The sequence below is a fragment of the Amblyraja radiata genome, unplaced genomic scaffold (genome assembly GCF_010909765.2).
Source record: "Amblyraja radiata isolate CabotCenter1 unplaced genomic scaffold, sAmbRad1.1.pri S96, whole genome shotgun sequence".
Lineage (NCBI taxonomy): Eukaryota > Metazoa > Chordata > Chondrichthyes > Rajiformes > Rajidae > Amblyraja > Amblyraja radiata.
This window is the reverse complement of record NW_022630178.1, coordinates 116,343-184,081: the sequence shown is the minus strand read 5'-3', so window position 1 is coordinate 184,081 and position 67,739 is coordinate 116,343. Positions and strand designations below refer to the sequence as shown.

General features: G+C 51.0%; 1 protein-coding gene and 1 long non-coding RNA gene across 2 annotated transcripts; both read left to right on the top strand.

The window, feature by feature from the left end:
* Positions 1-11,340: 11,340 nt before the first annotated feature.
* On the top strand, positions 11,341-14,424 carry LOC116969659. Its single transcript, XR_004410884.1, has 3 exons — positions 11,341-11,508; positions 11,937-12,148; positions 14,288-14,424. It is a non-coding gene; the product is annotated as an uncharacterized LOC116969659 (long non-coding RNA).
* A 140-nt stretch (positions 14,425-14,564) lies between these two features.
* LOC116969662 (alpha-2-macroglobulin-like) lies at positions 14,565-22,556 on the top strand. Its single transcript, XM_033016463.1, has 5 exons — positions 14,565-14,659; positions 14,722-14,781; positions 15,376-15,531; positions 16,120-16,212; positions 22,491-22,556. Exons 1-5 carry the CDS (start codon positions 14,582-14,584, stop codon positions 22,554-22,556), a joined length of 453 nt encoding a protein of 150 aa, XP_032872354.1. The 5' UTR covers positions 14,565-14,581.
* The last annotated feature ends 45,183 nt before the right edge of the window (positions 22,557-67,739 follow it).

Below are 67,739 nucleotides of genomic sequence, written 5' to 3'. Positions count from 1 at the left end.
CTCTCCCCCACCCTTCCACACCCTCCCCCCTCTGTCTCTGAATAGAGAAGTTGTGAGGTCACGTTGGCCGGTGTGGGCAAGTTGGGCTGAAGGAAGGGCCTGTTTCCGTGAATCTGGGTCTAGTGTAGATGGGGCATGTTGGTCGGGGTGGTACTAGTGTAGATGGGGCATGTTGGTCGGGTGAGACTGGTGTAGATGGGGCATGTTGGTCGGGGTGAGACTACTGTAGATGGGGCACTTGGTCGTGGTGGGACTAGTGTAGTTGGGGCATGTTGGTCGGAGTGGGACTAGTGTAGATGGGGCATGTTGGTCGGGGTGAGACTAGTGTAGATGGGGCATGTTGGTCGGGGTGAGACTGGTGTAGATGGGGCACTTGGTCGTGGTGGGACTAGTGTAGATGGGGCATGTTGGTCGGGGTGGGACTAGTGTAGATGGGGCATGTTGGTCGGGGTGGGACTAGTGTAGATGGGGCATGTTGGTCGGGGTGGGACTAGTGTAGATGGGGCACGTTGGTCGGGGTGGGACTAGTGTAGATGGGGAATGTTGGTCGGGGTGGGACTAGTGTAGATGGGGCATGTTGGTCGGGGCGGGACTAGTGTAGTTTGGGCACGTTGGTAGGGGTTGGGACTAGTGTAGCTGGGGCATGTTGGTCGGGGTGGGACTAGTGTAGATGGGGCACTTGGTCGTGGTGGGACTAGTGTAGATGGGGCATGTTGGTCGGGATGGGACTAGTGTAGATGGGGCATGTTGGTCGGGGTGGGACTAGTGTAGTTGGGGCACGTTGGCCGGTTTCAGTAGGTTGGGCTGAAGGAAGGGCCTGTTTCCGCATTGTGTGATTATCTAATTGCCTTTCGTCTGTTCCCAGTAAAATTCCGGTTCCTGACCCTGGATTCATTCTTTCATCCAGTGAAAAAGACGGTAGGAATATCTTAAAGATTGGAGCGGCTGTGCTTGTACACTCTGGAGTTTAGAAGGATGAGAGGGTTTCTCATTGAAACATATAAGATTATTAAGGATTTGGACACACTAGAGGCAAGAAACATGTTCCCGATCTTGGGGGAGTCCAAAACCAGGAGCCACACACACAGTTTAAGAATAGGGGGTCGGCCAGTTAGGATTGAGATGAGGAGAAACTTTTCCCCCCAGAGAGTTGTGAATCTGTGGAATTATCTGCCACAGAAGGCTTTGGAGGCCGGTTCACTAGATGTTTTCAAGAGAGGGTTAGATTTAGCTCTTAGGGGCTAACGGAGTCAGAGGATATGGGGATAAGGCAGGAACGGGGTACTGATTGGGGATGATCAGCCGTGATCATATTGAATGGCGGTGCTGGCTCAAAGGGCCGAATGGCCTACTACTGCACCTATTTTTTCTATGTTTCTATGAGTTGTCCGTCTGTGGCAACGAATCCCACAGATTCACCACCCTCTGGCTAAAGAAAATCCTCCTCATCTCTTTCCTAAAAGAACGTCCTTTAAATCTGAGGCTGTGCCTTCTGGTCCTAGACTCTCCCACTAGTGGAAACATCCTTTACACATGCTCTCTATCCGGGCCGGCCCACTATTCGGTGACGTTTCAATGAGGTACCCTCTTCCCTCGTTCTTCTAAACTCCAGCGAGTACAGGCCCAGCGCCGACAAACGCTCATCGTGCGTTAGTTAACCCACTCGTTCCTGGGATGTGTTCTTGTAAACAAACCTCCTCTGGACCCTCTCCAGAGCCGGCACATCCTTCCTCAGATAGATTGAGGGGGGATCTTATAGAAACTTACAAAATTCTTAAGGGGTTGGACAGGCTAGATGCAGGAAGCTTATTCCCGATGTTGGGGAGGTCCAGAACAAGGGGCCACACACAGTTTAAGGATAAGAGGGAAGTCTTTTTGGACCGAGATGAGAAAAACATTTTTTTTCACACACAGAGAGTGGTGAATCTGTGGAATTCTCTGCCACAGAAGGTAGTTGAAGCCACAGTTCATTGACTATATTTAAGAGGGCGTTTGATGTGGCCCTTGTGGCTAAAGGGATCAGGGGGTATGGAGAGAAGGCAGGTACAGGATACTGAGTTGGATGATCAACCATGATCATATTGAATGGCGGTGCAGGCTCGAAGGGCCGAATGGCCTCTCCTCCTGCACCTATTTTCTATGTTTCTATACGGGGCCCAAAAATTGCTTCCATTGGCGTTTCCTATGTAAACAGTCACGGCCTAGATACGTTACACTTGCCCCTTTACCTCTCCCCCTCGACTCCATCCAAGGACCCAAGCAGTCGTTCCAGGTGCGACAGAGGTTCACCTGCATCTCCTCTAACCTCATCTATTGCATCCGCTGCTCTAGGTGTCAGCTGATCTACATCGGTGAGACCAAGTGTAGGCTTGGCGTTCGTTTCGGCCAACACCTCCGCTCGGTTCGTATCACCCGACCTGATCTCGCGGTGGCTCAGCACTTCAACTCCCCCTCCCATTCACAACCCCAATTCCAAACCGACCTTTCTGTCCTGGGCCTCCTCCATGGCCGGAGTGAGTCTCACCGTAAATTGGAGGAACAGCACCTCATATTTCGCGTGGGTAGTTAACACCCCAGCGGGATGAACCAAATATCTTATAGCGGAGCAAGATGGGTTACTCTCACGCAAACGTGTAGTTCGGTCATGGGCGGATTCATGGGTGATTATAGCGGCCATTTTAGCAACCTGCCCCCGCCATCTTGTTCCGGCCAAAGATCGGATCCGCAGCGGGAGAGGGAGTGTGGGGTCCGGGGCAGCGGGGAGAGGGGCGTAGGAGGGGGGGAGACATTGTAGAGTGGGGGCAGGCGAGGGAGTGCCGGGGGGGGGGGGGGGGATAAGGCCTAGTGTGTGTGAAGTTGCGGGGAGGTTTACAATGTTTCTTATTTAATGTCCCTTGTCTAGTCTGAAATAAAGTTCATTATTGGATCAGAAGAAATATAATTGTGTGTGTTATATGATTATATACATTTATATAATTTTCATGTATGTGTGTTTATAAACATTTTATTCTTTAACAAGAATTAACAGAATTATGAACTAACAGAATTATGAATCTAACCCTATATCACACACAAAAACTTCCCCCGCAATGTCAATCACCCTGCGGGTCGGGTCGGTTCCGGTTACTACAAAATCAACTCAAACACTGCTTGTGAGCCATTTAAAAAGAAATGATTTAAAAAACATTAAAAAAGACAATTACCAGAGTCAAATTTGATTCTTGACAAGAAGTATGAACTGACAGATTTATGAATCTAACCCACACAAACTGTTGCCCCGCAACATTGATTACACTGCGAGTCGGGTCAGGTAGGCTCAGGTTACTAAAATGGGCGGGCGGGAATGCCCAGGATCCCCCCCATAGCGTACTACACGTCAGCGCATTGCATTTCGCAGGAGTAGCCTATCTTGCTCCGCTATAAGATCTTTGGTATGAACATTGACTTCTCAAATTTTAGGTAGTCCCTGCTTTCACCTCCCCTTCCCAGCTCTCCCTCACCCCCCTGGCTCCTCCTCTTCCTTTCTTCTTCCCCCACCACCCCCTCACATCAGTCTGACGAAGGGTTTCGGCCCGAAACGTCGCCTATTTCCTTCGCTCCATAGATGCTGCCTCACCCGCTGAGTTTCTCAAGCACTTTTGTCTACCTTCGATTTTTCAGTATCTGCAGTTCCTTCTTAAACGGTGCAGCGGCCAGCTCCCTCCAATGTCAATTTCCGATATAAACTGTCACGGTGCAGTGTTGACCTTCCACCAGCAGGAGGAGCAGCGGCCACCTCCCTCCAATGTTAATTTTGTATGTAAACTGTCACGGTGCAGTACTGGCTTCCCACCAGCAGTGGGAGCAGCGGCCAGCTCCCTCTAATGTTAATGTCCTATGTAAACTGTCACGGTGCAGTATTGGCCTCCCACCAGCAGGGGGACCAGCTGCCACCTCCCTCAAATGTTAATCAAAGATCCTATAGCAGAGCAAGATAGACCACTCCTAAATGCAATGGGCTGACGTGTAGTTCGCAACGGAGCGGAACGTGGGCCTTTTTTTCATCCATTTCAATTACCCGACCAGACCCGATTCACAGTGTAATCAACGTTGCGGGGGAACAGTTTGTGTTAATCTATCTATATAATATTAAAACTGTGTGTGTGTGTGTTTCTGCCTGACTTGTGGATGCCAGCCTTTGATGCTACGCCAACACCAGACCCACAAACGCCCATTTTTCCCCCCATTTCGGTAGAGATTTCACTTTTCATTACAAGTATCCACTCCTCATTAAATGTCGTCGTGTTTATGTACACATTTTAAATAAAATCCTTCACCCCCCCCCCCCCCCCCCCCCCCCACCACTCACCGATTTTCTCGCCTGCTGCTGTCCAGCGACCATAACGGCTGCTGGCGCCCGCCTCTCGCCTCAAAGACGCCATTAAAAAACTGCTGAGTGCTGGAATCTTCAGTTGGAGGACCACGTCTCCCGTGGGGGCTACGGGTAGGGAATGGCTGCGTTGGGGCAGCAGACCCAATGGATCTGCACTTGGTCTAGTAAATTATAATTCTGAAAATGGGGAGAAGATTTTTCCCAAATAACTATTTTTACGAGAATGTTTCCCTAACCGGCTTCCGTCTCCGCACTAGTATCTTTGCTCCGCTACTCGGGGATCTTTGGTGCGGAGACGGAAGCCGGTTACGGAAATGGGGTCGAAAATTACCCATGAATCTGCCCATGACCGTAATACGTCTTTTCCGTCGAGTGACTATCTTGCTCGCTATAGGATCTTTGATGTTAATTTCCTATGTAAACTGTCACGGTGCTGTGTTGGCCTCCCACCAGCAGGGGGAGCAGCGGCCAGCTCCCTCCAATGTTAATTTCCTATGTAAACCGGCACGGTGTAGTTCTGGCCTCCAGCCAGCAGGGGCCATGCAAGGGGGTGGGGGATGGGGGTGTTAATGGGATTGCACTGTGCCCTACCAATCACCCTTCCTTTTATTTCCCTACTCAGTATTCACTCATCGAGCTGAAGGTAAGACATCCCTCTCTCTCTCTCCCCTCTCCCTCCCCCTCGCTCTCCCCCCATTCTCTCCCTCCCTCTCTCTCTCCATCCCTCTCCCCTCCCTCCCTCTCCCCAGGGTAAAGAGTGTAACTGATTTTGCAATTGTACTGATCTCTCGCCCCCCTCTCCCCCCCTCTCTCCCCATCTCTCTAATAATAATAATATTACATTTTATTTATGGGCGCCTTTCAAGAGTCTCACGGACACCTTACAAAAATTGAGTATGTAGAGGAAAAACATGTAAGGGGAATGAAATAAATAGTAGAGACATGACTAGTACACAAAGTAAAGACAGAATTCAATACAAAACACAGTATGAGGCAATTAATGCACAGATGAAAAGGGACGGGGACGTGGGGCTAAGGATAGGCAGAGGTGAAGAGATGGGTCTTGAGGCGGGACTGGAAGATGGTGAGGGACACGGAATTGCGGATCAGTTGGGGGAGGGAGTTCCAGAGCCTGGGAGCTGCCCTGGAGAAGGCTCTGTCCCCAAAACTGCGGAGGTTGGACTTGTGGATGGAGAGGAGACCGGCTGATGTGGATCTGAGGGACCGTGAGGGTTGGTGGGAGGAGAGGAGGTCAGTGAGATATGGGGGGGGGGGGCAGATGGTGGAGGGCTTTGTACGTGAGGACCAGGATTTTGTAGGTGATCCGATGGGAGATGGGAAGCCAGTGAAGTTTTTTGAGGACTGGAGTGATGCCAGGATTTGGTGTGGGTGATGAGTCGGGCGGCTGCGTTCTGGACCAGTTGGAGTCGGTTGATGTAGGTGGATCTGATGCCAAGGAGAAGTGAGTTGCAATAGTCCAGTCGGGAGGAGATGAAGGCATGGATGAGTCTTTCAGCAGCGGGCGGTGTGAGAGAGGGTCTGAGTTTGGCGATGTTGCGGAGATGAAAGAAGGAGGTTTTAATGACATGGCGGATGTGAGGCTCAAGGGAGAGGGTGGAATCAAAGATCACGCCAAGGTTGCGGGCCTGGGGAGATGGGGAGACAGTGGTGCCGTCGATGGTGAGAGTGGGGTTATTGATTTTGCTGAGTGTGGCTTTGGAGCCTATGAGGAGGAATTCTGTCTTATCGCTGTTGAATTTGAGGACATTTTGTTGCATCCAGGTTTTTATAGCTGACAAACAGGAGTTGATATGGGAGAGGGGGGGGGGGTTGTTGGGGGATTTGGTGCCAAGGTAAATCTAGGTGTCATCAGCGTAACAGTGGAAGTCCAGATTGAAGTGGCGGAGTATCTGACCAAGGGGGAGGATGTAGATGATGAAGAGGAGGGGGCCGAGTACGGAGCCTTGGGGAACGCCTTGAGTGACTGCGGCTGTAGCAGAGGTGTGGTTGTGGAGAGAGATGAAGTGGGATCTGTTGGCAAGGTAGGAACGGAGCCAGCTGAGTGCAGAGCCTTCAATGCCGAGGTCTTTGAGTCTGGTGAGCAGGATGTTATGGTTCACTGTATCGAAGGCTGCGCTCAGGTCGAGGAGGATGAGGATGTTGAGGGAACCAGTGTCAGCAGAGGTGAGGAGGTCGTTGAGGACTTTGAGGAGAGCAGTTTCTGTGCTATGGAGGGGGCGAAAGCCAGATTGGAGGGGTTCAAGTAGGTTATACGCAAGGAGGTGGGAATGAAGTTGCGACGCAACGATACGCTCCAGGGTTTTTGAAAGAAAGGGGAGGTTTGAGATTGGGCGGTAGGTTAATGAGAGAGGAGGGATCAAGACCAGGTTTCTTTAAGATTGGTGTAACAGCAGCAGTTTTGAAAGCGGAGGGGACAATTCCTTGGGACAATGAGGAGTTGAAGAGATTAGTGAGGTAGGGGCAGAGAACGGGGAGGCAGGACTTCAACAGGGGAGTGGGGAGAGGGTCGAGGGAGCGGGTAGTGGGTTTGGAAGAGCTGATGAGTTTGGAGATTTCAATAGGGGTGACCAGGTCAAACTGGGAGAGGAAGCAGTGTGGAGGAGGGGTAAGGAGGTTAGTGGAGATGTTGAAAGGAGGGGCCTTGGTAGGTGGTGGAGTAGTTGCTGGGGAGTCGGGTACAGGGGATAAAGATTGATAGATGGTGCTGATTTTATCAGCGAAAAAGTGGAGGAATGAGTTGCAGAGAACCGGAGTAGAGGTAGGGAGAGTGTTGGCTCGAGGCTTGAGGAGGTTGCCCACTGTGGAGAAGAGGGTTCTGTGGTTTAGGCAGGGATCGGTGAATATGGAGGAGAGGTGGGCAGATTTTGCAGCAATGAGAGCATCTTTGTAGTCAGTGAGGTGGAGTTTGTAAGCTTCAAGGTGGACTGTGAGAGATGATTTCTTTATAAGTCGTTCGAGTTGGCGACCAGTCTGTTTCAGTTTACGAAGTGCAGGTGTGTACCAGGGTGAAGAAGTGTTGAAAGTTACGGTTCTTGTTTTGAGGGGGGCCAGAGTGTTGAGGGAGGTAGACAAGGTGGAGTTGAGATGGTTGTGAGATCATCAGATGAGATGGGGTTGAGTCCAAGGGGAGAGTGGTGGAGAGCAGGTCAGAGAGATGGTGGGAATCAATGAATTTTAGATTACGGAAGGTGATTTCTCGGAGGAAGCGGGGGCGAGGTGTCGGAGAAGGGATGGTGAACCGTATAAGCTTATGATCAGAGAGGGGGAAGAACCAAGGATGGAGGTCTAGTTCCAGTTGATTTGTGGAGCAGACCAGGTCAAGGGTGTGACCTTTGTCATGGGTGGGAAAGGTGACGTGCTGAGTGAGAGAGAAGTTGTCCAGTAAAAAGGCGAATTCAGATGCTAGCTTGCAGGTGGGGGAGTCCATGTGAATATTTAAGTCACCAAGTAGCAGCAGACGTGGGGAGAGGGATGAGGCAAGTGTGAGGAGTTCAGTGAAGTCAGATAGGAAGGAGGGGTTTGGTTTAGGTGGCCGGTAAATGAGGATGACTGTCATGGAGGAAAGGGCTTTGAAAGCGAGGAATTCAAATGATGCTACTGGGGGGAAGGTGAGTTCAGTGATACGAAATTTCTGGTTACAAATAACAGCGAGGCCACCTCCATGGTGGGAGGGGCGGGGTTTGGAAATGTAATTAAATCCAGGTGGGGATGTTTGATTGAGGGAGAAGAAGACATTGGGTTGTTGCCAGGTCTCAGTGAGCAGAAGGAAGTCCAGAGTGTTGTCAAGGATTAGTTCATGGAGGGCAAGGGCTTTGTTGTTGAGCGACCTGGTGTTGAGGAGGGCAAAGTTGGCATTGTGAGAGGGTGGAGGGATGGAGGCAGGCTGGAGAGATCTGAGGTTGTCCCGGTTGACAGTGCGTGCGGTCAGCTGGGATGGGGGTGACGCGGGTGAGGGGGGGCAGAGCGTGGTAATGAGCAGATGGATGGAATGGAATGTCCGTGGTTGAAGTAAACAAGCTTGCGTCGAGAGCCTCTGTGGATGTAACGGGGTCGACGCAGAAGTCCAAGCTGTTTAACGACCTGGATGCAGGATGGGATGTGGTTGTTGCAGAAACCAGCCATCTGCAGAGTTGAGTATTTGAGCATGATGGTGAGGGTGCAGAGAGGTGTCCAGCGTTGCAGGTGCAGGTGGAGAGAGTATCCAGCGGTGAGGGAGCAGAGAGGTTGTCCAGCAGAGCGGGTGCAGCGAGGTGTCGAGCAGTGAGGGAGCAAAGAGGTTGACCAGCAGAGCATGTGTAGAGGTAGTCCAGTGATGAGGGTGCAGAGAGTATCCAGCAGTGCGATGCAGAAAGGTTGTCCAGCGGTGCGGGTGCAGAGATGATCCAGCTGGTGCAGGGTGGTGTCCAGCGTCGATGGAGAACAGGCACAGGTGTCCAGCGTCGATGGTGCACAGGTACAGCAGGTAGGTAACAGTTAACAGTAGGTAACAGACGGGGGGGGGACAGCGGGCGGAGAAGTGGCGAACAGTCAACGCCGGGCAGCGTGCAGGGATTCTAGCGGTTCTGGCGGCTAGCAGCTGGCAACTAGCAATATAGGCCGCGGGGGGACGATCGTTCAACGGCCGAAAACGGCCAAAAAAGACCACAGACCACTACAACTCGAGTGACCCTCCAGTGGTCCCACGAGAGGTGGTAGATCAAGACCTCGTCCGGGATGAAAATAAACCGCAGTCGGCAATTGAAGGAGATGAAGCCGATTCGCGGTAAGGGACCGTTGTTAAATTGAAATTCCCGCCGCCGCCATTTTCCCTCTCCCTCTCTCCCCTCTCACCCCCTCACTCTCTCTCCCCTCTCTCTCCCCCCCTTTCTCTCCCCGCTCTCTTTCTCCTCCCTCTCTCTCCCCCTCTCCCTCCCCTATCTCTCTCACCCCTTTCACTCTCACCCTCTCTCTTCCTCTTTCTCCCCCCCCTCCTCCCCATCTCTCTCCCCCTCTCCACTCACTCCCCCATCTCTCTCCCCTCTCTCTCACTCCCTCACTTTCTCCCCCTCTCTCCCTCTCTCTCTGCCCCCTTTCTCTCTCTTCCTCTTCCCCCCCCCTCTCTCTCTCCCTCTCTCCCTCCCCCCTCTCTCTCCCCATCTCTCCCCCCTCTCTCTCACCCCCTCACTCTCTCCCCCCCTCTCTCTCTCTCTCTCCTTATCTCCCCCCTATCTTTCCCCTCCCTCTCTCTCCCGCTCTCTCTCCCCTATCTCTCCCTCTCTCTCCCCCCTCTCTCTCTCCCATCTCTCCCCTCCTCCCTCTCCAGCCTCTCTCTCCCCTATCTCTCTCCCGCCCTCTCCCCCATCTCTCGCCCCTCTCTCTGTCGCTCTCTCTCCCCTCCCTCTATTGCATTGTAGAGAGAAAGAGAGAGGGGGAGAGGGAGAGAGAAGGGGGAGAGAGGGGGAGAAAGAGAGAGAGGGAGAGAGAGCGACGGGAAGAGAGTGGGGAGAGAGAGGGGGGGAGAGAGAGGGTGAGGGAGAGAGAGAAGGGAGAGAGAGAGGGAAGAAAGAGAGAGGGGGAGAAAGATAGGAGAGAGAGGGGGGGAGAGAGAGAGCAATGGGAGTCAGAGAGGGGGAGAGAAAGAAGGGATAGAGAGCGACGGAACGATACGCGTATGCGAGAGATACAGGAAGGGTTGGCGTACTGTCGGACGGGAGCAGTGGCAGCTGCGAGCGGTGGTCGCGCTGGTGTCCCGCGCTGTGGGCCGCTACGCGTGGGCGTCGCTCTCGTTGTCTCGCTCGGGTGTCATTGGAAGCATGAGATAAAATATCGAGGTATCTTCCAATAACAATGGTCTCTCTGTCTCTGTCTCTCTCGAAGTTCTACCAAGGTTTGAGGTGGACTTCAATTCTCCAGAAAAGATCACTCCACTGCACACTCCGATCCCACTCAGTCTGTGCAAAGTAAGCTGCCGTTTCCCACTCCCCTCTCCTCCCCTCCCATCCCCACCCCGCTCCTTTGCTCTCCCCTCCTCTCCTCACCTCCTCTCCTCTCCTCCCATCCCATCCCCACTCCTCTCCTCTCCTCCCATCTCCTCCCCTCCCCTCTACTCCTCCCCTCTCCTCTCCTCTCCCCACCACCCTCCGCTCTCCTCCCCTCTTTCCCTCCACGCTCTCCCCTCTCCCTTCTCCTCTCCTGCAGTAACCCCAGCGGGTCAGGCAGCATCTGCGGAGAACATGGACAGTGCCGTTTCACATGCTGCTGAGTAACTCAACGGGTCCATCAGAATAAGTGTCTCGACCAAAACGTCACCTAGCCATGTTCTCCACAGATCTGCCTGACCCCGTTACTCTCCAGCACTCTGTGAAACGTCACCTATCCATGTTCTCTATCGTATAAAGTAAACTCAACTAAACCCCCTCCCCTCTCGCTCTCGTCCCCATCTCTCTCCCATTTCTCCTCTCTCTCTCTCTCTCTGTCCCCCTCTCCTCTCCTCTCTTCCGCTCTCTCTCACCCTCACTCCCCCCCCTCTCTCCCCCCCCCCCCAATTTCTCTCTTTCCCTATCTCTCCCTATCTCTTCTCTCATCCCCTCTTTCCTTCCTCCACCCCCCCTCTCTCTCTCTCACGAAGAGTACAGGTGAAATGTCCAGAAGAAGCTCGAACGATCAGGATCTCGTCAACAACTTTCCACATTATCTTCGTTGACCCCACCTGCACTTTATAAACCTGGTTTACCACTGGAATCAAGGCGTGGCTTTCTCCCTCCCCTCATCCGCTCCTCACCTCCCCGCTCCTCTCCTCCCCTCCACTCTTCTTCCTCTCCTCTCTCTACTTACTGCCCTCGCTCTCCTCTTCCTCTCTCCTCCCATCTCTTGGCCCTCCCCTCGTCCTCCCCTCGCGCGGCCCGCCTCCGACCCCTCTCCTCTCCTCCTGTGTTTAATTCTCTGTCTCAACCCCATCTCGAGTGCAGGCCAAACTGCAGGACAATGATGGGTCTCCCTCGGGAGGTAAAGAGGTGACCCTCAGACTGTTTGCCTCGACCAACGTCACCTCTGTCCAACGCTCGGTGACGGGTCATCAAGGCATCGCTGTGTTTCTCCTGGACACTGAGGCGTGGGAGATGGGCGTTCAACTGGAGGTTCGTAGTGAAGCCCCCCGTCCTCTCTCCCTCCACACGCTCCCACTCTCTCTCCCCCTCCTCTCCCCCCTCTCTCCCCCATCTCTATCACTCCCCCTACCACTCTCACTCTCCCTCTTCTCTCTCTCGCCTCTCTCATCCCTCTCTTCCACTCTTCCTCTCACTATTCACTAGATATCTTGTTATGCTCCCAATTTCTCTCTCCCCCCTTCTCTGTCTGGCCCCCCCCCCCTTCTTCTCTCTCCCACTTCTTCTCTCTCCTCTCTCTCCTCTCTCTCCCTTCTCTCCCCCTCTCCCCTCCTTTCTCTCTCTGTGTCTCCCCTCCCCCCCCCCTCTCTCTCCATGTGTCCCATCTCCCTCTCCCCTCTCTCTCTCTCTCTCTCCCCACTCTCTCTCCCCGTGTGCCCCATCTCTCTGTGTCCCCACAGATACGAGACTCTCGCCGTGATGTGCCCAGTGGGCACAGACGCTGGTGTACGGGACATCCTCCACCACACTGTCACCAGCGTACTCCGCGTCTGCTAGCTTTATCCAGCTGCGCGGGCCGACAGAGGCCGACACTTGTCGGTTGCAACATCGTCTCAACGTCGAATTCATCCTGAAAGCCGTTGGCACGTCGAGGCCGATATTCTATTACCTGGTACGTCCTCTAACTGTGTCAAACACCAGCGAGTGGTGCCATCTAAATCACCCACTGTGTGTGTTGTACTGTGTTATAGTGTGTTATGTTTTCATAGGCATTCATAGCAAAATGATTTGAGTATAGGGGGGGGGGGTGGAGGAGGGAGGGGAGGAGGGAGAGGGGGTAGGGGAGAGAGGGGAAGAGTGTGGAGGGAGGGGGAGAGGGGTGTGGAGAGAGGGGGAAGAGTGGGGGAGGGAGGAGGACAGGGGTGTGTTATAGTGTGTGTGTTATAGTGGGTGGGGGCAGTGCAAGCTGTGTGGAGGATGCTAGGAGGCTGCAAGGTGACTTGGATAGGCTGGGTGAGTGGGCAAATGCATGGCAGATGCAGTATATTGTGGATAATGTGAGGTTACCCACTTTAGTGGCAAAAACAGGAGAGTAGACTCTTATCTGAACTGTGGCCGATTAGGAAAAGGAGAGATGCAACGAGACCTGGGTGTCATGGTACACCAGTCATTGAAAGTAGGCAGGTACACAAAAGTGCTGGAAAACTCAGCGGGTGCAGCAGCATCTATGGAGCGAAGGAAATAGGTGACGTTTCGGGCCGAAACCCTTCTTGAACACATTGAAAGTAGGCATGCAGGTTCAGCAGGCAGTGAAGAAAGTGAATGGTATATTAGCATTCATAGCAAAAGGATTTGAGTATAGGAGCAGGGAGGTTCTACTGCAGTTGTACAGGGTCTTGGTGAGACCACACCTGGAGTATTGCGTACAGTTTTGGTCTCCTAATCTGAGGAAGGACAGACATTCTTGCCGTAGAGGGAGTACAGAGAAGGTTCACCAGACTGATTCCTGGGATGGCAGGACTGTCATATGAAGAAAGACTGGATAGACTCGGCTTGTACTCGCTAGAATTTAGAAGATTGAGGGGGGATCTTATAGACACTTACACAATTCTCAAGGGGTTGGTTGGACAGGCTAGATGCAGGAAGATTGTTCCCGATGTTGGGGAAGTCCAGAACTAGGGGGGCACACACAGTGGGAAGGATAAGGGGGAAGTCAAGTGTGTTATAGTGTGTAATAGAAACATAGACAATAGGTGCAGGAGTAGAGGCCATTCGGCCCTTCGATCCTGCACCGCCATTCTATATGATCATGGCTGATCATCCAACTCAGTATCCTGTACCTGCCTTCTCTCCATACCCCCTGATCCCTTTAGCCATAAGGGCCACATTTAACTCCCTCTTAAATATAGCCAATGAACTGACCTCAACTACCTTCTGTGGCAGAGAATTCCACAGATTCACCACTCTCTATGTGTGAAAAACAAAATGTTTTTCTCATCTCGGTTCTAAAAGATTTCCCCCTTATCCTTAATCCTTATCCTTATCCTTGTGGCCCCTTGTTCTGGACTTCCCCAACATCGGGAATAATCTTCCAGCAACTAGCCTGTCCAACCCCTTAACAATTTTTGTAAGTTTCTATTAGATCCCCCCTCAATCTTCTAAATTCTAACGAGTACAAGCCGAGTCTATCCAGTCTTTCTTCATATGAAAGTCCTGACATCCCAGGAATCAGTCTGGTGAACCTTCTCTGTACTCCCTCTATGGCAAGAATGTCTTTCCTTAAATTAGGAGACCAAAACTGTACGCAATACTCCAGGTGTGGTCTCACCAAGACCCTGTACAACTGCAGTAGAACCTCCCTGCTCCTATCCTCAAATCCTTTTGCTATTAATGCTAACATACCATTCGCTTTCTTCACTGCCTGCTGCACCTGCATGCCTACTTTTAATGACTGGTGTACCATGACACCCAGGTCTCGTTGCATCTCCCCCTTTCCTAATCGGCCACCATTCAGATAATAGTCTACTTTCCTGTTTTTGCCACCATCCCGGGAATTAACCTGGTGAACCTACGCTGGGCTCCCTCAATAGCAAGAATTTCCTTCCTCAAATTAGGGAACCAAAACTGCACACAATACTCCAGGTGTGGTCTCACTAGGGCCCTGTACAACTGAAGAAGGACGTCTTTGCTCCTAGACTCAACTCCTCTTGTTATGAAGGCCAACAGGCCATTCGCTTTCTTCACTGCCTGCTCTACCTGCATGTTTAATCAAGTGTGTGTGATAGTGACTTATCTGTTGAACTATTTTAAGGGCATGTCACGGGGACATATCCATTTCTACGGGATACAAAGCATCACCTTGTTTGGCAACAAAGGTATGTTTTAAATCTCGCACAGTCTCGTCAACGTCGCGTCTCAGTACGACAGGGAGTTTTGCAGAGCAGGCGGTCGTCTACAGTCGTCTACGGTCCCCTCTCTATCCCCTCTCTCTCTCTCTCCCTCTCTCCCCCCTCTCTCTTTCCCCCTCTCTCCCCCTCTCTCTCCCCTCTCTCACCCCCCCCCCCTCTCTCTCCCCCTCTCTCTCCTCTCTCTATCCTCTCTCCAGATGCGTCCGCCAGGTGGACTGCCCGGATCTGAAGTCGGAATTTATCTCCGTTCTGCTCCGGGAGGGATCTGCGGGATTAGAGTGTATATATTTATACCGTTTAAATTCCAGTTGGAATATTGTGGAGGATCAAGAAACCAAGAGTGGTTGACAAAAGCGTAGCCCTGAAAGACCCCGATCAGGAGCTGACCGTGGAGAGGGTGAGTGTGTGAGGGAGGGAGGGAGGGAGGGAGGGAGGGAGGGAGGAGTACAGTTGTCAGAGACCCGGGTTCCATCCCGACCACGGGCTCTGTCTGTATGGAGTTTGCACGTTCTCTCTCTCTCTCTCCCCGTGACCTGCGTGGGTTTTCTCCGGGCGCTCCGGTTTCCTCCCACACCCGTACGTGCGGGTTTGTAGGTTAATTGGCTTCGGTGTAAAATTGTAAATTGTCCCCCAGGTGGTTGCGTGTGGGGTGTGTGTGTGTGTGGCTCTGTGTGTGTGGTGCGTGTATGTGGTTGTGTTATATATGTGTGTGTGTGTGCGTGTCTGTGTGCGTGTGTGTGTGTGTCTGTGTATGTGTGTGTGTGTGTGTGTGTGTGTGTGTGTCTCTGTGTGTGTGTGCGTGTGTGTGTGTGTGTGTGTGTGTGTGTGTGTGTGTGTGCGTGTGTGTGTGTGTGTGCGTGTGTGTGTGTGTGTGTGTGTGTGTGTGTGTGATAGTGTTAGTGTGCGGGGATCGCTTGTTGGGCTAGCACGGGCTCGGTGGGAAGGGCCTGTTTCCCGCTGTATCTCTAAACTCAAACTAACTTATCAACAGGTTTTCACTCAGCTAGCTTTCCCAGATCTGACGGGCTACAGATATAATGTGAATGATCGAGAACCGAATACCTGTATAGACAAACCTGTCTACTCCAAATTCATCGCTCCAGATTATAGCAGCACGGATCTGGGAGATACCTACAATGCTGTCAAGGTAACCACTCCCCTCCCCTCCACTCCCCTCTCCTCCCCTCCCCTCCCTCTCCTCTCCTCTCCTCTCCTCTCCTCTCCTCTCCTCTCCTCTCCTCTCCTCTCCTCTCCTCTCCTCTCCTCTCCTCTCCTCTCCTCTCCTCTCCTCTCCTCTCCTCTCCTCTCCTCTCCTTCCCTCTTATCCCCTCTCTTCCTCTCCTCTCTCCTTCCCTCCCCTCCCCTCAAATTCATCCATTGTTCGATATCTCTAGATTCACTCTCCCTTGACTCTGAGTCTGAAGAAGTGTCTCGATCCGAAACATCACCCATTCCTTCTCTCCACAGATGCTGCCTGACCCGCTGAGTTACTCCAGCACTCTGTGAAACATCACCTATCCATGTTCTCCACAGATGCTGCCTGACCCGCTGAGTTACTCCAGCACTCTGTGAAATGTCATCTATCCATGTTCTCCACAGATGCTGCCTGACCCGCTGAGTTACTCCAGCACTCTGTGAAACGTCATCTATCCATGTTCTCCACAGATGCTGCCTGACCCGCCGAGTTACTCCAGCACTCTGTGAAACGTCACCTATCCACCTATTCCTTTCACAGGAGCTGGGACTAAAGATTTTCACCAACATTGAAGTGAAACGACAGATTCTGTGTTACACACAAACCACGCATTTTCGAGGGTTCCTTAAATGTGTGAGCGTAGAGACAGAGGGGTGTAAAATGAGGGTAGAAGCAATAGGTAGCAAGGTGAAAAGTAAAAGTGGCAGGCAGACAAATCCTGGGCAAAAATCAAAAAGGGACACTTTTCAACATAATAGTATAAGGGGTAAGAGTGTTGTAAAAACAAGCCTGAAGGCTTTGTGTCTCAATGCAAGGTGCATTCGTAATAAGGTGGATGAGTTGAATGTGCAGATAGCTATTAATGACTATGATATAGTTGGGATCACGGAGACATGGCTCCAGGGTGACCAAGGCTGGGAGCTGAACATCCAGTGATATTCAATATTCAGGAGGGATAGACAGAAAGGGAAAGGAGGTGGGGTAGCGTTGCTGGTTAGAGAGCAGATTAACGCAATAGAAAGGAAGGACATTAGCTTTGAGGATGTGGAATCGATATGGGTAGAGCTGCGAAACACTAAGGGGCAGAAAACTCTAGTGGGAGTTGTGTACAGGCCACCTAACAGTAGTAGTGGAGTTGGGGATGGCATCAAACAGGAAATTAGAAATGCGTGCAACAAAGGTAAAACAGTTATAATGGGTGACGTCAATCTACATATAGATTGGGTGAATCAAATTGGCAAGGGTGCTGAGGGAGAGGATTTCTTGGAATGTCTGCGGGATAGTTTTCTAAACCAACATGTAGAGGAACCAACGAGAGAGCAGGCTATTCTAGACTGGGTATTGAGTAATGAGGAAGGGTTAGTTAGCAGTCTTGTTGTGCGTGGCCCCTTGGGCAAGAGTGACCATAATATGGCTGAGTTCTTCATTAGGATGGAGAGTGACATTGTTCATTCAGAAACAAGGGTCCTGAACTTAAAGAAAGGTAACGTTGAGGGTATGAGACGTGAATTGGCCAAGATAGACTGGCGATTGATTCTTAATGGGTTGACGGTGGATATGCAATGGAAGGCATTTAAAGACTGCATGGATGAACTACAACAATTATTCATCCCAGTTTGGCAAAAAAATAAATCAGGGAAGGTAGTGCATCCGTGGATAACAAGGGAAATCAGGGATAGTATCAAAACCAAAATGAAGCGTACAAATTAGCCAGAAAAAGCAGCCTACCAGAGGACTGGGAGAAATTCAGAGACCAGCAGAGGAGGACAAAGGGCTTAATTAGGAAAGGGAAAATAGATTATGAAAGAAAACTGGCAGGGAACATAAAAACTGACTGCAAAAGCTTTTATAGATATGTGAAGAGAAAAAGATTAGTTAAAACAAATGTAGGTCCCTTGCAGTCAGAAACAGGTGAATTGATCATGGGGAACAAGGACATGGCAGACCAATTGAATAACTACTTGGGTTCTGTCTTCACTAAGGAAGACATACATAATCTGCCGGAAATAGCAGGGGACCGGGGGTCAAATGAGATGGAGGAACTGAGTGAAATCCAGGTTAGCCGGGAAGTGGTGTTAGGTAAATTGAATGGATTAAAGGCTGATAAATTCCCAGGGCCAGATAGGCTGCATCCCAGAGTACTTAAGGAAGTAGCCCCAGAAATAGTGGATGCATTAGTGATAATTTTTCAAAACTCTTTAGATTCTGGAGTAGTTCCTGAGGATTGGAGGGTAGCTAATGTAACCCCACTTTTTAAAAAGAGAGGGAGAGAGAAAACGGGGAATTACAGACCAGTTAGTCTAACGTCGGTAGTGGGGAAACTGCTAGAATCAGTTATTAAAGATGGGATAGCAGCACATTTGGAAAGTGGTGAAATCATTGGACAAAGTCAGCATGGATTTATGAAAGGTAAATCATGTCTGACAAATCTTATAGAATTTTTCGAGGAAGTAACTAGTAGAGTGGATAAGGGAGAACCAGTGGATCTGTTATATCTGGACTTTCAGAAGGCTTTCGACAAGGTCCCACATAAGAGATTAGTATACAAACTTAGAGCACACGGTATTAGGGGTTCAGTATTGATGTGGATAGAGAACTGGCTGGCAGACAGGAAGCAAAGAGTAGGAGTAAACGGGTCCTTTTCACAATGGCAGGCAGTGACTAGTGAGGTATCGCAAGGTTCAGTGCTGGGACCCCAGCTATTTACGATATATATTAATGATTTGGACGAGGGAATTGAATGCAACATCTCCAAGTTTGCGGATGACACGAAGCTGGGGGGCAGTGTTAGCTGTGAGGAGGATGCTAGGAGGCTGCAAGGTGACATGGATAGGCTGGGTGAGTGGGGAAATGCATGGCAGATGCAGTATAATGTGGATAAATGTGAGGTTATCCACTTTGGTGGCAAAAACAGGAAAGTAGACTATTATCTGAATGGTGGCCGATTAGGAAAGGGGGAGATGCAACGAGACCTGGGTGTCATGGTACACCAGTCATTAAAAGTAGGCATGCAGGTGCAGCAGGCAGTGAAGAAGGCGAATGGTATGTTAGCATTCATAGCAAAAGGATTTGAGTATAGGAGCAGGGAGGTTCTACTGCAGTTGTACAGGGTCTTGGTGAGACCACACCTGGAGTATTGCGTACAGTTTTGGTCTCCTAATCTGAGGAAAGATATTCTTGCCATAGAGGGAGTACAGAGAAGGTTCACCAGACTGATTCCTGGGATGTCAGGACTTTCATATGAAGAAAGACTGGATAGACTCGGTTTGTACTCACTAGAATTTAGAAGATTGAGGGGGGATCTTATAGAAACTTACAAAATTCTTAAGGGGTTGGACAGGCTAGATGCAGGAAGATTGTTCCCGATGTTGTGGAAGTCCAGAACAAGGGGTCACAGTTTAAGGATAAGGGGGAAATCTTTTAGGACCGAGATGAGGAAAACTTTTTTCACACAGAGAGTGGTGAATCTCTGGAATTCTCTGCCGCAGAAGGTAGTTGAGGCCAGTTCGTTGGCTATATTTAAGAGGGAGTTAGATGTGGCCCTTGTGGCTAAAGGGATCAGGGGGTATGGAGAGAAGGCAGGTACAGCATACTGAGTTGGATGATCAGCCATGATCATATTGAATGGCGGTGCAGGCTCGAAGGGCCGAATGGCCTACTCCTGCACCTATTTTCTATGTTTCTATGTACTTTAACCCATAATAACTCTTATTTTATTTCAAATCTTCTAGCTTTTCTTCTATTTTATTTTAAATGTTTTAGCTATTAATCGACCTGACATGATAATTTTGGTTATAAGTGGAGGAAACCGACTAACGTTGGATGATACTTTACTAGGGGGGCAAAGCCCAGTGCATAATTCCATCGACGGAGGTCAATTTAAAATTAATCTTTTTTGTAAGATATCGCTTTTTTGATAACTTACACTGACTTTTTTTGTTAATTCACTATTATGAGTTGTATGATTTAACAATCTTTATGAACACTTCATTTTATGTTTTTCTCTTTCCCTTAATTATGTTTAATAGTGCCAGGAGATGTAAAACTAGTGAAGAAATAATGAAGGACAACCCTGGTCTCGGGATTTCGAGGAACTTTGCTGCATCACATGAATCATATATTCTGGTAATAATAGCCAATGCAAGATAATAGTCGAATAAACACCGGAGGTCTCACTTTCTGTAGTTGGAACATTAGAGGTGCGAATGAGCCAATTAAGATGGGTAAAATTCTGGCACAATCATTATATGTAAATCATTAAACATGGATATCGCTTTCCTACAAGAAACGCATTTGAAACAACAAACTCAGATCAGATTAAGGGCTAACTGGATAGGTCAAACCTACTACTCCGCCTTCACTTCTAAACCAAGAGGCACAGCCATTATAATTCGGAAAGGTATACCTTTTAAATTAAAGAAGTCCATATCTGATTTTCACAGTGTTTCTTTGTTCTCCTGTTCCCAGAATTTTGCTCTGTCTGTCTCTAGCTAGTAGCATCCTCCCAAAGCCTGTCGGGATATTGACATCCAGTCCCAGGCTATAAGATGTTTCCAATGTTGGGAGAGTCTAGGAAAGGGGCGGGGAACCTTTTCATGTTGGAATGCCGCATTAAGTTAGCTGTAATCTATTAAGGCCGCATCCAGGAAACTTCAATTAGATATACTTCAAAATGTACATTATTTTGTTAAAATAGCCCTCATGACTTACTATTGTTTAAGTTGTGGCCGTCAGTCGCGGAGGATTATTTTGTGGAATCTTCTTTTACTCTTTAGCATTTTAAATATGTCATTTTAAGATTAAAATAAAAATAATAAAAGACAAACAAAATATTAATAAAAATAAAAGGATCTGTTCTACAAAATTTGGATTCATTCAAAAGGCCGCAGTTAATGACCTAGAAGGCCGCAGGTTCCCCACCCCTGGTCTAGGACCAGAGTTTCATAGTCTCGGAATTAAAGGGCACTCGTTTAGAAAGAGGAGGTGGAAGTGAGGAAGAATTTCTTTAGTCAGATGGTATTTAATCTGTAAAACTCATTGCCACAGAGGGCTGTGGAGGCCAAGTCAGTGGATATTTTTAAGGCAGAGATAGTCAAATTCTTGATTAGAGCAGGTATCAAGTGTTATGGGGAGAAGGCAGGAAAATGGGATTAGGAGGCAGAGATCAGCCATGATTGAACGGCAGTGGACCCAATGGGCCGAATGGCCTAATTCTACTCCTATAACTTGTGAACTTTACCTGCGTTATATTATAGATACCATTAGTTTAGAATTAATCAATTACGTTTACATTAACTGAAAACTTCAGTTTAGAAATTGATATGAATGTTATTCAAATGGATTGATATTAAAACAATTTGTGTATCTATATCACTACCCACCAAGTTCATGATTTTCGATATTCTACTTGTGTTTGGTTTATTCATTTCTTCCTTTGCACTGCGTTTACATAGAGAAAAATAGACATATTTTTAATAATTTTAACATTTTAAATAATTAATTCCCAGTCAATATTCATGCTGGCAATACCATCACTGATTGCCCATACTTCAGTTCAGCAATTGATACAGCTGTACCTCTTGTAAGTTGCTGGTTCTCAAAGGAAAGACACCTGAGAATGCATTAGTCTACCAGGAAACTGCAACAAAGCCTCTCAGCCAGGACATCGAGATACGCAGGATGAAACCTGCAGGACATGTACTCAGAATGTCACCAGAACGGGCACCTAAGATAGCAATGACAACCTGACGGAAGAAGGAAAAGAGGCCGACCAAAACTCATATGGAGGCGAACATTGCAGAAGGATTTGGAAGCCCGGGACACAAACCTATCGAGGGTGGAAGATGGTGCACATGACCGAATAGAATGGCCAAAGCTTGCTGACCAATTAACTCAACAGTGTGGGAGGAACTAAGTCTAAGTCGAAGTCCAGCAACTACGTCTTAAGGTGCAAACTTTCAAATTCTCAAAACACCACGGAGTTTTGATTCAAACAGCATCCTCGTAACAACCCGAACTCTAATTAGAACAGGAGTCATGGGTTATGGGGAGAAGGCAGGAAAATGGGATTAAGAGACAGAGAGCAGTCATGATTGGAAAGGAAATCCCCAATAAACTGAACCCAAATACCTATCCTGGAAATTAATTGTCTGTCTGTCTGTCTGTCTGTCTGTCTGTCTGTCTGTCTGTCTGTCTGTCTGTCTGTCTGTCTGTCTGTCTGTCTGTCTGTCTGTCTGTCTGTCTGTCGGTCGGTCGGTCGGTCGGTCTGTCTGTCTGTCTGTCTGTCTGTCTGTCTGTCTGTCTGCCTGCCTGCCTGCCTGCCTGCCTGCCTGTCAAAGGCAGGTGTGTTCCACCAAGACTGACAGATGTTGGACATAGAAAGTATTCAATGGATACACGTAATGATCCACTGTACATTGTGCAGCAATCATCGTTTTGTTTCACATTGATAGCACCTGTTTTTCTTTAACATATCCATTTACTGGCAGAATCCTGTACTAATTATCTAATTTATAAGCAATCACTTCTCAACCATATTTTTCACAAACAGACATTGGAACTCTGTAGTTAAATGCAGCAAACATAGAAATCAATTGCTATCAAAGCCAAGAACACAATGTATTAAATTAAATCAGAGCTAGATATGACACTTCTCCTCCCCCACCCCCTCCCCCCCCCCCCCCCCCCCCCCACACCCCTCTCTCTTCCTCTCGCCCCACCTGGAATGGACGCCCACAATCCCACACCACCCCTCCCCCAATGATCACAATGAATGGCGGTGCTGGTTTGAAGGGCCAAATGGCCTGCACCTGCACTGTTTACAAAACAAAAACAAAACACAACCCAGAGCAGTAAACAGGAGCCGGCCCTTTGGCCCGCAGTGTCTATGCCCAATATAAACGCATTTCTAGCTGCAGTCCATCCTGATCCAGGTGCCCACCAGCCCAGTTAAGGTCAGCAGCAGCTCCACTAACTGAAGAACAAAATCAAAACGTCGCCCAGAACAATAGCAAAATAAATGAAAATAGTAACAAAAATAAAAGTGAAAAGAGGGATGAACTTCGCCCAAAATAACAAGATAATAGGAATAACTAAACCAAGTGCTCCCTCTCTATATATTCTCTCTTCCTCTCTCACTATCTCCAGATCTGCCTCTCTCCCTCTCTATATATATTATGTCTCTCTACCTCTATATATCTCTCTCTCTATTTCTCTCCCTCTCTATATATATATATTATTTCGCTCTTTCTCTCTATTTATATATATTTCTCTCTGTCCCTATTTCCCTCTCTCTCTATCTCTATATATCTATCCCTATTTCCCTCTCTCTCTCTCCCTCTATATCTATATATATATCTGTCCCTATTTCCCTCTATCTCTCTATATTGCTCTCTATTTCACTATCTCTCTCCCTCTCCCTATATATTATCTCTCTTCCTCTCTCACTATCTCGCTATATCTCTATCTCACTATCTCTCTCTATAGGGTGATTTCACGAAAGGTCACTGGAGCGTAAATCCCCACTCACGTGACCGAAATTTTTAACTGGGGGACAAGCGTCACTTCCTGTACATGTTAGTGGATGGGAAAACACGCACTTTCACACCCGTTAAAAACATCGAAAACGGCCAGGTTTTGAGCTGCAATTAAGTGAGCCAGTCGGGGTGACCGTGAGGAACAGCTACTTAAATTTACAGTCCAAAAAAAAGATAGAAACTAAGGTAAATACAAGAGCGAGCTGAAGGTGTAAATACAGCGGAAGTGCTAGCGGACTTTTTTCTTGGAGATTTAAAGATCCAAAATATCGGGAATTATCGCGTTTACTCGCTGCATTTCATCAAAAGTGTCATTATTGACTTTTTATCTTTATTCATTTGTTATACGAAAAGTATTAAAAGTTAGAAACCCGTCAGTAAAATTGCAAAATCGCCCATGGTTCTCAGGTGGGTTTTAACATGCAAAATGAACACGCTTCTGAAGCTCCATTTACTTTTAAATTTAAATAATCGTAAACTCTCAATGCGTTTGGAAATCAATTTTACTGAGATGCAAGTTTACGATTATTTAAATGGTAAATGGAGCTTCAGAAGCGTGTTCATTTTGCATGTTAAACCCCATCCGAGAACCATGGGCGATTTTGCAATTTTACTGACGGGTTTCTAACTTTTAATACTTTTCATATAACAAATGAATAAAGATAAAAAGTCAATAATGCCACTTTTGATGAAATGCAGCGAGCAAACGCGATAATTCCCGATATTTTGGATCTTTAAATCTCCAAGAAAAAAGTCCGCAATCAACTTCCGCCTTGTTTACACCTTCAGCTCGCTCTTGTATTTACCTTAGTTTCTATCTTTTGTTTGGACTGTAAATTTAGGTAGCTGTTCCTCACGGTCACCCCGACCGGCTCCGTAAATTGCAGCTCAAAACCTGGCCGTTTTCGATGTTTTTAACGGGTGTGAAAGTGCGTGTTTTCCCATCCACTAACATGTACCGGAAGTGACGCTTGTCCCCCAGTTAAAATTTTCGGTCACGTGAGTGGGGATTTACGCTCCAGTGACCTTTCGTGAAATCACCCTATATCTCCCCCTCTCTATATATCTCTATCTCTCTGTCACCCTCTCCATATATATATTCTCTATCTCTCTCTCTGATTCTCACTATATCTCTATCTCGCTATATGTCGATCTCGCTATATCTCTCTCTGCCTATATCCCTCCCTCTATCCCTTCATCACTCTCTATATCTCTCTCTGTCTCTGTCTCCCTCGAACTCTCCTGCCGTGGTTACCGTTGGCAACGTCCCATAGTGATGTCATAGATGCGCTCGGCAGCTTGTGATTGGTGGACTGTTAGTGGCCCCGCCCTCTCTCCCTCCCCCTCTCTCCCTCTCCCCCTCTCTCCCTCTCTCTCTCTCTCCCCCTCCCCCTCTCTCTCTCTCTCACCGTCCGGTGCGGATCGGCTCCATCTTGGGCGGCGGCGACACGTCATATCCGGGCCGCAACCTGCGGGGCAACGAGCCGGGACTGTGCGCGACGTCATTTCCGGGCTCATGCCCCCTCTCTCTCCCTCCCCCTCTCGAGAACCTTCGAGCGGGGCGGCCCTAGCCCGGAAATGACGTCTCCGCCCTTTGCCCCGCACTCTGCGGGGCGGCCTCAGCCCGGACATGACGCATCTGTCGCGGCCAAGATGGAGCCGATCCGCACTGAACGGTGAGAGAGAGGGAGAGTGGGGACGGAGATAGGAGCGGTGGAGAGAGAGAGAGAGAGAGGGGAGGGAGAGAGATGGATTGAGTAGAGAGAGAGTGAGAGGGTAGAGAGACAGAGGGGGAGAGTGAGAGGGGCAGAGATATAGAGGGTGGAGAGAGAAGGGAGGGAGAGACAGAGAGGGGGGAGTTGAGGAGAGAGAGTTCGGAGGGGAGAGAGGGAGATATCTGAGCGGTGGGGGCTGAGAGGGGCAGGAATAAGGGAGAGGTTCAGAGAGAGAGAGAGAGGAGACAGTCCGGGGTAGGGAGGGGTGGGAGACTTGTGGTTGGAAACATGGTTGAAGTGAGTAGCGGGGGGAAGCATGGAGCAAAGGGAGCGGGAGAGATTCAAGGGGGAGTGGGTTTGGTGCCGAGGGGGATGAATGGTAGGGGGGGGGGGAGAGAGAGTGAAGTGAGTCATGGAAGGGGGTAGGGAGCCTAGTGGGGGTTCACATTGTTTGGGGGTGGGGAGGAGGGGGAGGGAGCAAAGGGGGGTAAGGAGCAGGAGGCGGCAGGGGTAAGGGGCAAGGAGCCACAGGGAGGAGGTCACATTGTTTGGGGTGGGGAGGGTGTTGCAGTTTAGGAAGTCAAACCAGGGCAGGATCTTCACTGTGAATGGCGGGGCGCTGGGGCAATAGACAAAGGACAGTAGGTGCAAGAATAGGCCATTCGGCCCTTGGAGCCAGCACCGCCAATCAATGTGATCATGGCTGATCATCCCCAATCAGTTCCCCGTTCCTGCCTTCTCCCCATATCCCTTGACTCCACGATCTTTAAGAGCCCTATCTAGCTCTCTCTTGAAAGTATCCACAGAACCGGCCTCTGGGGCAGAGAGGTCCACAAACTCACAACTCCGTGTGAAAAAGTGTTTCCATGTCTCTGTTCTAAATGGCTTACCCCTTATTCTTAAACTGTGTGGCCCCCGGTTCTGGACTCCCCCAACATCGGGAACATGTTTCCTGCCTCTAGCGTGTCCAAACCCTTAACAATCTTATATGGTTCAATAGGATCCCATCTCATCCTTCTAAACTCCAGAGTGTACAAGCCCAGCCTCTCCATTCTCTCAGCTTATGACAGTCCCCCACACCCCGGGAATTAAGCTGGTGATCCTACGCTGCTCTCCCTCAATGGCAAGAATGTCCTTCCTCAAATTAGGTGACCAAAACTGCACACAATACTCCAGGTGTGGTCTCATTAGGACTCCGAACTCTGAGCCTTGCGGAATGTGTAGAGCCGCGGGATCTAGGAGTGCGGGTACGAGTTGGGCCGAAGGTCCACTTTCCAACACTGTATCACTCCATGACTCTATGACAAAGTGCTGGAGTAACTCAGCGGGTCAGGCAGCATCTGTGGAGAAGATAGACACAAAGTGCTGGAGTGACTCAGCAGGTCAGGCAGCATCTGTGGAGAGAGGAATGGGTGGCGTTTTGGGTTGACACCCTTCTTTGGTTTAGATCAGTTTAGAGATGCAGCGCGGAAACAACAGGTCTTTCGGCCCATGGGGTCCGCGCCGACCAGCGATCACCCCGTACACTAGCACTATCCAACGCACATTGGGGACAATTTAGCTATTTTGTGGAGGCCAATTAATTTACAACTGTACCGCTGCGCCAGTGTGCAGCGCAGAATTATATAATGTTTTCCCCCGCCATAAACGCACCCAATATGTGCTAGGAATGTCCTGTTTGCCTGCTTGTTGACCCTCAGTGTTCCCCTCCCGCAGGGTTTAGGAGCCGTTGCTGTGGACGGAGAGACAGGAACGTGAGCGGCCATTGAGGGCGGCCAGGGTGCCGGTGAGCCCCCCATCTGCTCGGTGTGCGGGCCGGGCATCGAGGGCTGATCTTTGATGGAGGACCACATGACGGGGCACAACAAGGAGAAGCGTTATGAGTGCGACGTGTGTGGCAAGGCCTGGCAGTACCCGAGCAAGCTGGAGGCCCACTGGCGGGTGCACATGATAGAATGCCCCTTCAACTGCATAGAGTGCGGCAAGAGCTTCAAGAGGGCGGATGTGCTGGAGGCCCACCGGCGGGTGCACACGGGCCAGAAGCCCTATGGCTGCTCTACATGCGGCGAGAGCTTTACCCAGTTGTCGAGGCTGCGGGAGCACCAGCGGGTGCACAGCAGTGAGCGGCCCTTCACCTGCTCCGACTGCGGCAAAGGCTTCAAGTCGCCCAAGGATCTGAAGGGGCATAGCCGCGTGCACACCGGGGAACGCCCCTACACATGCAGCGACTGCGGCAAGGGCTTCACCAAGTCTAGTAACCTGCTGGTGCACCAGCACACCCACACCAGCGAGCGCCCCTACACCAGCGAGCGCCCCTACACATGTGCCCAGTGCGGCAAGGTCTTCACCCAATCCGGCAACCTGGTGCTGCATCAGCGCACCCATACCGGCGAGCACCCCTTCACCTGCGCACAGTGCGGCAAAGGCTTCACCCACTCCAGCAACTTGCTGAAGCACCAGCGCACCCACACCGGGGAGCGCCCCTTCACCTGCGCCCAGTGCGGCAAGGGCTTCACCCACTCCAGCAACTTGCTGAGGCACCAGCGCACCCACACCGGGGAGCGCCCCTTCACTTGCGCCCAGAGCGGCAAGGGCTTCACCCGCTCAGACCGCCTGCTGGATCACCAGCGCACCCGCACCAGCGAGCGCCCCTACACATGTGCCCACTGCGGCAAGAGCTTCACCCAGTCCAGGAGCCTGCAGCAGCACCAGCGCACCCACACCAGCGAGCACCCCTACACCTGCGCCCAGTGCGGCAAGGGCTTCACCCGCTCCACCTATCTGCTGTCCCACCAGCGGGTGCACGCCGGCGACCGTCCCGTCCCCAGCCCGGTGTGTGGAGAGCGCTTTGCCATGGCCTCCCACGCCCTCCCTCACCAGCACGTGCACACCAGTGGCCAGCCGTACGACTGCCCGTACTGTGGTGAGGAGTTTGACAGCTCGCGGGGGTTGCGGCAGCACCGGCGGACCCACGTCGGCGAGCAGCTGCTCCCACTGTGACAAGAGAGCACGGGGGCTGCGGGAGCACATGTGGATACACACCGGAGAGAGGTCCTTTGTGTGCGCTGAGTGTGGCGAGGGTTACACCCGCCTTGACCACCTGCTGGACCACTGACGAGTCCACACCGGCCAGCGCCCTTTCGTCTACCCTCTCTGCAGCAAGGCCTTTGCCCGCTCCTCCAGCCTGCTGGCACACCGCCACGTGGATAGATAGGCGCTGTTTAAGTAGACACAAAAGGCGGGAAGAAATGGATAACGTTTCAGGGTCGAGACCCCATCTTCAGTGTCGACCCGATATGTCACCCATTCCTTGTCTCCAGAGATGCTGCCTGTTCTGCTGAGTTATTCCAGTACTCTGAATGTCACCGATCCATGTTCTCCACAGATGCTGCCTGACCCGCTGAGTTTCTCCAGCACTCTGTGTTAGTTATAAAGTGATACAGTGTGGAAACAGGCCCTTCGGCCCAACTTGCCCACATTGACCAACATGTCCCAGCTACACTAGTCCCACCTGCCTGTGTTTGGTCCATATCCCTCCAAACTTGGCCTATCTATGTAACTGTCTAACTGTTTCTTGGGATAGTCACAGCCTCAACTACCTCCTCTGACAGTTTGTTCCATACTCCCACCACCCTCTGTTTGAAAAAGTTACCCCTCAGTTTCCTTTTAAATCTTTCCCCCTTCACCTTGAACCCATGTCCTCTGGTCCTCGATTCCCCCAGTCTGGGCAAGTGATTCTGTGCATCTAACTAAATTGTGCTCTATGCAAGATTCCAGAATCTGCAGTTTCTTGTGTCTCCCTCACCTGTATCCACCTATCACTTCTGAAGAAGGGACTCAGCCTGAAACTTCTCCCATTCCTTTTCTCTAGAGATGCTGCCTGTCCCGCTGTTACTCCAGCATTCTGTATCCACCTATCACTTGCCAGGCTTTGTCCAGCCCCCAACTCGCTTTTCCAACTTCCTCCCCCCACCCTCTCCACTCAGTCTGAAGAAGGGTCCTGACTCAAAACGTCGTCTGTCCATTCCCTCTAAAGCGGTGGAGGGACTCAGTTGGTCAGGCGGCATCTGTAGAGGGAAGGCAATCTAAGGCGACCACTCCCACCTCTCCCTTTCTCCACCCCCCACAACAAGTAGTCTGAAGAAGGGTCCTGACCTAGAATGTTGCCTGTCCATGCTCTCCAGAGGTGCAAGTTATTTCAGGAGATTGTGTCTCTTTTTGTAAACCAGCATCTCCTGTTCCTGTATCTACACTAGGCGTAAATTTCACCCTTCACTTGTGCTCAGTCCGTCAATGCCAACCATTTTATCTCCCCTTCCCACTCCCACACTGATATTTCTGTCCTGGGCCTCCTCCATTGCCAGAGTGAGGTGACACACAAACTGGAGGGACAGCACCTCACAGCTTACAGACCAGACATGAACACAGAATTCTCCAATTTGAGGAGACTCTCCCCTCATCCAAATGAAATCCTGGAGCCTGTCCCGGCCCCAACTCTTTTTTCCTGCCCCCCCCCCCCCCCGGCTCCATGAGTCCATAGAAATGTCCAGACCCGACACGTTGCCTGGCCATTCCCCTCCAAAGTGCCGGTAGAACTCAGCAGGACAGCCATCCGTGGTGGGACATGGATGGAGAAGTGTTCCTAATACAAGCCCTCCTTAGCCCTGTCGAGGAGCAGACAAGCAACAGTACCAGCATCTTCTCATTCATAATGTACCCAAGTGAATATGCAAAAGTGAGCCAAGCTGCACACAGCCAACTGCTCACAGTACCAGCTGGCTGCCACTGGCCCAAACACTTAAAAGCATTTTAAAGTGTGTTTTTTTTTAAATAAAGTCTTAACGTATTTGTGCCTTGCCTAACAAATAAAGCAAGTTTTTCCTGACCTGACTGTGTTCTTCAGAATTCTTCAGAATTCATGTTGTGTTATCAATAATCAAAGAAAATGCCAGCCTTCTCAGGAAATGATGATGATGGCGGGACTGACATATGTTGAAAGAATTGGTTGACTGGGTTTGTATTCACTGGAATTCAGAAAGATGTGGGAATCTTATAGAATCGTGTAAAATTAGTGAGAGATTGGACAGGGTAGATGCAGGAAACATGTTCCCCATGTTGGGGGAGGACAGAACTGTTATCCGTTTCTTTAGAAAATATTTAACATTTTTAAATAGCCTAAGTGTCCAAATAACATTCACACAAGAATTCACAATATAGCATCATTTTAAAATCTCATTGTCGTGGATTTATGGGCCAAATGGAAGGAATTTAGTGTTTGATTCCTGTAAATGAATGGCCATTATTTTGGTGACTGGCTATTTTACCCCCACTTGCCTTTATCTAAGCAGGTTCATTGCACGACATTGAACAACCAGACTTGCCTTCTCCCTGGTCAGCTCCTGTACAAACTACTCTGGGAATCCACGAGGGATGGAGACAGACAGACAGACACTCCACAAACTCCTCGTCCACTTGGCCTTGTTCTCCTGTCCCACCCTGTGCCTTCCGCCCCGCTCTTAACGTCACCGCTCGCGGAGGGCAGCGACGTCATTTCCGGGCTGGTGCCCCTCTCTCCCCCCCCCCCCCCCCGGGCCCCACAGCTGTATTACACTAGCTCCCGGGCCCCACAGCTGTATTACACTCGCTCCCGGGCCCCACCACTGTATTACACTCGCTCCCGGGCCCCACAACTGTAGTACACTCGCTCCCGGGCCCCACCACTGTATTACACTCGCTCCCGGGCCCCACAACTGTAATACACTCGCTCCCGGGCCCCGCAACAGTATTACACTCGCTCCCGGGCCCCGCAACAGTATTACACTCGCTCCCGGGCCCCGCAACTGTATTACACCCGCTCCCGGGCCCCACAACTGTATTACAGATGAACTGAACGAGTTCTACGCACGGTTTGAGGTTAAAAACCTTGTTGGACCGTTGGAGCGAGTGGAGGAAGGTCGGGGCTTTTTTACCAAAGTCTGTAACGTTCCACACTCCATAGGGAGGGTTCTGGTGGAAGCCGCTGATTGGCGGAAGTAGACTAGAGGAAGCAGCTGATTGGGTGCAACCTCAGGTTAGCATTTCTGCTTTCTGGTTAAAGGTACAGTGCATTAGTAAAGGTACAGTGAGCCAAGGGTACAGTGGGCTAAAGGTACAGTGGGCTAAAGGTACAGTGGGCGAAAGGTACAGTGGGCTAAAGGTACAGTGCATTAGTAAAGGTACAGTGGGCTAAGGGTACAGTGGGCTAAAGGTACAGTGGGTTAAAGGTACAGTGCTTTAGTAAAGGTACAGTGGGCTAAGGGTACAGTGGGTTAAAGGTACAGTGCTTTAGTAAAGGTACAGTGAGCTAAGGGTACAGTTGGCGAAATGTACAGTGGGCGAAAGGTACAGTGGGTTAAAGGTACAGTGCTTTAGTAAAGGTACAGTGAGCCAAGGGTACAGTGGGCTAAAGGTACAGTGCATTAGTAAAGGTACAGTGAGCCAAGGGTACAGTGGGCTAAAGGTACAGTGCATTAGTAAAGGTACAGTGAGCTAAGGGTACAGTGGGCTAAAGGTACAGTGCTTTTTGTTTATATAATTAAGGTGCAGTTTAAAGGGCAAGAGGGAGCAGCTGTTTGTGTCAGATACCTGCTGATTTCTCCGAGCAGTTTCTATTGTATTATACTGGTATCGGATCCAGGGTAAGGCGGGAGAATGACAGCCAGAGCAGTGTACTGTTCGGGATGTCAGATGTGGGAGGTCATGGTGTCAGATGGTCCTCCAGACGTCCACATCTGCACCAGGTGCAGAGAGATGGGGCTCCTAAGGGACCGTATTAGGTTCCTGGAGCAGCAGCTCGATGACCTCTGTCTGGTCAGGGAGAGTGACGAGGTCATAGAGGGGAGTTATAGGGAGGTGGTCACTCCAACACCACGGGAGAGAGACATGTGGGTCACGCTAAGGAAGGGCAAGGGGCAGAGGCAGGAACGAGGGAGTACTCCAATGTCGGTACACCTTGCAAATAAGTACTCCTGTTTGAGTACGGATGAGGATGACAGCCTACCCGGGGGTAGCAACAGCGGACGGGCCTCCAGCACAGAGACCGGCCCTGTTGCTCCGAAAGGTAGGGAAAAAAAGAAGAGGGCAATTGTAATTGGGGACTCTATTGTTAGGGGGTCGGATAGGCGTTTCTGTGGACGCAGTCGGGAGACCAGGATGGTGGTCTGCCTCCCTGGTGCCAAGGTCTCGGACGTGTCTCAACGCGTCCAAGATATCCTGAAATCAGAGGGAGAGGAGCCTGAGGTCGTGGTACATATTGGTACAAATGACATAGGTAAAAAAAGAGAAGAGGTCCTGAAGGGAGGATTTACGGTGTTGGGAGGAGAGTTAAGGAAAAGGACCAAAAAGGTAACAATCTCAGGATTACTGCCTGTACCACGCGACAGTGAGAGTAGGAATGGAGCGAGGTGGTGGTTAAATGCGTGGCTGAAAGACTGGTGCAGAGGGCAGGGATTCAAGTTTCTGGATCATTGGGACTTCTTTTGGGGAAGGTGGGACCTGTACAGAAAGGATGGGTTGCACTTGAACCCGAGGGGGACCAACATCCTGGCGGGGAAATTTGCAAAGGTCACTGGGGAGACTTTAAACTAGAATGGTTGGGGCGAGGGACTCAAATAGAGAAAGCTAGTAGACAGAATGGGAGGCAGGAAGCAGAAAAGGGAAGCACTCGGACACAAGAGGAGAAAGAAAAAAAAGGAAATAAACAGAGAAGAAGAGACGGGGGGTTTCTTAAATGTGCATATTTTAATGCTACGAGCATTGTAAGAAAGGTGGGTGAGCTTAGAGTCTGGATAGACACCTGGAAGTATGATGTTGTGGCGATCAGTGAAACATGGTTGCAGGAGGGCTGTGATTGGAAACTAAATATTCCAGGATTTCGTTGCTTCAGGTGTGATAGAATTGGAGGGGCAAGAGTTGGAGGTGTTGCATTGCTAGTCAGGGAAGATATTACAGCAGTGCTTTGGCAGGATAGATTGGAGGGCTCATCTAGGGAGGCTATTTGGGTGGAACTGAGAAGTTGGAAAGGTGTAGCAACACTTATATGGGGTGTATTATAGACCGCCAAATGGGGAACGAGAATTGGAAGAGCAAATATGTAAGGAGATAGCAGATATTAGTAGTAAGCACAAGGTAGTGATTGTGGGAGATTTCAACTTTCCACACATAGACTGGGAAACACATTCTGTAAATGGGCTGGATGGTTTGGAGTTTGTAAAATGTGTGCAGGATAGTTTTTTGCAGCAATACATAGAGGTACCTACTAGAGGAGGGGCAGTGCTGGACCTCCTGTTAGGAAATGAGACGGGACAGGTGGCGGAGGTAAGCGTTGGGGAGCACTTCGGGTCCAGTGATCACAATACCATTAGTTTCAATATAATTATGGAGAAGGTCAGAACTGGACCTAGGGTTGAGATTTTTGATTGGAGAAAGGCTAACTTTGATGAGATGCGAGATGATTTAAAAGGAGTGGACTGGGACATTTTGTTTTATGGGAAAGATGTAGAAGAGAAATGGTGGACATTTAAAGGGGAAATTTTAAGAGTACAGAATCTTTATGTTCCTGTTCGGTTGGAAGGAAACAGTAAAAATTGGAAAGAGCCCTGGTTTTTCAAGGGAAATTGGACATCTTGTTCTGAAAAAGAGGGAGATCTACAATAATTATAGGCAGCATGAAGTAAATGAGGTGCTTGTGGAGTATAAGGAATGTAAAAAGAATCTTAAGAAAGAAATTAGAAAAGCTAAAGGAAGATATGAGGTTGCTTTGGCAAGTAAGGTGAAAGTAAATCCAAAGGGTTTCTACAGCTATATTAATAGCAAAAGGATAACGAGTGATAAAATTGGTCCATGGGAGAAACAGAGTGGGCAGCTATCTACAGAGCCAAAAGAGATGGGGGAGATATTGAACAATTTCTTTTCTTCGGTATTCACCAAGGAGAAGGATATTGATTTATGTGAGGTAAGGGAAACGAGTAGAGTAGTTATGGATACTATACAATACAATACAATACAATACAATTCAATTTATTGTCATTTGGACCCCTTGAGGTCCAAACGAAATGCCGTTTCTGCAGCCATACATTACAAACAAATAGACCCAAGACACAACATAATTTACATAAACATCCATCACATTGCTGTGATGGAAGGCCAAAAAAACTTTTCTCTCCACTGCACTCCCCCCCCCCCCCCTGTCAGAGTCAAAGTCAAAGCCCCCGGCGGGCGATGGCGATTGTCCCGTGGCCATTAAAGCCACGCCGGGTGATGCAAGGTCGCGCACCGGGTCTTGGTGTTAGAGCCCCCGGCGTGCGCTCGCAAAGTCCCGCAGCCATTCCAAGCCACGCGGGGCGATGGTGTAAGGCCCCGCTCCAGGAGCTCTTCAACCCCGCAACTCGGGCGGGAGAAGTCGCCGTTGCGGAAGCCCTGAAAAGCGGTCTCCCTCCAGGGACCCGCGGGCTCCCGGTGCCGCCCGCCAAACCCGCAGTTGCAGCCACCGAACCTCCGGGGGTCGGGTCGCAGCAGCGTCCACCACAGCTCCACCCGCTCTGGACTCGGCCAGCTCCGCGACGGTGAGGTGAGTAGTCGGCACCACAGCCCCCGGTCTTCCTGTTGGAGGCCGCTCCTCGTTGCAGCCCCAACGACAACGGAGACCCGACAAAGAAAAGGTCGGGTCTCCCGTGCAGGGAGAGATTTAAAAGTTACCCCCTCCCCCCCACACCACCCCCACCCCCCACACACATACCCCAACAAAAAATAACAAAAACTACATAAAAACATAGACATAAAATAATAAAAACGCAGACGGACTGCAGAGGCCGCTGTTGACGAGAGTCGCGCCGCCTACCTATGAGTTTCAAAGTAAAAGAAGTACTGACACTTTTGAAAAATATAAAAGTGGATAAGTCTCCAGGTCCTGACAGGATATTCCCTAGGACATTGAGGGAAGTTAGTGTAGAAATAGCCGGGGCTATGACAGAAATATTTCAAATGTCATTAGAAACGGGAATAGTCCCCGAGGATTGGCGTACTGCGCATGTTGTTCCATTGTTTGAAAAGGGTTCTAAGATTAAACCTAGCAATTATAGACCTGTTAGTTTGACTTCAGTGGTGGGCAAATTAATGGAAAAGATACTTAGAGATAATATATATAAGCATCTGGATAAACAGGGTCTGATTAGGAACAGTCAACATGGATTTGTGCCTGGAAGATCATGTTTGACTAATCTTCTTGAATTTTTTGAAGAGGTTACTAGGGAAATTGACGAGGGTAAAGCAGTGGATGTTGTCTATATGGACTTTAGTAAGGCCTTTGACAAGGTTCATCATGGAAGGTTGGTTAAGAAGGTTAAACTGTTGGGTATAAATGCAGGAATAGCAAGATGGATTCAGCAGTGGCTGAATGGGAGAAGCCAGAGGGTAATGGTGGATGGCTGTTTGTCGGGTTGGAGGCAGGTGACTAGTGGGGTGCCTCAGGGATCTGTGTTGGGTTCTTTGTTGTTTGTCATGTATATCAATGATCTGGATGAAGGGGTGGTAAATTGGATTAGTAAGTATGCAGATGATACCAAGATAGGGGGTGTTGTGGATAATGAAGAGGATTTCCAAAGTCTACAGAGTGATTTAGGCCATTTGGAAAAATGGGCTGAAAGATGGCAGATGGAGTTTAATGCTGATAAATGTGGGGTGTTACACCTTGGCAGGACAAATCAAAATAGGACGTACATGATAAATGGTAGGGAATTGAAGAATACAGTTGAACAGAGGGATCTGGGAATAACCGTGCATAGTTCCTTGAAGGTGGAATCTCATATAGATAGGGTGGTAAAGAAAGCTTTTGGTATGCTAGCCTTTATAAATCAGAGCATTGAGTATAGAAGCTGGGATGTAATGTTAAAATTGTACAAGGCATTGGTGAGACCAAATCTGGAGTATGGTGTACAATTTTGGTCGCCCAATTATAGGAAGGATGTCAACAAAATAGAGAGAGTACAGAGGAGATTTACTAGAATGTTGCCTGGGTTTCAACAACTAAGTTACAGAGATAGGTTGAATAAGTTAGGTCTTTATTCTCTGGAGCGCAGAAGGTTAAGGGGGGACTTGATAGAGGTCTTTAAAATGATGAGAGGGATAGACAGAGTTGATGTGATCAAGCTTTTCCCTTTGAGAATAGGGAAGATTCAAACAAGAGGACATGACTTCAGAATTAAGGGACAGAAGTTTAGGGGTAACATGAGGGGAAACTTCTTTACTCAGAGAGTGGTAGCGGTGTGGAATGAGCTTCCAGTGGAAGTGGTGGCGGCAGGTTCGTTTGTATCATTTAAGAATAAATTGGATAGGCATATGGATGAGAAGGGAATGGAGGGTTATGGTATGAGTGCAGGCAGGTGGGACTAAGGGAAAAAAATTGTTCGGCACGGACTTGTAGGGCCGAGATGGCCTGTTTCCGTGCTGTAATTGTTTTATGGTTATATGGTTAAAAACAGCACCCAGACACGTGCACTACTGCCATCTCCCAGTGACCAGTCGCTTAGGCTGTCCGCAGCCGGAGTTAAAAAGGCCTTTGCCAGCATCAATCCACGCAAAGCTGCAGGGCCGGACAACATTCCTGGATGCGTTTTAAGAGACTGCGCCGAGCAACTGAAATATGTCTTCACAGACATTTTTAACATCTCACTCAGCCAGGCAATAGTGCCCAACTGTCTTAAGAGTGCCACCATCGTCCCTGTCCCGAAGAAACCAAACCCAGCCTGCCATAATGACTTTCGACCAGTGGCTCTAACACCCATAGCAATGAAGTGTTTTGAGCGACTGGTTATGCAGCACATCAAAAAGAGTCTACCTGCCGACCTAGACCCACTGCAGTTCGCCTACAGAGCCAACCGATCCACAGAGGACGCAGTCTCAACAACACTGAACCTCGTACTGTCACACCTTGATCGGAAAAATACTTATGCCAGTATCCTCTTCATAGACTTCAGCTCTGCGTTTAACACAATCATTCCGCAGCAGCTGGTGGAGAAGTTGGAGCTATTGGGGGTTGATGCTGGCACATGTAACTGGGTCCTGGACTTTCTATCACAACGGCAGCAGACAGTCAGGGTGGGCAGTAGGACATCAAAAATCATAGCCGTGAGCACTGGCTCGCCCCAAGGCTGTGTCCTAAGCCCCCTGCTGTTTAGTCTGCTTACACACGACTGTACTGCTAGACTCAATAACAACTTCATCAACAAGTTCGCTGATGACACAACAGTGGTAGGTCTCATCAGTGACAATGATGAGTCGGCGTACAGGATGGAGGTGGAGCTGCTCACAGGATGGTGCAAATCCCACAACCTCATTCTCAACGTGGGAAAAACTAAGGAGATGGTGGTTGACTTCAGGAGGGCGGGAAAACAACACCATACACCTCTGCACATCGATGGAGCTGATGTGGAAAGCGTGAAGTTCCTAGGACTCCACCTGTCAGATGACCTGATGTCCACAACCAACACCACAGCACTGGTCAAGAGAGCCCAGCAGCGACTACACCCTCTCCGAAGACTACGTAAAGCAGGTCTCCCCACTACACATCTACGAACTTTTTATAGGGGGACAATCGAGAGCACATTAACCAACGGCATCACTTCCTGGTTCGGGAGCTGCAAGGCGTACGAACGGCACCAACTTGACAGGATTGTGAAGACCGCCAGCAGGATTATTGGTGCTCCACTCCCTTTCTTGCTGGACATATACAGGAAGAGATGTATCAACAGAGCCATCTCCATCATCAAATACCCCTACCACCCATCGCATCACATATTCTCCATCCTGCCATCTGGGAAGAGGTACAGGAGCATTAGCTGCAAAACCAGCAGGATGCTCCTCAGCTTCTTCCCGCAGGCTATAAGACTGTTAAACGGACTTTGCCCCCTGCCAAAGTATCGCGCACCAACCACCAACCTGTACAGAGCCACTGTCGTGCCGCTGCCGATCGGAACGCCTGTTGATGTTTAGTTGAGAGTAGTGTTAAACTTGTTCATGATATATGTATTTTTATTTCTATTTATTTTTTACTGCACACTGAATGGACACTGGTTTGAGTAACGTTTTTTTGTTTCCTCTGGGTATGTGAGTACTCGGGAAAATAACAATAAAGATATACAATATAATACAATACAATACAATACAATACAAACCCTTAAGAATTTTGTACGTTTCTATAAGATCCCCCCTCAATCTTCTAAATTCTAGCGAGTACAAGCCGAGTCTATCCAGTCTTTCTTCATATGAAAGTGCTGACATCCCAGGAAGCAGTCTGGTGAACCTTCTCTGTATGGCAAGGGGAGATGGAAGAAGAGGGGAAGGAGAGGGAGAGAGAGAGAGAGGAAGAAGGAGAGAGGGAGAGTAAGAAGGGGAGAGAGAGAGAGGAGGAAAGAGTGAGGGAGAGGGGAAAGGGTAGGGAGGGGAGGAGAGAGGGTAGATAGATAGGGAGAGGGGGAAGGAGGGATATTGGGAGAGGAGGGGGCAGGGAAGGAGTAGAGAGACAGACGTGAGAGAGGGAGGAAGGAGAAGGGGTGATGAGGAGAGGGGGAGAGAGTGTGATAGAGGGTGTGGAGGGGAAAGGAAGGGTGGATGGTGATAGAGGGTAAAAGAGAGAGAGAGCCCCCCTCTCTCTCTTTGTGGAGGAAGGAGAAAGGAAAGGACAGAGAGAGACAGAGAGAAGAAAACTGAGGAGGAGAGATTGAGCGAAGACACTCACAATGAGGTTCCCTCCACACACACACGCAATATACCCCCCTCTCTCCCCTCTCGCCTACTCTGTTCTCTCTCTCTCTTTCACACACACACACACACACACACACACACACATAGTGAAGCGTCCTCCCCACTCTCCTGTCGGGTTAAAGAGAGGGTGTGAAGTTTATTAATGATGATATTTATCAGCGGGCGGTGAATCTGTGGGATTCATTGCCACAGACGGCGGTGGAGGCCAAGTAAGTGGGTAAATATGGGGGGGCCATTGAAACGGCACCGAACAGTGGGCGGCCCGGATAGAGTGGATGTGGAGAGGATGTTTCCACTAGTAGGAGAGTCTAGGACCAGAGGGCACAAACTCCCAATTCAAGGACGTTCCTTCAAGTCAAGTCAAGTCACATTTATTTATATAGCACATTTAAAAAACAACTCTCGTTGGCCAAAGTGCTTTACATTTGTTATAAGACTAGCACAACAAAACAAACTACATACATCAGTCTGAAGAAGGGGTTCGGCCCGAAACGTCGCCTATTTCCTTCGCTCCATAGATGCTGCTGCACCCGTTGAGTTTCCCCAGCAATGTTGTGTACCTTACATACATATATACATGTAGTCCTCACTCAGAGGACGTTAGGAAAGGCTTGGGAGTATAGATACGTCTTTAATCTTGACTTAAATGAGTTGATGGAGGGGGCAGTTCTGATGGGAAAGGGGATGCTGTTCCACAGTCTAGGGGCTGCAACCGCAAAGGCTCGGTCGCCCCTGAGCTTATGCCTAGACCGTGGGATATTCAGCAACCCCAAGTCGGCCGATCTGAGAGGCCTGGAGGTGGAGTGGTGGGTGAGAAGACTTTTTATGTAGATGAGGGCAAGCCCATTGAGGGCTTTGTAGACATGGAGGAGAATCTTGAAAGAAGGAGATGAGGAGGAATTTATTTAGCCAGAGGGTGGTGAATCTGTGGGATTCATTGCCACAGACGGGGTGGAGGCCACAAGTCAGTGGATTTATTTAAGGCAAAGATAGATAGATTGTTGATTAGTGCAGGTGTCAGGGATTATGAGGAGAAGGCAGGAGAAAGAGGTTAGCAGGGAGAGGTAGATCAGCCGTGATTGAATGGCGGAGTGGACTAGATGGGCCAAATGGCCTAATTCTGCTCCTATCATAGAAACATCGAAAATAGGTGCAGGAGGAGGCAATTCAGCCCTAGGATCCAGCACCGCCAATCATTGTGATCATGGCTGATCGTCCCCTATCAATAACCCGTGCCTGCCTTCTCCCCATGATCATCCCTGATGATCTTGTGATTTAACTCAACAGGGGTTGGAAAGAGCAGTTTGTTACTTTTGAATTGCTGATAACACATTCTCAGATAGGAGGGAGAGAGAGAGGGGAGGGAGAGAAGGAGGGAGGGGGGGGGAGAGAAGGAGGGAGGGGAGAGAGGAAGGATGTGGGTGGATAGCGAAGAATGAGGGAGAAGCGCGGCAAAACAAGGGAGGAGGGTTTTGGAGGCAGTGGAGAAAGAATGAGAGTGATGTGACAGGAGGGTCTGTTTCCCGAAGTGTTTGAACATCTCTCTCCCCTCCACCTCTCTCTCCCCTCCACCTCTCTCTCCCTCCGTCTCGCTGTCTCTCTCCCCCCTCCCCCTTCCCCTCTCTCTTTTGCCTCTCTCTCTCTCTCTCCCTCCCTCTGTCTCTATGTCTCTCTCTCTATCTCTCTCTCGCTGTCTCTCACTCTCTTTCAGGTAGCTACATCTCTGCTATCGGAGTGGATTTCAAGATTCAGGCGGTCGATGTTAATGGGGAGAATGTGAAGCTGCAGATCCGCACAATCACGTCTACGTAAGTTCGCTCCCCCCCCAGGGCTCTCGCTTAACTTGTTTTCCCTGTTGCCAGCCGGACAACCTAGGCAGCTTTTTAGGTTGCCAAATAATGGAACCCTGGTCTCTGGCGCCGTGAGGCGGCAACTCTACCGCTGGGCCACCGTGATGTCAGAGAGGGAGGGAGGTGAATACTTCTCTCTCCCTCCCTCATCCCTTTCTTTCTCTCACACTCTCTCTCCCTCTCCCTCAATTTCTCCAAAACTTCGTAAAAACGTTCTCAAAAGTTTCTGAAAACTTTTCAAAATTCTCCCAAACTTTCTCTCACACTCATTCCCTCCGTCTCTCTTTCCCTCTCTCTCTTTCTCCCTCCCTCCTTCTGCCCCTCCCTTTTCTTCTCCATCCCACCCTCAATGCACCAAAGCACCACCCGGAACCAACATTCGGCGTTTCGCCCTCCACCCGGACGCCTGAGACACGCCGTCCCACTTTCCCAGGGCCGGTGCGCCGCTCTAAATCGTCCCCCTTCCTGCCGGAGGCGCCTTTTACGATGAGAGGTTCGCCACCCAACCGGAGAGTGGTGCGGGAATGCAGCTGTGAAGATCAGGTGAGGATAAAAGCTCTGCGATGCTGCGGGAGAGGCAGCAATGCAGCCAGTGATGCATGCATCCCCTTTAATGCAGCAGGGGGAGCATGCACAGGCACTGGCAGGCGGTTCCCCCTCTCTCCATCTCTCTCCCTCCCTTTCCCTCTCTCTCTCTCTCTCTCTCCCTCTCGCGCCCCTTCTTTTACCCCTTCTTTCTCCCCCTCTCTCTCACCCCCTTTCTCTCTCCCCCTTTCTCTCTCCCCTTCTCTCTCTCCCCTTCTCTCTCTCCCTTTCTCCCCCTAGCTCCCTCTCCCTCTCCTCTCACACCCCTATCTCCTCTCCCTCTGCTCGTCCCTAGCCTCCCTCCCCCTCGCTCTGCTCACACCCACTTCTCTCTCTGCGCTCTCCTTCTCCCCCTAGCTCTCCCCCCCCTCTCTTCCCCCGTTCCCGCTCTGGCCCTCCCCCTTTCCCTCTCTCTCTTCCCCCTCTCCTGTCTCTCTTTCTCTCCCTCCCTCTTTCTCTCTCAATCTCTCTCTCCGTCCCTCTCTCTGTCTCACCCATCTGCCCCTCTCTCTCCCTCTCCCTCCTTCCCTGGTGAGACCACACCTGAAGTATTGTGTGCAGTTTTGGCCTGTTGGCCTTCATACCCAGAGGAGTTGAGTATAGGAGCAAACAGGTCCTTCAGCAGTTGTACAGGGCCCTGGTGAGACCACACCTGGAGTATTGTGTACAGTTTTGGTCTCCTAATTTGAGGAAGGACATTCTTACTATTGAGGGAGCCCAGCGTAGGTTCACCAGGTTAATTCCCGGGATGGCGGGACTGTCACATGCTGAGAGAATGGAGTGGCTGGGCTTGTACATTCTGGAGTTTAGAAGGATGAGAGGGCATCGTATTGAAATATATAAGATTGTTATGGGTTTGGACACGCTAGAGGCAGGAAACATGTTCCCGATGTTCGGGGAGTCCGGAACCAGGGGCCACAGTTTAAGAATAAGGCGTCGGCCATTTAGAACGGAGATGAGAAACTTTTCCACCCAGGGAGTGGTGAATCTGTGGGCATTTAGGATTGAGATGAGGAGAAACTTTTCCACCCAGAGAGTTGTGAGTCTGTGGGATTTTCTGCCTCAGAAGGCGGTGGAGGCCGGTTCTCTGGATGTTTTTTCAAGGGAGAGCTTGATAGGGCTCTTAAAGATAGCGGAGTCGAGGGATATGGGGAGAAGGCAGGAACGGGGTACTGATTGGGGATGATCAGCCATGATCACATTGAATGGCGGTGCTGGCTCGAAGGGCAGAATGGCCTCCTCCTGCACCTGTTGTCTATTGTCCAGTGAAGGTGATTTGACTTGTTGTTAGACAAAAATGCTGGAGAAGCTCAGCGTGTGAGGCAGCATCTATGGAGTGAAGGAAATGGTTCTTGAGTCTGAAGAAGGGTCTCGACCCGAATCGTCACCTATACCTTCGCTCCATAGATGCTGCCTCACCCGCTGAGTTACTCCAGCATTTTGTGTCTACCTTCGATTTTCCAGCATCTGCAGTTCCTTCTTAAACATTTAGACGATATTGTTGTCTCGTTTATTCCATTCCATTGCGGTTCTTACAAAGAACAAGTCCTTATAAATATCTGTCTTGGCCAATGGCAGTTCTATTTGCAGATCATTTCTCTTCCTGTCCTATGTGTTGTGTACGTTATGTATCTATCTGCAGTTAGGCCCACAGTTGGCAGGAATGGGTCTATGTTCACCCAAATCCTCTGTCCCAGAGAGGGAGAGAGAGAGCGAGACCGAGAGAGACAGTGAGGGGGAGAGGGGGAGGGGGAGAGGGAGAGAGAGACAGAGAGAGAGTTAGGGAGAGGGAGAGAGACACATAGAGAGAAATACAGAGAGAGTGAGAGAGAGACAGAGAGAGAGAGAGAGAGTGAGAGAGAGAGAGAGAGAGAGAGAAACAGACAGAGAGACAGAGAGAGACACACATGAAGAGAGAAAGACAAACAGAGAGAGAGAGAGGGTGATATATTGATATAGAGAGGGAGAGATAGAGGGAGAGATAGAAAGAGAGAGAGAGACGGAGAGAGACACACAGTAAAGGAAACCGGCTGAAAATTAGAAGCTGGTGTGACTTCAGTGTGGGGGGAGAGAGAGAGAGAGAGACGGACAGACAGAATGAGCGAGAAAGAGACAAGGCCTTCAACCCAAGCTGCCCACACCGGCCAAAATGCCGCATCTACACTAGTCCCACCCCAACCAACATGCCCCAGCTACACTAATCCCACCCGACCAACATGCCCTATCTACACTAGTCCCACACCGACCAACATGCCCCATCTACACTAGTCCCACCCTGACCAACATGCCCCATCTACACTAGTCCCACCCCGACCAACATGCCCCATCTACACTAGTCCCACCCCGACCAACATGCCCCATCTACACTAGTCACACCCCGACCAACATGCCCCATCTATACAAGAACCACCTGCCAGCGGCCCATATCCCTCCAAACCTGTCCTAGCCATGTACCTGTCCAAGTGTTGCGATAGTCCCAGCCTCAACTAGCTCCTCCGGCAGCTTGTTCCATACACCCACCATGTGTGGAAAAGTTGCCCCTCAGATTCCTATTCAATTTTTCCCAGCCCCGCCTCACTCACCTTGAACACATGTCCTCAGGTCCTCAATTCCCCAACTCAGGGCAAGAGACTCTGTGCGTCTACCCGATCTATTCCTCTGGTGATTTTGTACACCTCTATAAGATCACCCCTCATCCTCCTGCGCTCCAAGGAATAGAGTCCCAGCCCTGCCCCAACCACTCCCTGTAGCTCAGGCCCCTCGAGTCCCGGCAACATCCTTGTAAATCTTCTCTGCGCCCTTTCCAAGCTCAATGACATATTTCCTGTAACACGGTGCACAGAACTGAATGCAATACTCTAAATGCAACCTCACCAACGTCTTGTACAACAGCAACGTGACCTCCCAACTTCCCAATACAGAGAGAGAGAGAGTGAGAGAGGGGCGGAGGGAGAGAGAGAGATAGAGAGAGAGAGAAAGAGAGAGAGAAAGGGAGAGAGACCGATACAGAGAGATACAGCGAAACAGACATACAGAGAGAGAGCGAGAGAGAGATGGAGAGAGAGAGAGACAAAGAGAACGAGAGACGGAGATGTAGAGAGGGAGAGACAGAGACAGAGGGGGGGGCGGGAGACAGACAAAGACAGGGAGAGAGAGAGAGGGGGAGACCAAGAGAGAGACAGAGAGAGAGAGAGAGAGAGAGAGAGAGAAAGAATGAGAGAGTTAGTGAAGCAGAGAAATGGAGATAGAGAGAGGAAGAAAGCGAGCCAGTTGCAGAGAGAGAGACAAGAGAGGGCCATAGAAACATAGACAATAGGTGCAGGAGTAGGCCATTCGACCCTTCGAGCCTGCACCGCCATTCAATATGATCATGGCTGATCATCCCTCAGTATCCTGTACCTGCCTTCTCTCCAAACCCCCTGATCCCTTTAGCCACAAGGGCCACATCTAACTGTGGATAAATGTGAGGTTATCCACTTTGGTGGCAAAAACAGGAAAGTAGACTATTATCTGAATGGTGGCCGATTAGGAAAGGGGGAGATGCAACGAGACCTGGGTGTCATGGTACACCTGTCATTAAAAGTAGGCATGCAGGTGCAGCAGGCAGTGAAGAAGGCTAATGGTATGTTAGCATTCATAGCAAAAGGATTTGAGTATAGGAGCAGGGAGGTTCTACTGCAGTTGTACAGGGTCTTGGTGAGATCACACCTGGAGCTTTGCGTACAGTTTTGGTCTCCGAATTGAGGAAAGACATTCTTGCCATAGAGGGAGTACAGAAAAGGTTCACCAGACTGATTCCTGGGATGTCAGGACTGTCATATGAAGAAAGACTGGATAGACTCGGATTGTACTCGCTAGAATTTAGAAGATTGAGGGGGGATCTTATAGAAACTTACAAAATTCTTAAGGGGTTGGACAGTCTAGATGCAGGAAGATTGTTTCTGATGTTGGGGAAGTCCAGAACAAGGGGTCACAGTTTAAGGATAAGGGGGAAATCTTTTAGGACCGAGATGAGGAAAACCTTTTTCACACAGAGAGTGGTGAATCTCTGGAATTCTCTGCCACAGAAGGTAGTTGAGGCCAGTTCGCTGGCTATATTTAAGAGGGAGTTAAATGTGGCCCTTTTGGCTAAAGGGATCAGGGGGTATGGACAGAAGGCAGGGAGTGGGATTCTGAGTTGGATGATCAGCCATGATCGTATTGAATGGTTCGAACAGGTTCGAAGGGCCGAATGGCCGACTCCTGCACCCATTTTCTATAAAAAAGAGAGAGAGAGAGATAGAGGGAGGGAGAGAGAGAAAGAGAGGGGGAGAAAGAGAGAGAATGATAGGGGGGTAGAGGGGGAGAGTGAGGGAGAGAGTTTTAAAAAATGTTAATATTTTCTTAAGAAATGGATAGATGTTTAGATCTAGTAATTGAATTTTGTAATTAGCTACAGTTGGGTAACTAACTAATTATATGCTTTAATTTCAGGTCATCCAAGTAAGATTGTTTCATATTTGTTTCAGAATGCTTCAATCTATAATAACTGAAAATTTCATTCAGTTCTCTTAATTTTTAAGAAAGTTATGGGCTTTTGACTGTCCTCGATCACAGCTTTTGTGTTAAGTCAATGGAAAAGCAATAGGGAACAAGATGCTAATTTCCGAGTATGAAAATGGCCATAACCTTTTTAATATGAAAGTGAATTAGGTGTCAAATTAAACTTCTTTTTATGTTTTATCTGATGGGATAAATTGCAGACTTGATTTTTCAAATCTCGAAATTTTGTAACATTGCTACATAATACCATCAGTTTTAATCTATTATTTGAGAGGGAGGCTCTAGGCTTGTGAGGCCCCTCCCAATCCCCAATGTTTATTAAAGAATTATACGCCTAATGGGAAATATTTCTTAAAGAATTGTTCCTTATTGACAATTATATTGCAAAATCTGAATCAAATCTGCTTCCAAAAACCATTTACAAAACGAGTATGCTTTTTCCTATCCAGAACCATGGGAGTCCAGAACCATGGGCCCCAATTTAAGAATAAGAGGTAAGCCATTTAGGACTGAGATGGGGGGAAACCTTTTTCACCCAGAGAGTTGTGAATCTGTGGAATTGTCTGCCACAGAAGGCAGTAGAGGCCAATTCACTGGATGTTTTCAAGAGAGAGTTAGATTTAGCTCTTAGGGCTAACGGAAACAAGGGATATGGGGGGGGGGGAAGGCTGCCGGAGGAGGTAGTTGAGGCTGGGACTATCCCAATGCTTAAGAAACAGTTAAACGGGTCCATGGGTCGGACAAGTTTGGAGGGATATGGACCAAATGCAGGCAGGTGGGACTAGTGTGGCTGGTACCTGATGGTCGGTGTGGTCAAGTTGGGTCGAAGGGCCTGTATGCACACTGTATCACTCTGTGACTCTAACACCAATTGCTGCAGTAACTCGGCGGATCAGACAGCATCTGTGGAGAACATGGTTAGGTGACGTTTCTGGTTGGGACCCTTCTTCAGACTGACACCATGTTAACAGGTGAGGGGGTGACGGCAGATGAGTGAAGTATTTGGAGTATTGCATACAGTTCTGGTCACTCCATTACAGGACTGATGTGGAGGCTTTGGGGAAGGCGCAGCGATGGGTTAAAAACAAGGAACTGCAGATACTGGTTTACAAAAAGGACACCAAATGCTGGAGTAACTCAGCGGGACAGGCAGCATATCTGGAGAGAAGGAATGGGTGACGTTTCGAGTCGAGACTGAAGAAGGGTGTGCCAGCAGGCCGGAGGGGTGGGCAAAGGCCCTGCCACAGAGCGGACAGGTGAAGGGGCGCTGGCTGGTGTGGTGGTGTGCTCCAGCAGGTCGTCAACACGGGTGAAGCCACAGGCTGGACATGCGGGTGAAACGCTTGCCACACTCAGTGCACACAAAGGGTCTCCCTCCGGTGTATATCAGCTGGTGCTCCCGCAGCCCCCTTGCCGCAGTGGGTGCAGCCGCTCGTCGGTGTGGGCCAGCATGTTGGAGCAACTCACCCCCTCCCCATCGTTTCCCACCCCCACCCCACACCACACGACCCCCACCCTCCCCACTTCCCCCCTCAACCACTTCCCCTTATGCGTTAGTAATGTTCTGTTTGCCAACTTGTTCCCCTCCTGTAGGGTTTAGGAGCCTTTGCTGTGGACGGAGAGACGGGGACGTGAGCAGCCATTGAGGGTAAGCCCGCCCCCCCCCCCCCCCCCATCTGCTCGGTGTGCGGGCTGAGCTTCGAGGGGCTGAGCTTCAATGGAGGACCACATGACGGTGAACAACAAGGAGAAGCGTTATGAGTGCCACGTGTGTGGCAAGGCCTGGCAGTACCCGAGCAAGCTGGAGATCCACCGTCGGGTGCACACAGGAGAACGCCCCTTCGACTGCTCGGACTACGGCAAGAGCTTCAAGACGGTGGTGGTCCTTGAGATCCACCGGCGGGTGCACACGGGCGAGAGGCCCTACACCTGCACCGACTGCGGCAAAAGCTTCACCAACTCCAGCAACCTGCTGAGACACCAGCGCACCCACACCGGCGTGCGCCCCTACACCTGCGCCCAATGCGGCAAGGGCTTCACCAAGTCTAGTCACCTGCTGCTGCACCAGCGCACCCACACCGGCTTGCGCCCCTACACCTGTGCCCAGTGCGGCAAGGGCTTCAACCAGTCCTGTCACCTGCTGCTGCACCAGCGCACCCACACCGGCGTGCGCCCCTACACCTGTGCCCAGAGCGGCAAGGGCTTTAACCAGTCCTGTCACCTGCTGCAGCACCAGCGCACCCACACCGGCGAGCGCCCCTACACCTGCGCCCAGTGCGGCAAGGGCTTCACCTGCTCCTCCAACCTGCTGATGCACAAGCGCACCCACACCGGCGAGCGCCCCTACACCTGCGCCCAGTGCGGCAAGGGCTTCACCCGCTCTGACTGCCTGCTGGTTCACCAGCGCACCCATACCCGCATGCGCCCCTACACCTGTACCCAGTGCGGCAAGAGCTTCACCCGCTCCAGCAGCCTGCTGAAGCACCAGCGCACCCACACCGGCGAGCGCCCCTACACCTGCACCCAGTGCGGCAAGGGCTTCACCAACACCACCCGGCTGCTGTCCCACCAGCGGGTGCACGCCGACGACCGTCCCGTCCCCAGCCCGGTGTGTGGAGAGCACTTTGCCATGGCCTCCCACGCCCTGTCTCACCAGCACGTGCACACCAGTGGCCAGCCCTACGACTGCCCGTACTGCGGTGAGTCGTTTGACAGCTCGCGGGGGTTGCGGCAGCACCGGCGGACCCACGCCGGCGAGCAGCTGCTCCCACTGTGACAAGAGAGCACGGGGGCTGCGGGAGCAGCAGCGGATACACACCAGAGAGAGACCCTTTGTGTGCGCTGAGTGTGACAAGGGTTTTGCCCGCATGTCCAGCCTGTGGCAGCACCGGCGTACCCACAGTGGTGAGCGTCCCTTCCCCTGCCCGTCCTGTGGTAAGGGCTTCACCCGCATTAACCACATGCTGGAGCACCGGCGTGTCCACACCGGCCAGCGCCCCTTCACCTGCCCGCTCCGTGGCAAGGCCTTTGCCCGCTCCTTCAGCCTGCTGGCTCACCGCCACGTGGATAGATAGGCGCTGTTTAGGTAAACACAAAATGCTGGAAGGAATGGGTAACGTTTCTGGTCGAGACCCTCCTCAGTCTTGACCCGAAATGTCACCCAGTCCTTCTCTCCAGAGATGCTGCCTGTCCCGCTGAGTTACTCCAGCGTTTTGTGTCCTTTTTTGTAAACCAGCATCTGCAGTTCCTTGTTTTTAAACCATTCTGGTTAACCATCTCTGCACCTTCCCCAAAGCCTCCACATTAGTCCTGTAATGGAGTGACCAGAACTGTATGCAATACTCCAAATGATACCTGACCTATCTCACATCCTTTTATCTCCTTATTTTCCCTCGCCTCTAGCACTTACTTCACTCATCTGCCAATCACCCCCTCATCTGTCAACATAGTGTCAGTCTGAAGAAGGGTCCCCGACCCGAAATGTCACCTATCCATGTTCTGCACAGATGCTGCCTGACCCGCTGAGTTACTCCAGCACCCTTTGACTAAGTTCCTGTTGTTTGGGGGTTTGTAACTAAAGTTTGTGATCGATATAACCATAGCATGAGAAGTATTGTGTTAGTGACGAGAAAGCTTTGAATGGGTATACTCTGTGATTGATGTGTTAGACGTCATTGCTCCAACTCTGTATAAACATGTGACTATGTTTCCAAAATACTAACAAAAGATGCTGTATGTCTTTGTTCATTAGAGTGATGGCCCAGGAGGGTTAAGTATGTGTTGCATACTTGACTTTGTATCCCCTGCCACTCTCGCCGGCTAAATGATCAGTAAAGCTTGTGTTGGTTGATCTAACTTATTGTGAGTTGTCTGTTTCAAGAAATGTACCTTAACAGTTCTGGACTCCCCCAACATGGGGAACATGTTTCCTGCATCTACCCTGTCCAATGCCTCACTAATTTTATACAATTCTATAAGATACCCGCTCATCCTTCTGAATTCCAGTGAATACAAACCCAGTCGACCCATTCTTTCAACATATGTCAGTCCCGCCATCATCTCAGGAATTAACCTGGTGAACCTACTCTGGGCTCCCTCAATAGCAAGAATATCCTTCCTCAAATTTTGGGACCAAAACTGCACACAATTCTCCAGTTGTGGTGCCACTGGGGCCCTGTACAACTGCAGTAGGTCCTCCTTGCGCCTAAACTCAACTCCTCGCCCTATGAAGGCCAACATGCCATTGGCTTTCTTCACTGCCTGCTGTACCTGCATGCTTACTTTCAGTGACTGATGTACCAGGACACACAGATCTCGTTGTACTTCCCATTTTCCTAACCTGACACTATTCATTAAATACAGAGTGCTGGAGTAACACCTTACACTTCCTTATCTCTGCGTCTCACTCTCCTGTGACTCTCAGTCTGAAGAAGGTTCCTTCACTCCAGAGATGCTGCCTGTCCCGCTGAGTTACTCCAGCATTTTGTGTCTGTCTGTGGTTAACATGGATAGGGGGCGTTTTTTTCTGTCATGACCCCTCTTCAGACCTGAAACATCATCTATCCACATTGACCAGTGATGCTGCCTGACCCGAATTAGACCAGTACTCTGTGAAACGTCACCTATCCATGTTCTCCACAGATGCTGCCTGACCCACTGAGTTACTCCAGCACTCTGTGAAACGCCACCTATCCATGTTCTCCACAGATGATGCCTGACCCGCTGAGTTACTCCAGCACTTTTTTATGTAAAAATAAACAACCTACCTTGCCTTGTCCCCTACGTGAGATCCGTCCTGTTGTCGGCGTTCACGGCTTTAGAAGATGATTTTTAATTTACTCTAACACTTAAATTATCCAACTTAGTTTAAAAATAAGTGCAGAGAACGGCAGTCGGAGCGATTTTTCTTGAGCAATTAAACAGGCTGATGAACATCAATTTAAACAGCCTGGAGGAAACGGGATTTTAAACCCGCCCCCCTCTCGAAGGCGCCAAAGTGAATTATTGTGTGAATGTTATTTGGACACTTAGGCTATTTAAAAATGTTGATCTTTTCTTAAGAAATGGATAGATGTTTAGATCTAGTAATTGAATTATGTAATTAGCTACAATTGGGTAACTAACTAATTATATGCTTTAATTTCAGGTCATCCAAGTAAGATTGTTTCATATTTGTTTCAGAATGTTTCAATCAATAATAACTGAACATTTCTTTTAGTTCTCTTAATTTTTAAGAAAGTTATGGGCTTTTGACTGTCCTCGATCACAGCTTTGGTGTTAAGTCAATGGAAAAGCAATAGGGTACAAGATGCTAATTTCCGAGTATGAAAATTGCCATAACTTTTTTAATACTGAAGATATGAAAGTGAATTAGGTGACAAATTAAACTTCTTTTTATGATTTATCCGATGGGATAAATTACAGACTTGATGTTTAAAATCCCAACATGTTGTAACATTGCTACATTGAGGTGGGGACGGAGGGGGACAAAGGTGAGACCTTTGCTGAGGACAGACCGTTGGGTGTGGGGGAGGTCGGGGGGGGGGGGGGGATGGTGAACACCCGGCAGGGATGGGGATTGGGGCCGGCGGAAGGCAGGTGGGGGGGGGGACTGGGGGCGATGGAGGCGATGTGTGGGTGGTCAGGGGGTGGGTGGTCAGGGGGTGAGAGGGCTGCAGTGTGGGGGGGTAAATGCAGGGGTCAGTCACATAGTTAGAGGGGGATGGGGAAGACTCAGTGGACCAGCCACTGGGGTTAACAAGGCTGGGCAGACTAGCTCTAGGAACCAGCGCAGTGAAGCCCAGGAGAGTGGGAGTGAGCAGCGTGGAGGCTTCAGGCCCAGTGAAGCAGAGTCCAGGCTCCAGGTGAGGCGACGCTGCGGCTGCTGGAGGGAGGGAGGGAGGTGATCGTTGTGGAGAAGCGAAGCCCGAATGGACGGCCGTTGGGGAAGAACGTTCTGGAAACGCGAGCGGGAGGGATGGCGGGAAATAACGGGCGTCAACGGCTGAGGGAGCGCGGGAGCGTTGACAGTTGGTGGGGGGGGGAGCGTTGACGTCACTGGGCCTCGCGCCGTTGCCCCCGCGCTCTGGCCCCGCCCACACACACAAACGCGCTCTGGCCCCGCCCACACACACGCGCTCTGGCCCCGCCCACACACACACGCGCGCCTGGCCCCGCCCACAAACACGCGCTCTGGACCCGCCCACACACACGCGCGCGCTCTGGCCCCGCCCACACACACACACGCGCTCGGATCCCGGGTGGAGGCGGGAGAACGGGTCGAGCACACGGTGTCAATCAAATGCAGCTGCTTTAAATTCATGCTTTTTACCCCTTTACCGTCGCTTTCCAGGTGTCCCAGCTTCGGAGCGGTTAACGGCGGCGATCAACGGTTGGTGAGTGAGTTGGGGGAGGGAGAGGGGGATAGGAGGGGGGGGGAGGGGGAGGAAGGAGAGAGGGGGGAAGGAGAGAGGGGGGGAGAGAGAGAGGAGGAGGGGGGGGAGAGAGAGGGGGAGGGGGGAGAGAAGAGGAGGGGGGGAGAGGAGGAGGGGTTGGGAGAGGAGGAGAGGGGGAGAGAGAAGAGGAGGGGGGAGAGGAGGAGGGGGGGGGGGAGGGGAGGAGGGGGGGGGGGAGGAGAGGGGGTGAGAGAGGAGGAGAGGGGGAGGGGGGAGAGGAGGAGGGGGAGATAAGAGGAGGGGGAAGAGAGGAGGGGGTCAGAGAGGAGGGAGGGGGAGAGAAGAGGAGGGGGGGAGATAAGAGGAGGGGGGCGAGAGGAGGAAGGGTGGGGGGAGAGGAGGAGGGGGGGAGAGGAGAGGGGGTGAGAGAGGAGGAGAGGGGGAGGGGGGAGAGGAGGAGGGAGAGATAAGAGGAGGGGGAAGAGAGGAGGGGGGAGAGGAGAGGGGGGGAGAGAGGAGGAGGGGGAGAGAAGAGGAGGGGGGAGAGAAGAGGAGGGGGCGAGAGGAGGAGGGAGGGAGAGAAGAGGGGGGGAGAGAAGAGGGGGGAGAGGAGGAGGTGGGGGAAGAGAGGAGGAAGGGGGAGCGAGGGGGAGGGGGGAGGGAGGAGGGGGAGAGAGAGGAGGGGGGAGAGAGGAGAAGGGGAAGAGAGGAGGAGGAGGGTGAGTGAAGAGGAGGGGAAGAGAGGAGGAGGAGGGGGAGAGAAGAGGAGGGGAAGAGAGGAGGAGGGGGGCGAGAAATCAGGAGGGGGAAGAGAGGAGGATGGGGAAGAGAGGGGGAGGGGGGAGAGAGAGGGGGAGGCGGGAGGTTAACCGGCTGGAGAGTTTTGTCGGCGGGGGCGTCGAAAGCTGGAGCCGCCCGGGAGTGAGTGTGATACAGTTGTGGGGCCCGGGAGCGAGTGTAATACAGTTGTGGGGCCCGGGAGTGAGTGTATTACAGTTGTGGGACCCGGGAGCGAGTGTAATACAGTTGTGGGGCCCGGGAGCGAGTGTAATACTGTTGCGGGGCCCGGGAGCGAGTGTAATACAGTTGTGGGACCCGGGAGCGAGTGCAATACAGTTGTGGGGCCCGGGAGCGAGTGTATTACAGCTGTGGGGCCCGGGAGCGAATGTATTCCAGTTGTGGGGCCCGGGAGCGAGTGTAATACAGTTGTGGGGCCCGGGAGCGCGTGTAATACAGTTGTGGGGCCCGGGAGCGCGTGTAATACAGTGTGGGGCCCGGGAGCGAGTATAATACAGTTGTGGGGCCCGGGAGCGAGTTTAATACAGTTGTGGGGCCCGGGAGCGAGTGTAATGCAGTTGTGGGGCCCGGGAGCGAGTGTATTACAGTTGCCGCCGCCTGGGAGCGAGTGTATTACAGTTGTGGGGCCCGGGAGCGAGTGTGATACAGTTGTGGGGCCCAGGAGTGAGTGTGATACAGTTGTGGGGCCCAGGAGTGAGTGTAATACAGTTGTGGGGCCCGGGAGCGTGTGTAATACAGTTGCGGGGCCCGGGAGCGAGTGTGATACAGTTGTGGGGCCCGGGAGCGAGTGTAATACAGTTGCGGGGCCTGGGCGCGAGTGTAATACATTTGCGAGGCCCGGGAACGAGTGTAATACAGTTGCGGGGCACGGGAGCGAGTTTAATACATTTGTGGGGCCCGGGAGCGAGTGTAATACAGTTGCGGGGCCCCGGAGCGAGTGTAATACAGTTGTGGGGCCCGGGGGGAGAGAGGGGCACCAGCCCGGAAATGACGTCGCTGCCCCGCAGCCCCGCCGCGAGCGGTGACGTTAAGAGCGGGGATGAAGGCGCAGGGTGGGACAGGAGAGCAAGGCCAAGTGGACGAGGAGTTTGTGGAGTGTCTGCCTGTCTCCATCCCTCGTGGATTCGCAGAGCAGCTTGTACAGGAGCTGACCAGGGAGAAGGCAAGTCTGGTTGTTCAGTGTCGTGCAATGAACCTGCTTAGATAAAGGCAAGTGGGGGTAAAATAGCCAGTCACCAAAATAATGGCCATTCATTTACAGGAATCAAACACTAAATTCCTTCTATTTGGCCCATAAATCCACGACAATGAGATTTAAAAATCATGCTATATTGTGAATTCTTGTGTGAATGTTATTTGGACACTTAGGCTATTTAAAAATGTTAAATCTTTTCTAAAGAAATGGATAACAGTTACGTATTCCCCCAATATGGGGAACATGTTTCCTGCATCTACCCTGTCCAATCTCTCACTCATTTTATACGATTTTATAAGATTCACACATCATTCTGAATTCCAGTGAATACAAACCCATTCGACCCATTCTTTCAACATATGTCAGTCCCGCCATCATCATCGTTTCATGAGAAGGCTGGCATGTTCTTTCATTCTTGATAACACAACATGAATTCTGAAGAATTCTGAAGAACACAGTCATGTCAGGAAAAACTTGCTTTATTTGTTAGGCAAGGCACAAATACGTTAAGACTTTCTTTAAAAAAAAAAACACTTTAAAATGCTTTTAAGTTTTTGGGCCAGTTGCAGCCAGCTGGTACTGTGAGCAGTCGGCTGTGTGCAGCTTGGCTCACTTTTGCATTTTCACTTGGTTACAGTATGAATGAGAAGATGCTGGTACTGTTGCTTGTATTACGAACACTTCTCCATCCGTTTCCCACCACGGATGGCTGACCTGCTGAGTTCTGCCGGCATTTTGGAGGGGAATGGCCAGGCAACGTGTCGGGTCTGGACATTTCTATGGACTCATGCAATCGAGGGGGGGGGGGCAGGAAAAAAGAGTTGGGGTCGGGACAGGCTCCAGTATTTCATTTGGATGAGGGGAGAGTCTCCTCAAATTGGAGAATTCTGTGTTCATGTCATTTGGCTGTAAGCTGTGAGGTGCTGTCCCTCCTGTTTGTGTGTCACCTCGCTCTGGCAATGGAGGAGGCCCAGGACAGAAAATTCAGTGTGGGAGTGGGAAGGGGAGATAAAATGGTTGGCAACCGGGAGATCCAGCAGGCCTTGGCGGACTGAGCGCAAGTGAAGGGTGAAATGTACGCCTAGTCTAGATACAGGAACAGGAGATTCTGGTTTACAAAAAGAGACACAATCTCCTGGAGTAACTTGCACCTCTGGAGAGCATGGACAGGCAACATTCTAGGTCAGGACCCTGCTTCAGACTGCTTGTTGTGGGGGGTGGAGAATGTCGGAAAAGAGAGGTGGGAGTGTTCGCCTTAGATTGCCTTCCCTCTACAGATGCCGCCTGACCCACTGAGTTCCTCCACCGCTTTAAAGGTAATGGACAGACAACGTTTTGAGTCAGGACCCTTCTTCAGACTGATTGGAGAGGGTGGGGGGAGGATGCTGGAAAAGCGAGTTGGGGGCTGGACAAAGACTGGCAAGTGTTCAAAAGGTAACTGCAGATGCTGGAAGATCGAGGGTACACAAAATTGCTGGAGAAACTCAGCGGGTGCAGCAGCATCTATGGAGCGAAGGAAATAGGCGACGTTTCGGGCCGAAACCCTTCTTCAGACTGATGTGGGGTGGGGGGGGGGGGGGGGGGGGAAGGAAGGAAAAGGGGAGGAGGAGGAGCCCGAGGGCGGGCGGATGGGAGGGTGAAACATCGATTATTTCCTTCGCTCCATAGATGCTGCTACACCCGCTGAGTTTCTCCAGCAATTTTGTGTACCCCCAAAGCCTGGCAAGTGATAGGTGGATACAAAATGCTGGAGTAACTCAGCGGGACAGGCAGCATTTATAGAGCGAATGAATGGGCGAAGTTTCAGGCTGAAACCCTTCTTTAGACGTGATAGGTGGATATAGGTGAGGGAGACACAAGAAACTGCAGATGCTGGAATCTTGCACAGAGCACAATTTAGTTAGACGCACAGAATCACTTGCCCAGACTGGGGGAATCGAGGACCAGAGGACATGGGTTCAATGTGAAGGGGAAAAGATTTAACAGGAATCTGAGGGGTAACAGAGAGTGGTGGGCGAATGGAACAAGCTGCCGGTGGAGGTAGTTGAGGCTGGGACTATCCCAACATTTAAGAAACAGCTATAGACAGGTACATAGATAGGCAAAGTTTGAAGGGATATGGGCCCCGGGACATGTTGGTTGGTGTGGGCAAGTTGGGCCAAAGGTCCTGTTTCCACACTGTATCCTTCTGTGACTCTCACACAAAGTGCTGCAGTAACCCAGTGGGTCAGGCAGCATCTGTGGAGAGCATGGATAGGTGACGTTTCACAGAGTGCTGGAGTAACCCAGTGGGTCAAGCGGCATCTGTGGAGAACATGGATAGGTGGCAGTTCAGGTCAGCACCCTTCTTCACTGACACTATGTTGACAGAAGAGGGGGTGATCGGCAAATGAGTGAAGTAGAGGTGCGAGGGAAAATAAGGAGATAAAAGGATGTGAGATAAGGAGAGAGGAATGTATATGTGCAGCTTTAAGGGACATTGGTCAGGTAGCATTTGGAGTATTGCATACAGTTCTGGTCACTCCATTACAGGACTGATGTGGAGGCTTTGGGAAAGGTGCAGAGATGGTTAACCAAAATGGTTTAAAAACAAGGAACTGCAGATGCTGGTTTACAAAAAAGCATACAAATGCTGGAGTAACCCAGCGGGACAGGGAGCATCTCTGGAGAGAAGGACTGGGTGACACTTCAGGTCGAGACTGAGGAGGGTCTCGACCAGAAACGTTACCCATTCCTTCCAGCTTTTTGTGTTTACCTAAACAGCGCCTACCTATCCACGTGGCGGTTTGCCAACAGTCTGGAGGAGCGGGCAATGGCCTTGCCACAGAGCGGGCAGGTGAAGGGGCGCTGGCCGGTGTGGACTCGCCGGTGCTCCAGCAGGTGGTCAAGGCGGGTGAAGCCGTTACCACAGGACGGGCAGGGGAAGGGACGCTCACTGCTGTGGGTACGCCGGTGCTGCCACAGGCTGGACATGCGGGTGAAACCCTTGCCACACTCAGCGCACACAAAAGATCTCTCTCCGGTGTGTATCCGCTGGTGCTCCCGCAGCCCCCATGTTCTCTTGTCACTGTGGGAGCAGCTGCTCGCCGGCGTGGGTCCGCCGGTGCTGCCGCAACCCCCGCGAGCGTGTGTAATACAGTTGCGGGGCCCGGGAGCGAGTGTGATACAGTTGTGGGGCCCGGGAGCGAGTGTAATACAGTTGCGGGGCCTGGGCGCGAGTGTAATACATTTGCGAGGCCCGGGAACGAGTGTAATACAGTTGCGGGGCACGGGAGCGAGTTTAATACAGTTGTGGGGCCCGGGAGGGAGTGTAATACAGTTGCGGGGCCCCGGAGCGAGTGTAATACAGTTGTGGGGCCCGGGGGGAGAGAGGGGCACCAGCCCGGAAATGACGTCGCTGCCCCGCCGCAAGCGGTGACGTTAAGAGCGGGGCGGAAGGCGCAGAGTGGGACAGGAGAGCAAGGCCAAGTGGACGAGGAGTTTGTGGAGTGTCTGCCTGTCTCCATCCCTCGTGGATTCGCAGAGCAGCTTGTACAGGAGCTGACCAGGGAGAAGGCAAGTCTGGTTGTTCAGTGTCGTGCAATGAACCTGCTTAGATAAAGGCAAGTGGGGGTAAAATAGCCAGTCACCAAAATAATGGCCATTCATTTACAGGAATCAAACACTAAATTCCTTCTATTTGGCCCATAAATCCACGACAATGAGATTTAAAAATCATGCTATATTGTGAATTCTTGTGTGAATGTTATTTGGACACTTAGGCTATTTAAAAATGTTAAATCTTTTCTAAAGAAATGGATAACAGTTACGTATTCCCCCAATATGGGGAACATGTTTCCTGCATCTACCCTGTCCAATCTCTCACTCATTTTATACGATTTTATAAGATTCACACATCATTCTGAATTCCAGTGAATACAAACCCATTCGACCCATTCTTTCAACATATGTCAGTCCCGCCATCATCATCGTTTCATGAGAAGGCTGGCATGTTCTTTCATTCTTGATAACACAACATGAATTCTGAAGAATTCTGAAGAACACAGTCATGTCAGGAAAAACTTGCTTTATTTGTTAGGCAAGGCACAAATACGTTAAGACTTTCTTTAAAAAAAAAACACTTTAAAATGCTTTTAAGTTTTTGGGCCAGTTGCAGCCAGCTGGTACTGTGAGCAGTCGGCTGTGTGCAGCTTGGCTCACTTTTGCATTTTCACTTGGTTACAGTATGAATGAGAAGATGCTGGTACTGTTGCTTGTATTACGAACACTTCTCCATCCGTTTCCCACCACGGATGGCTGACCTGCTGAGTTCTGCCGGCATTTTGGAGGGGAATGGCCAGGCAACGTGTCGGGTCTGGACATTTCTATGGACTCATGCAGTCGGGGGGGGGGGGGGGGACAGGAAAAAAGAGTTGGGGTCGGGACAGGCTCCAGTATTTCATTTGGATGAGGGGAGAGTCTCCTCAAATTGGAGAATTCTGTGTTCATGTCATTTGGCTGTAAGCTGTGAGGTGCTGTCCCTCCTGTTTGTGTGTCACCTCGCTCTGGCAATGGAGGAGGCCCAGGACAGAAAGATCAGTGTGGGAGTGGGAAGGGGAGATAAAATGGTTGGCAACCGGGAGATCCAGCAGGCCTTGGCGGACTGAGCGCAAGTGAAGGTGAAATGTACGCCTAGTCTAGATACAGGAACAGGAGATGCTGATTTACAAAAAGAGACACAATCTCCTGGAGTAACTTGCACCTCTGGAGAGCATGGACAGGCAACATTCTAGGTCAGGACCCTGCTTCAGACTGCTTGTTGTGGGGGGTGGAGAATGTCGGAAAAGAGAGGTGGGAGTGTTCGCCTTAGATTGCCTTCCCTCTACAGATGCCGCCTGACCCACTGAGTTCCTCCCCCGCTTTAGAGGTAATGGACAGACAACGTTTTGAGTCAGGACCCTTCTTCAGACTGATTGGAGAGGGTGGGGGGAGGATGCTGGAAAAGCGAGTTGGGGGCTGGACAAAGCCTGGCAAGTGTTCAAAAGGTAACTGCAGATGCTGGAAGCTCGAGGGTACACAAAATTGCTGGAGAAACTCAGCGGGTGCAGCAGCATCTATGGAGCGAAGGAAATAGGCGACGTTTCGGGCCGAAACCCTTCTTCAGACTGATGGGGGGTGCGGGGGGGGGGGGGGGGGGGGGAGGAAGGAAAAGGGGAGGAGGGGGAGCCCGGGGGCGGGCGGATGGGAGGGTGAAACATCGATTATTTCCTTCGCTCCATAGATGCTGCTACACCCGCTGAGTTTCTCCAGCAATTTTGTGTACCCCCAAAGCCTGGCAAGTGATAGGTGGATACAAAATGCTGGAGTAACTCAGCGGGACAGGCAGCATTTATAGAGCGAAGGAATGGGCGAAGTTTCAGGCTGAAACCCTTCTTTAGACGTGATAGGTGGATATAGGTGAGGGAGACACAAGAATCTGCAGATGCTGGAATCTTGCACAGAGCACAATTTAGTTAGACGCACAGAATCACTTGCCCAGACTGGGGGAATCGAGGACCAGAGGACATGGGTTCAAGGTGAAGGGGAAAAGATTTAACAGGAATCTGAGGGGTAACAGAGAGTGGTGGGCGAATGGAACAAGCTGCCGGTGGAGGTAGTTGAGGCTGGGACTATCCCAACATTTAAGAAACAGCTATAGACAGGTACATAGATAGGCAAAGTTTGAAGGGATATGGGCCCCGGGACATGTTGGTTGGTGTGGGCAAGTTGGGCCAAAGGTCCTGTTTCCACACTGTATCCTTCTGTGACTCTCACACAAAGTGCTGCAGTAACCCAGTGGGTCAGGCAGCATCTGTGGAGAGCATGGATAGGTGACGTTTCACAGAGTGCTGGAGTAACCCAGTGGGTCAGGCGGCATCTGTGGAGAACATGGATAGGTGGCAGTTCAGGTCAGCACCCTTCTTCACTGACACTATGTTGACAGAAGAGGGGGTGATCGGCAAATGAGTGAAGTAGAGGTGCGAGGGAAAATAAGGAGATAAAAGGATGTGAGATAAGGAGAGAGGAATGTATATGTGCAGCTTTAAGGGACATTGGTCAGGTAGCATTTGGAGTATTGCATACAGTTCTGGTCACTCCATTACAGGACTGATGTGGAGGCTTTGGGAAAGGTGCAGAGATGGTTAACCAAAATGGTTTAAAAACAAGGAACTGCAGATGCTGGTTTACAAAAAAGCATACAAATGCTGGAGTAACCCAGCGGGACAGGGAGCATCTCTGGAGAGAAGGACTGGGTGACACTTCAGGTCGAGACTGAGGAGGGTCTCGACCAGAAACGTTACCCATTCCTTCCAGCTTTTTGTGTTTACCTAAACAGCGCCTACCTATCCACGTGGCGGTTTGCCAACAGTCTGGAGGAGCGGGCAATGGCCTTGCCACAGAGCGGGCAGGTGAAGGGGCGCTGGCCGGTGTGGACTCGCCGGTGCTCCAGCAGGTGGTCAAGGCGGGTGAAGCCGTTACCACAGGACGGGCAGGGGAAGGGACGCTCACTGCTGTGGGTACGCCGGTGCTGCCACAGGCTGGACATGCGGGTGAAACCCTTGCCACACTCAGCGCACACAAAAGGTCTCTCTCCGGTGTGTATCCGCTGGTGCTCCCGCAGCCCCCATGTTCTCTTGTCACAGTGGGAGCAGCTGCTCGCCGGCGTGGGTCCGCCGGTGCTGCCGCAACCCCCGCGAGCTGTCAAACTCCTCACCGCAGTACGGGCGGGCCACTGGTGTGCACGTGTTGGTGAGACAGGGCGTGGGAGGCCACGGTGAAGCGCTCTCCACACACCGGCCTGGAAACGGGATCGTCGCCGGCGTGCACCCGCTCGTGGGACAGCAGCTTGGAGGAGCGGGTGAAGCCCTTCCCGCACTGGGCATAGGTGTATGGACGCTCACCGGTGTGGGTGCGCTGGTGCTCCAGTAGGCGGACAGAGCGGGTGAAGCCCTTGCCGCACTGGGCACTTGTGTGGGGGCGATCGCCATTGTGAGTACTGCGCTGGTGCAACAGCAGGCTGCTGGACTGTGTGAAGTCATTGCCGCACTGGGCGCAGGTGTAGGGGCGCTCGCCGTTGTGGGTGCGCTGGAGTAGCAGCAGGTTGCTGCATTGGGTGTAGTCCTTGCCGCACTGGGCGCAGGTGTAGGGGCGCTCACTGGTATGGATGCGCTGGTGCTGCAGCAGGCCACTGGACTGGGTGAAGCCCTTGCCGCATAGGGCGCAGGTGTAGGGCTGTTCCCCGGTGTGCACGCGCCTGTGCACCTTCAGTTCCTTGGACGACTTGAAGCCTTTGCCGCAGTCGGAGCAGGTGAAGGGCCGCTCACTGCTGAAGCTCCCACAGCCTCGACAATTGGGCAAAGCTCTTGCCACAGGTGGAGCAGCCATAGGATTTCTCGCCCGTGTACACCCGCCACTGGATCTTCAGGACCTTCTCTGTCTTGAAGCTCTTGCTGCATTGTATTGTATTGTATTGTATTCAAATTTATTGTCATTGTCTCAGTTAGAGACAACGAAATGAATTTCCCTTACAGGCAGTATCATAAAAATAAAAATAAATAAATAATAATAAATAATAAAACATATTAAAAATAAAATAGAATTTAAAAAAAAGCACAAACACTGAAAGTCCACGACACAACATAACACAGTGGCACCAAGGTGAGGAAGGCACCATAGTCCAGCCCGGCTCCCCTCCGTTCTTCCCAGATGTTCACTCGTGGTCGAGGCCTTCCTAGCACCCGCAGTCGCCGCCCCGGGTGGCCCGATGTTCAGGCCCTCACGCCGGGCTGGTGGAACGCCGACGCCGAACCCCGACGGTGAACATCCTCCTCCTCAGCGGCCCGGACCTCCTGAACAGCCGCCTCCCGCAGCCGGAGTCCGCAGCTCCCGTGTCCGCAGCTCCCGAGTCCGCAGGCCGAGCTGGGCAGTCGCAAGACCCCGCGCTGTCCATCAGCGCCGCCCGCGTTGGGAGCTCCGCAAACCGCAGCTCCATGATGTCGGTGCAGCAGGTCCAGCACTCCGGGCTCCAGACGGCGACCCCCGGTAAGGCATCGCCAGCCTCGCGATGATACAGCGCTGTCCCGCCGCTGCTGGAGCTCTGGTCGCAGGAAAGTCCACGCCAATCCAGTAGGTAGGCCGCTGGTGGTGGGCCGGCGGGGGGGGGGGGGGGGGGGGCGAGGACGCGACTCGAATAAAAGTTGCGTCTTCACCAGGAAGCGGCTGAAGGACGGTATCCCCCGCAGCGTACCCTCTTCCCCCACATCAAAACACAAAAAAACCACCAAAAAAACACACTTTTACATAACTAAATAAACAAAAAAACAATAAGATACCGGGCTGTAGGTGGAGGCAGCTGGCACCAGCGCCACCGGAAGTACAACACTGCAGTCGGAGCAGGTGAAGGGGCGTTCTCCTGTGTGCACCTGCCGATGGATCTCCAGCTCGCTCGGGCTCCGACAGGCCTTGCCACACACGTCGCACTCATAACGCTTCTCCTTGTTGTGCCCCATCTTGTGGTCCTCCATCGAAGCTCAGCCCCTCGAAGCTCAGCCCGCACACCGAGCAGATGTGATGGGGGGGGGGGGGGGGGGGGGTCACCGGCACCCTGGTCGCCACCAATGGCCCCGTCTCTCCGTCCACAGCAATGGCTCCTAAACCCTGCAGGAGGGGAACACAGAGGATCAACAAGCTGCCAAACAGGACATTACTAGCACATATTGAGTGTGTTTACGGCGGAGGAACCCGTTATTTAATCCTGTGCGGCACAGTGGCGCAGCGGTACAGTTGCTGCCTCACCGCCAGAGACCCGGGTTCGATCCTGACTACGGGTGCTGTCTGCGTGGAGTTTGTACATTCTCCCTTTGACCGGCGTGGGTTTTCACTCTGGGTGCTCCGGTTTCCTCCAACATTTCAAAGACGTTCAGGGTTGTAAATTAATCGGCCTCCACAAAATAGCTAAATTGTCCCAAATGTGCGTAGGATAGTGCTAGTGTACGGGGTGATCGCTGGTCGGCGCGGACCCCATGGGCCGAAACATCTGTTGTTTCCGCGCTGCATCTCTAATCTACACTAAGCCAAAGAAGGGTGTCGACCCAAAATTTCACCCATTCCCATCTCCACAGATGCGGCCTGACCTGCTGAGTTACTCCAGCATTTTGTCTCTAACTTCTCCACAGATGCTGCCTGACCCGCTGAGTTACTCCAGCACTTTGTCATAAAGTCACGGAGTGATACGGCGTTGGAAAGAGGCCCTTCGGCCCAACTCGTACCCGCACTCCAAGATCCGTCGGCTCTACACATTCCGCAAGGCTCAGAGTTCAGATTCCTAATGAGACCACACCTGGAGTATTGTGTGCAGTTTTGGTCCCCTAATTTGAGGAAGGACATTCTTGCTATTGAGGGAGCCCAGCGTAGGTTCGCCAGGTTAATTCCCGGGGTGTGGGGGACTGTCATATGCTGAGAGAATGGAGCGGCTGGGCTTGTACACTCTGGAGTTTAGGATGAGATGGGATGAGATAGGGCGACAGATGGCACAATGGGCTAAGTGTTTGGCTGGCAACCGGAAGGTAGCCGGTTCGAATCCCGCTTGGAGTGCATACTGTCGTTGTGTCCTTGGGCAAGACACTTCACCCACCTTTGCATGTGTGTGAGTGATTGGTGGTGGTCGGAGGGGCCGTAGGCGCAGATTGGCAGCCACGCTTCCATCAGTCTGCCCCAGGGCAGCTGTGGCTACAGAAGTAGCTTACCACCACCGAGTGTGCCTGAGGAGTGAATGAATAATGCGATGTAAAGCGCCTTGAATATTAGAAAGGCGCTATATAAATCCCATCCATTATTATTATTATTATTATTATCTTATTGAACCATATAAGATTGTTAAGGGTTTGGACACACTAGAGGCAGTAAACATGTTCCCGATGTTGGGGGGGTCCAGAACCGGGGGCCACACAGTTTAAGAATAAGGGGCAAGCCATTTAGAACAGAGACAAGGAAACACGTTTTCTCACACAGCGTTGTGAGTCTGTGTAATTCTCAGCCTCAGAGGCCGTTTCTGTGCACACTTTCAAGAGAGCTAGATAGGGCTCTTAAAGATCGCGGAGTCAAGGGATATGGGGAGAAGGCAGGAACGGGGAACTGATTGGGAATGATCAGCCATGATCACATTTGTAAAGGAGTGATAGCTGACACACTGTAACCTTGGATCTTCAGGACCTTCTCTGTCTTGAAGCTCTTGCTGCAGTCGGAGCAGGTGAAGGGGCGTTCTCCTGTGTGCACCTGCCGATGGATCTCCAGCTCGCTGTAACCTTTACTAGGAGTTTAATATAGCACATGGCACACACGTCCCGCCACTGACTGCATCCTGCCTTCAGGCGTACTGGGACCTAGTGGGAGGAACAAAGGGAGGATACTACAGTTATACTAATATGATGGGGCGTGGTTAGTGGTGATGAGATAGCTACATTATAGGTTGCATGCATAAACAATCAACATCCTTCCCCTTACAATTTAAACAAGTTACAGCAATAGCAGGTTGGTTATACAGTACCTGCAGAGCTAAGCAAACTCTCCGTATCGAGCCGGAGGTTTTACAATCCGACCCGAGCGAGTGCGCACAGCACCCTCACCCTCCCCACCCGAAAGAATAGGAGGAGGGGCAGGAACAGAAACAGGAGGGGGAGAGAAGGTGGGTAGAGAACCAAGCTTGGAAGGGGAACGTAGAGACACAGGTGAGCCAGGTGAAACAGAAGGGGTAGAATGAGCAGACGTTGGAGAGAGAGAGAAGACCTTGCAGGGGACAACAGGGCCCGAGGAGCGAACCCAGGAAGAGCAGGGGGAGGTGCCCGAGGCAAACGGACCGACCGGGGCATGCAGGGAGCAGGGGGTAAGTTAGTAGAGGAAGGCTCGACACGCGACGGAGGGGTATACGGAATCGCAGGAGGTGGTTTGGGCTCGTTGACCGCCAACAGGTGCTGGCGGCTGCGTCGGTATACAGTCCCCTCAAAATCCACCATATAGGACCGTGGCGCGCTGTCGAACCCGACAACGGTGGCAAGTCGGGAATAGCCGGTGGGAGTCTGCAAACGGACGACCTGTCCAGGCATCAGTGGGGATAGGGGGAGGCAGGTTTTGTCGTGCGAGCGGCGCTGGATTTCGTGCTACTGGGCAATTCGTTGCTGGACATCAGCAGGCTGCAGGACTTTGGGCATCAGGGACTGCTGGGCGATCGGCATCGGAGGGCGAATAACTCGCGACATGAGTCGTTGGGCAGGGAATCGTATAGTACTGTCTCTGGAAATGTTCCGAAGGTTCAGGAGACCCTGATAGAAGTCCCCGTTGGAGAGACGGGATTGTTCAAGCAAGTGCTTAGCGCTGCGGACCGCCCGTTCAGCCAGTCCATTGCTCTGCGGGTACTCCGGGCTGCTGGTGAAATGATTAAAGTTCCACTTTGCAGCAAAAGCCTGCAATTCGACGCTAGTGAACTGGCGGCCGTTGTCTGTGGTAGCTGTGTGGAATGAGCTTCCAGTGAAGGTGGTGGAGGCAGGTTCGTTTTTATCATTTAAAAATAAATTGGATAGTTATATGGATGGGAAAGGAATGGAGGGTTATGGTCTGAGCGCAGGTATATGGGACTAGGGGAGATTATGTGTTCGGCACGGACTAGAAGGGTCGAGCTGGCCTGTTTCCGTGCTGTTATTGTTATATGGTCTGTCTGCAGCCGAACAGGGGAACCAAACGTGGCAAAGTGACGGTGTAGCTTACTGATCACTATCTCGGAGGTGATGGCAGGGAGGAGGTCCACCTCGAACCAATTTGAGTAAGAGTCTACCAGCACAAGGTACTGCTTCCCACGCCAGTCGAAAATATCGGCAGCCAGTGAAGACCAGGGCATGTCAGGGGCAGGCTGTTGTAAAAGCGGCTGTCTCTGCTGATGCGGGGCAAGAGAGTTGCAGTCCGGACAGGAATCCACCCTGGCCTTGATGTACTTTGCCATGCCCGGCCAGTAATATTGTTCCTGGGCATGCGAGATAGTGGCATCTGCCCCGGGATGCCCCATGTGGGCGGCGTCGAAGTACAAACCATGCAGCGAGGCAGGGACGACCACTTTATGTCCCTTGATAATAATGCCATCCCGGAGGACCAACTCATCGCGGACCAAAAAATAGGGGTGGACGCTAGCAGGCAATGAAGTCCGTTTGGTAGGCCACCCGCGCTTGATGACAGCAGCAAGCTGTTGCAGGTCGGGGTCGTTAGCGGTGTGCTCAACCAGGCACTGTAGTTGATTGGAAGGGACGAAGTTAACGTTCAGTACCTGTAAGTCTGCCTGCTCGAAGGGGTGCTGGTCGCAGGAGGTCCGGGGGGCCTGGGACAGCGCGTCAGCCACATGCATCTCGGTGCCCCTCTTGTACACGATTTTAAAGTCAAACCGCTGTAGCTGCAGCATCATCCGCTGTAGCCTGGCTGGAGCGCAGTGTATAGGCTTGTTAAGTATCGTCACCAGTGGCTGGTGATCCGTCTCAACGGTGAACCTGGTTCCAAATAGGAAGTCCTTAAACTTTGAACACGCAAACACCACCGCCAGCAGCTCCTTCTCTATCGGCGCATAGCGCTGCTCTGTGTCCGTCATGGTCCTGGAGGCATAAGAGATAGGCAGCAGCGAGTCACCATCATGGGGCTGCAGGCAAGCAGCACCCAGTCCAAAACGAGAAGCGTCGCAAGTGACCACGACCGGACGCAGTAGATCAAATAACTTCAGAGTAGGTGTGCTGATCAGCTTTGTCTTTAGCAGGTCAAACGCCTGCTGGTGGTGTGGAAACCATGACCAAGCAATGTCCTTTTTAGTGAGTTGTCTCAGGGGTGCGATCAACTCGCTGAGGTCAGGGATAAACTTGCCCAGGTAGTTTACCATACCCAGGAATCGCTGTAGACTGATAACATATGTCGGGGCAGGCAGCTCTGAGATGGCGCTGGTCTTCTGCGGGTCAGGCTTTAACCCGTGGGCCGTGAAAATGTGGCCAACATATGTGACCTCAGGCACCCGTAACTTCCATTTTGACTGGTTCAGCTTTAGATTGATCTGCCGAGCACGGTTCAGAATCCGTCGGAGGTGGCGGTCATGTTCGGCCACATCCCTTCCATAGACCAGAATGTCGTCTACAATAATCGCACAGGGCAGACCTGCAAACAATTGTTCCATAGAACGCTGGAATACCTCGCTGGCGGAGTTGATGCCGAATGGCATCCGCAAGAACTTAAACCTGCCGAAGGGCGTACCGAACGTGGTTAGGCCCGTGGAACGTTTGTCCAGGTGTATTTGCCAAAACGAACTTCTGGCATCGAGGACGGAGAACACTGTGGCTTGTCCGAACTGGGCGGCAACATCCTCGTCAGTCCTCATAGGGTAGTGGGGCCGTTTAATCGCCAGATTCAAGTCCTTAGGGTTGATGCATACCCGTATTTCATTTTTTCCTTTCTTCATTGTGGCTACCATGGTGGAGACCCATTCGGTTGGATCGCTGACAGCTTCCAGCACTCCCATGTTGACCATGTCTTTCAGCATGCTCTCCACCTTGCCCTTCATGGCGAACGACACTCTATGGGGTGGACGGATCACAGGCACCACGGATGGGTCAGTTGCGATTTTATACACCAGCGGCAGCTTCCCCAACTTGTCGTCAAACAGGTCCGGGTACTCGGATAGTGGGTCCATCACTGCTTGCACCTCGTGGACC

Coding starts and splice junctions, on each gene's coding strand:
- LOC116969662 (XM_033016463.1), top strand. CDS start 14,582: ATGCGTCCGCCAGGTGGACTGCCCGGATCTGAAGTCGGAATTTATCTC. Junction 14,660..14,721: donor CGGGAGGGATCTGCGGGATT/AGAGTGTATATA, acceptor ATCAAGAAACCA/AGAGTGGTTGACAAAAGCGT. Junction 14,782..15,375: donor AGGAGCTGACCGTGGAGAGG/GTGAGTGTGTGA, acceptor ACTTATCAACAG/GTTTTCACTCAGCTAGCTTT.